This window comes from Biomphalaria glabrata, chromosome 13 (genome assembly GCF_947242115.1).
Source record: "Biomphalaria glabrata chromosome 13, xgBioGlab47.1, whole genome shotgun sequence".
Lineage (NCBI taxonomy): Eukaryota > Metazoa > Mollusca > Gastropoda > Planorbidae > Biomphalaria > Biomphalaria glabrata.
Window position 1 is genome coordinate 1016565 of NC_074723.1, and position 63436 is coordinate 1080000.

The window sequence follows — 63436 nt, forward strand, 5'->3', positions numbered from 1 at the left end:
AATAATTATTTCCAGACGTAGAATGCCAGAGATCCTTGAATGATGTAAATAGAATATATACCACACCAGAGCTCCTCATTGTCACGGGTGCCGGAGTATAATTTTAGCTTCTTAAACCTTTCATTGTATGGTATGTTTAAGTGTGTGTTTTTCTGTCTTCTTTGTATAAGTGTACTTGAATGTTACTCTGCATGAAGTGTTCTTGTATAGAGTGTTCTTGTATGTTCTTAGTAAGGAGTGTTCTTGTATGTTCTTAGTAAGGAGTGTTCTTGTATGTTCCTTGTATAGAGTGTTCTTGTATGTTCTTAGTAAGGAGTGTTCTTGTATGTTCTTTGTAAGGAGTGTTCTTGTATGTTATTAGTAAGGAGTGTTCGTGTATGTTCTTTGTAAGGAATGTTTTTGTATGTTCTTTGTAAGGAGTGTTCTTGTATGTTATTTGTAAGGAGTGTTCTTGTATGCTATTTGTAAGGAGTGTTGTTGTATGTTATTTGTAAGCAGTGTTCTTGTATGTTCTTGTATGTTATTTGTAAGGAGTGTTGTTGTATGTTATTTGTAAGAAGTGTTGTTGTATGTTATTTGTAAGGAGTGTTGTTGTATGTTATTTGTAAGGAGTGTTCTTGTATGTTATTTGTAAGGAGTGTTCTTGTGCGTTCTTTGCATGAAATATTGTTGTTTGTTCTTTGTATGTAATATTCTTGTATGTTTTTTGTATAGAGTGCACTTGTATTTTCTTTGCATGGAATGTTCTTGTATGTTCTTTGTATAGAGTGCACTTGTATTTTCTTTGCATGGAATGTCCTTGTATGGTCTTGTTCTTGTATATTATTTGTATAGATTGTTCTTGTATATTCTTTGTATGGAGTGTTCTAGTATGCTCTTTGTATGCAGTGTTCTTGTATGAAATTTAAAAAAAAATGTTTATCATATCATTACACATTACAAAACAGAATCAATCCTAGTTTCCACCTTTTTCTTAGACTTCATTTAAAAATTAATAATCTTAGATTAAATCTTAGACTTAATCATAGTTTTAAAGAGTTCGAACACGGGACTATCGAGGTGACAGTCTGGAGCGCATCACAAGGCAGCGATACTTGTAACACTGGACGTAGTCTTAGTCTTAATCGTATACATATCAAAGTTTTAATCATAAGATTTAATCTTAATATTAGCCTTAATCACAGCCTTATTCTTTATTTGCTGCTAAGAACTATAATGATTGAGCTCTGTTATGATGGGTAGATTAAATTTTCAATAATCTGAGGTATTAGTTGGATACCAAACCTCTACACGTATTTGATAGTAGAAATGGTCAATGTATAAAAACTTTGTTGTTTAGTCGATTATCTCTATAAAAACTTTTAAACAAACATTGTCCATAGCGAAATATTACTTGTATTCATCATCATCAGGTTGGCGTTTGCTGATGAGATTGACGGAAGTATTGCTTGCTTTTGGCAGACTTCAAGAACAAGTGTGGCAACGGAGAGGACTCAGCATATCCACAAAACTGACAGTCTACAGTGCTGTAGTTCTCCCCTCACTCCTATATGCATCATAGACCTGGACCCTATACTCCCGCCACACCAAAAAGCTAAACTGGCTGCCTGGTCGAGGATGGCTGCCTGGTCGTGCGGTTTGTGCGCTGGACTGTCGTTCAGATTTATCGACGGTCGAGGGTTCAAACCCTGCCCGCTCCCATCCCCCGTCGTCCTGCGGGAGGTTTGGACTAGGAAGTATACTATCTTCAACTCTGAAGGAACATCCGAAACATGTAAAACATTTTACAAACAAACAAACTCCTTCCACCTACGCTGTCTAAGGAGTACCCATAAGGTGCGTTTACTATAACAGGAAGCACTGCTTTTAAATTGAATTCCTAACTCGGAGTTGGCAAATATACAAAAAAAAAAAGAGACATAAACCTCATGAAATGTTCGTTTCACTTTTCGAGCCAGGTTGGCTTTGTTGTATCTCTGGGCCCCTGGCTCCACGATGGGTATGATGGAGACGATTAGGGCCATGACTCCACAGAAGATGAATGAATAGTTTCAGGACTGCATCTCTGATGGCTCCTGTGTGGGATAATAAAAGAGAACGTTATTAGGGGAGGAATAAAGGAGACATAAAATAATCAATTTATCATATTAATCATCATCATCTAACTCCATCTGAGTCAGGGCTTGAGAGGCTCAAATCCTCTCTTGCAAAAGCCCTGGACAGAAACCCTGCTGCTTTGCGTAGTGCATACATGTCACCGTAGGGGTCAAGAATTTTTGGTTTCCCAGACCTGTCGAGACGGAGATTATAACTTTGCATCTGTGCATACTAATCTACAAGTGAGGATGTTATGCGTTGGGTCATTTTCTCATGTTAGTTAGTGATTTATTTGTTAGTAAACGTAACTTTAAAAATTTCAACTTAATCATTACAAATTTGAGTGTTTATTAAATTATAATGTATTCCATATAAAACAATTCATTAACGACAGTGGCGTAGCTAGCAATGTGCGGGTGGTGCTGGCCGCATGGGGCATCAAGTTATGAGGGGCATCAAGCTGAGCACAAACTTTGTCAGTAAAAACTACACATTTGTATAACACATTAAGAAACACAAACAAATGTTTTTATGTCTATGCTTTGTTTTTCTCCTCTTTTCTTTCTTCCATTACATGTAAGGTTTAGAACATGTTGAATCAAATTGATTATATTTGTTTAAAGCCCTGAAGGCAACGCACTTGTACACTTTCTTCTGTGGTACATGGTAAAAGGATACTACATTGTTCAATGCTCTGTATTTATATGAAGGACAAAGCTATGTTGGTACATTTTATACTAAATTGTTCAGTACACTAGTTTTATCTAAATCTAGATTGCATAAAATGTCTGTTGACTAAAGTTGACTGTTGTAGCTTACTTTCATTTCACTGTGATTCCGTTTAGTTTCAGTCATTTTGGAAAGAATTCACAGCTTTTTTTTCATTGGACCATATTGTTAAAATCAACATATTGTTAAAATCAACATATTGTTAAAGAAATTATCATCAAATTTAAGCAATATCATGATGTGATATGAGTTTTTGTCGCTTTCCCAATCCTAGAATGAAAAAAAAAATTGATAGTACTGTGGACAAAAACAATTTCATGTGGATAGAAAGAGACTTCAACGGTTGTCGCAGTTTCTTCAGAAGCCTTCAACTCAAGAAACAAGGTTCCATTCAGCTCTAGAGTTAAAAAGAAAAGCATTCACTAGATGAACCTGTCTCGAATATCGCAATCTTGATTCGCATATTTCTGACAATTGTGGTACATGCTACATGCAAGAGAAATAGTTCTAAACTTTAGTTATGCAAGAATTACTTTCAATCGACTGATGACACATTTGGCAATTTTGTCAATTGAACAAAGTTGGTAAGAAAAAAGTATTTTGATAATTTTCTCGATAAATTGCTAGTTAGTAAGCACTAAGATGTATCTTTTTGTAAAATTGATTTTATTTCGAATCAGCATAACTTGAACATTGACTACATATATATTTCTATTGGAGAAAAAAGGACGTTTTACTGTTTCGTTCCCTTTTTTTTTTTTTTTTTTGGAGGACACTATGAAGACCTGCCGCACCGGGCATCAAGTACCCTAGCTACGCCAGTGATTAACGATTACTAATTGATGAACTCGTATGTCGTTTTGTTTTGATTGCTTCATGTATTGTTATCTACTATCAATAACTGTGCAAAAGTTAAATTTAATCCGAGAATGGGAAGTTGGAGAAATTTGTACCAGTCAGACGGACGGAGTTAATATAAGCTTTGTAAAGAAAAAAAACAGTACTAACTATTACACTACACTGGAAATCTGTCATGGAGTTACGACAGCGTATTGTATAATAAGGCAGTGCCGCCTCCACGTTTCATAGATGTACATTTTTACAACGAACTGAGATTATATTTACAAGTACTCAATCTCTTTATTTACAAACATAGCATACTTTTAGAGATGTCTGTGACGATCACACTTGCCGGGGATTATATTATCAAACTTGACAATTCAATGAAATGAAGAAAGAAACATCTCTCTGTATTTTCTTAAAACTTCTTTAATAATACTTCTTCAACTTTCACATAAAATGACTTCTCAATTCAATAACAACTTAACTTGATACTTCAAAATAAAATGTAAAGATACATGAAACTTCACTTAGTATAACATTCAACTTCAACTAATGGACCCGCTAATATCACAAAACTTATAACCATTACTAATCGAGGACTAAGCGAGGACCCCGTCTAACTGACTTTCCCTTAATTTATACCTTTCTTAATCGTACATTCCAGAATCATGGAAACTTCTCCCCCTAATTATTTTAGTAACTTTGACCTTCTAGAAGCTGACGTGTGCTATTTTTTTCCCTTAACCTCTTTCTTTGATTGGATACCTAAAATTAACTTGTTTACGCTGGACACTTGCACTGGTTTGATCTCGAGCTTCTAGAAACTGGTCGAAATAGGTCACAGACTCGACTTGTGACAATGTCAATACTACTAAGTTTATTTATATTGGAGCTTCAAGAGGGCAGGGACATCCATAATAAAGGCATATTCCATTTTCCATATGCCAGGACTAATCTGTAATAACGCTCCTTCTTCCCTAGTGCTACTAGAGCATGCCAGCCAGGAAAAACTAATGACGACAAAATTTAAGTCATCTGTTAAGAGGCATGACTAGATGCATGACGCGTAGGACGTAATCATCTTCTTATTTGAAGTAACGTCTGTATTATATAAGATAAGATTTGAAATTAATTAATTAATTCATTACAAGAGAGAGAGAGAGAGAGAGAGAGCTTTAATCACAGCGTAGAACGGAAAGAAATTGAAGGTGTACAATCATTGTACTAGACTAAAACAACACGAGCTTCAATAAACACAATGATTTTATTCGTCCTTATTTATGCTCTTTACTCCAGCCACTTGTTCTCTATACTCTGACTTCCTTTTACACACAGTCCCTGACACACTGCTGTTCACTCAAGCATGTACACTCAAGGTCCACTGGTCATTTCATACACAGGCACACACACTGCACTACCAGCCACGCAAAACACATACACTTACTATCACAATCATTACCAGATCCATATTTACGTAAAGGAAAGCTATAGCTAAGTTAGGGCCCTGAAGTAATAGTTTTCACTGGCATATACGATCTGTACTTATAAAAGGCAAAAAAAAAAGGGGGGGGGCTCTTAATTAAGTAAAAAAAAAATTAGGGCCTGTTCAAGAGTAGGCCTAAATACGGGACTAAGACTAAGACAGCTATTGAACCTTATGGAAATTTGTTGTGCTTACAAGGACACAGTTCTCATATAAAAACAACACAACAGAAACATACACATAAATACAACAGACAACATAAAGAGTTCATTCGGAGATAACACAACTTTTATGCAGGTCACAGCACGTGACCACACACACACACACAAACACTGGGCCGATCCTAACTATTGCAGAGCCCTATGCGAAACGGAGTATGCGGGTCCCAGTCTGTGTAGGGATACGGATAATAAGGGACAATTAAGAGTTTGTATTAGAAAATAAATGTGTCGTCGCATTTTATTCTTTCTTTACTACGTACAAAATCACGATCAGAGTTTTTAAAAAAGATCACTTTTATTCTTTTTTTTTAAGAGATCGAGATATTTTACATCTATATCTGTATATGCCAGTGACTCTTATAGTAAAAAAAAAAAAGTAAAGGAACTACCGCTTTAGGTTAAAATTAGTAGCATTTTTATTAATCGAAAGCTTACAATGCCTTTTTATATCGCGCGTAGAATTGGCGTTTTCCACAATAATGACACACCAAAACGACAATTTTGTCTATTCCTGAAGATTTTCATGAGTTTTCAGGAGATTTAGAGTTAGCGCGGGCTTATGAAAGTGTGGGGCCCACTGCGACCGCATAGGTGTCAGTGGCCTGAGGCCGGCCCTGTATACACACACAGGAAACAATCCCAATGTGATTGTAACTAAGGGTTACGGCATTGGCGTAGCTAGGGTCGTGGGAGGAGGTGAGAGGATTTGAATATTCCTAGCGGGCCCCCACTAGAGGAGTGCCTCCAAATGAGTGTTTTTTTTTACATTAAAAAATTAAATATTACGCAAAATGCAGGGGCCCCAAAAGAAGTCAAGCCTACCCTGCCCCCAAGCAATGGAAAATTCCTACGCCCCTGGGTTATTGTGACGCAATGTAAGACCACAACGGAGACAAAAACTTGTTTTTCTTTTCTGCCGGAGAGGGGAGCAGGCAGAGGAGGTAATCCACAAACTAAAGGACGTTAATTACCAAATGCTCTATACCAGGGATGCCCAAAGTACGGCCCGAATTCTTAATAATTTTTTAAAATTTAAATTGGCGAACATTTTGTAATATACTCGACACATTTCATCAACACATTGTAAATACATGATTAAATCGAGAGAGCAGAGTGACTTTTTATCTTCAAGAGATGTATGTTTAACTCGGAAACTAATATAGATCTAGTTGTTTCTCATTAAAAAAACTTAACCAAATCCAATAAAACCTTGCCTATTAATAAAAAAAAACCTAGCCATATCTCGTATTGAACACAGACTTGATATGTCATTAAAGGCTTCTTTGGATGGGTTGTATCTGTGAACAATATGGGCGCGGCGGCTGAATGGTTAAGCGGCTTGGCTTCCAAACCTGGGGTCCTGGGTTCGAATCCCGGTAATGACTGTGATTTGAGTTCGGGACTATCAGGGCGCCCCTGAGTACACCCTCTAATGAATACCTGACTTCAGTTGGGGACAGTAAAGGAGCTTGGTCTTTGTGCTGGCCACATGACACCCTGCTCGTTAACCGTTGGCCAAAGAAACTGATGACATAACATCATCTTCCCTATAGACCGTATGATCTAAAAGGGGAACTGTACTTTATCTCTGAACAATATTCATAGAAAAATATCCTCTGAGTCAGAGATAAGACTAGAAGAATGTTGACGTCCTCCAACTCTTTGCTGTTAGTACTTGAAATGAAATGGGCTTCAAATACTAAAACATTTCGACCATTTTTGTATGCCAATGAAATTCGTCATTTTACTGAGAAACAATGACATCAATAGTGCCGTAAAATGCGTTGAATTTGAAAGTCTTCTTTTGAGTATTCTCTTCTTGGTCATTAGTAGTAGGCTCATCTAATAGCTTCTTAACTTTCCGCAATCGTGTAGAGCAGCGGTTCTCAACCTTTTAAGCTCGGCGACCCCTTTTTACAATCCCACTCTGCCGCGACCCCCCCCCGACACACACATACAGCAATAGAAGAGTAGGCAATAACAATCCATAGTTTCGATGGTGTTAAGCGACCCCTTGCAAATGGTCAATCGACCCCCAAGGGGGTCGAGACCCACAGGTTGAGAACCCCTGATGTAGAGGGAAAAAAAACTGCATCAACAATTAAAAGTTCTGCTACTTTAGCAGCCTCTTTCATCTTACACTCAAAAAGTCATTCTCTAATTATTTATTTCATTATAGATCTTCTGCAGTTGTTTATCTGCTTTATGTAGATCTTGCTGCTAACTTTCCAACATTTTTAACTCATCGTTGATTGCGCTTACAATTGTGCACTGGACAATAAGCAGAACATTATATACAAATGTCTCTTATGGCCCTCAAAGTGCAAAAGTTTGTTTTTTAATAAACACAGCAGAAAGAAGTCTGTTTAGATCTCTGACTTAAGTCCCAGAATTTAGTTCATATTGTTAATACAAAATACTTATAATTAACTATGTTATAGTTATAGAAAAAAAGAAACAAATTGAGCTTTCAGAAAATTGAATAATTAGCAAGTATGTCACAATTTTGATTCCTGACCATCAGGACTATCCCTATAGACTAAAATGTTATTGTCAACCCTCTTCCCATTTCCATTTTCTCTTTCTCTACAACACATAAATATTTTCTTAACCAAACTCTTCCCCCCCCCCCCACACCCAGGGCCGGTGTGAGGCCATTGCAACCTATGCCTCAGCGGTGGGCCCTGCACTTTCTTAGGCCCCGCGCTAATTCTAGATCATAATCTTATATCTTATATATTACAGACGTTACTTTAAAAAGAAGATGATTACGTCCAACGCGTCATGCATTTACTCATGCATAATTAACCAATAATCATAATTTTCCCTTATTATTCTTATCCCTACACAGACTGGGCCCCGCTCAATCCGTTTCGCATAGGGCCCTGCCCCCCCCCCCCATTCCTTGAATACTATTCATGGTTTTATAAAATATACAGAAGAAGAAACAGAGTGGAATGATCAAGCAACTATTGTTATCTCAAATGCACGATCAGGGCTAGCCACCGCTACAATTAACCTGGTTGAGAGTAAATTCTTACAATGAAGTAATCTCAAATGCACGGTCAGAGCTAGCCACCACTACAATTAACCTGGTTGAGAGCAGTTTCTTACAATGAAGTAATTTAAGTCGCTAGTACGCTGACTTTAGCTTAAAAACACTGATTAATGTTTTAAAACGAATATAACGTTTTGGGTAGAAAGTTAAGAACATTTTGAGGAAGCTTTGTAGATTCTACTTTTTAATCGGTTCTTACAAAAGAGGTTTTTTTTTTCACTTTGATATCATCTCCTAAATCTCATGTGGCCCCTTTTTGTCATCCGTCATGGGCTCAAGTGAAATAAACCCCGTTGAGCTAGTGTTGCTACGTCACAGGCTGTGTCCCCTGATTATCGTGGTCCCGGGTTCATTGAACCCCTTTGTGCCACTGATACCATGCTCAAATAGCACTAGGAAAGATGGAGCATTTGTATATATATATCTCAGCAAATGGAATAAGAAATGTACCTTCATCTCTGTGTCTTTCTGAGTATTTATACAGTTTTTGTTTTCTATTTGTAGATTTATAGCTCGTATTTGGCAAATACAGACAAGGAAAACCTCCCCTAATTAACGTTATCTAATTAACATCACTGTCAGGGAGAGGTATGGCGAGAATGAATGTTAGTTTGATATTTTGGTATGATTGTTATATCCCCTTGTTAGGAATGCGAAGTGTTGCACGTGTTGTGAACTGAGTGATAAGTCTTCGTTGAATGTGCGAGAGAATGTGTTAGTCAGTAAGGTCTTGCTCCCGGTCCAGGAAGGTTGGACGTTTACTTCCTGGACTGGTATTTATGTATTTATAAGTTGATGGACTGGTGTTTTGTGTATTACTATTTCATAAGAGTGATATAATTGTGCGCGTTATCAAGTATTAAAGTATTGTTGATATTCATGAATATAAGGAGTTGAGTTGATGTATATTAAGCGTATTTGAGTTAAGCAAGTATTGATGAATTCTGAGTAACCAAGAAAGTACCAAGCAAGTATTATTTAATATTCAAGAAACCCCTAGTGAGCCACAGGAGCCAAGTTAAGAAACACAACAAGACAAGAGAGACAAGCAGAGCAGCAGCAGCAGCGTATACATATATATAAAGTCGAACCCTGACAATCACCTAATTAACATTACTTAATTAACATTACCTTATAAACATCACCTAAATTAACGTCACCTGATTTGCATCAACTAAATAGGCGCTGTCGTTATTACATTTTAGTTAGGGGAGACGCCTCCAGAACGTGAGACTGAAAGGTTGTGTTATTGTAGTGAGTTAAATCATGTTAAGAAATAGTCTTACTAAAGTCTACTCCATGTATTTGGTTTCATATTAACTTGATTTTGTCTATATTAAAATTAAAGTTCTATCTAGTTTTGTTCACAAAATGAAGTTATTCAAGTTATTTGAAGTTTTATTTGTTTAGATACATTACGCCTATAGCGGTTTAGTTGTTTGCCAGCTGATTGGTGCTATAAGTCAACGACAGGCAACAACACACACTATCATCAAATCATGTATAATTTGTACAGTACACACACGCAGAACAATGATTGTTTTTTTTTAATCATACATGTCCATCTCAGATCTGTGGATGACGTCAAAGGCAACCTAAAAGCAGTGGACATTGATACTGACCACTAGGAAGACTTAGTCCTAGACAGCACTTCTTGAAGAGAGATGGTGACCAAGAAAGCGATGTACAGGGAACATAGAACATGGGCCTCAGCTCTGAAAGAAAAGCGTGCCAAACGAGAAATGGCTGGCTCCTCTACCACCAGAACGAATGTCACCTTAACCTGCGATATATGTGGACTGGAGACGAAAATATTAACACTATGTTACTATCCTGTGAACCACTAGTTGTGAACCACTAGTCGTGAACCAATAGTCTGTGAACCACTAGTCTGTGAACCACTTGTCGTGAACCACTAGTCGTGAACCACTAGTATGTAACCACTAGTCTGTAACCACTAGTCTGTGAACCACTAGTCTGTGAACCACTAGTCTGTGAACCACTAGTCGTGAACCACTAGCCGTGAACCACTAGTCTGTGAACCACTAAGTCGTGAACCACTAGTCGTGAAGCATTTGTCTGTGAACCACTAGTCTGTGAACCACTAGTCGTGAACCACTAGTCTGTGAACCACTAGTCTGTGAACCACTAGTCTGTGAACCACTAGTCTGTGAACCACTAGTCTGTGAACCACTAGTCTGTGAACCACATGTCTGTGAACCACTAGTTGTGAACCACTAGTCTGTGAACCACTAGTCTGTGAACCACTAGTTGTGAACCACTAGTCTGTGAACCACTAGTCTGTGAACCACTAGTCTGTGAACCACTAGTCTGTGAACCACTTGTCGTGAACCACTAGTCGTGAACCACTAGTATGTAACCACTAGTCTGTAACCACTAGTCTGTAACCACTAGTCTGTGAACCACTAGTCTGTGAACCACTAGTCTGTGAACCACTTGTCGTGAACCACTAGTCGTGAACCACTAGTCTGTGAACCACTAGTCGTGAAGCACTTGTCTGTGAACCACTAGTCTGTGAACCACTAGTCGTGAACCACTAGTCTGTGAACTACTAGTCTGTGAACCACTAGTCTGTGAACCACTAGTCTGTGAACCACTAGTCGTGAACCACTAGTCTGTGAACCACATGTCTGTGAACCACTAGTTGTGAACCACTAGTCTGTGAACCACTAGTCTGTGAACCACTAGTCTGTGAACCACTAGTCTGTGAACCACTAGTTGTGAACCACTAGTCTGTGAACCACTAGTCTGTGAACCACTAGCCGTGAACCACTAGTCTGTGAACCACTAAGTCGTGAACTACTAGTCGTGAACCACTTGTCATGAACCACTAGTCTGTGAACCACTAGTCGTGAACCACTAGTCTGTGAACCACTAGTCTGTGAACCACTAGTCTGTGAACCACTAGTCTGTGAACCACTAGTCTGTGAACCAATTTAAAAAATAAAGAATGAATTGTTTAAGGCTGAGAATGGGTGTGTGAGAAAAAAAGTGTACAATTATCTAAGAGGACAAAACCCTACATATTGATCCATATCTATGAATACTGAAGGCTCAGCTTTCCTTGTTGGTATCAAGCAAAATAATTAATTAGCATTAATTAATTTATTAATTGTTTTTTATTATTGATTCATACTTTGTCTATGCCAATGAATAATTGTGCAAAAGTTTTAACTCACACTTTTGCGTGCACGGAGTGGTAAAGAAATATAGATAAAAGCAAAACAGACTTCCGAAAATCCAACTCATTTTGTCCTCTATTGTTAAGCTTTGTCCTCCTTTTGTCCTCTATTGTCAAGCTCAGTCCTCATTTAGTCACCTATTGCCAAGCTTTGTCCTCGTTTTGTCCTCTATTATCAAGCTATGTTCTCATTTTGTCACCTTTTTTCAAACTGTCCTCCATTGTCAAGCTTTGTCCTCTTTTCAATCATACTTTGTCAAGCGTTGTCTTCTATTGTTCTTTTTTTTTCTTTTTCATCAAGCTTCGTCCTCTTTTTGTCCTCTTTTGTAAAACTTCGTCCTCCTATTCGTCCTCTCCTGGGTGTGCAGGTATCTGGAAATCTGTTTGTTACCGTAGTTGATTATGTTAAGAGGATAGTTCAACTCTACCAGGCCAGATGAAAGAGAACAAAGAGATCTTCCGAGTTTGCTGTCAAAAACTCTAGTAAAATCCCGACTTCCGCCTCACTTTATTCATCTCTTTCAAAAGTCAGACCAAAAAGCATGAAATAGAGCTGACTCTTGAAAATCTCAGGGATTTTGATGGCAATCGAAACAAATAATAACCAGCAGGGCTAGATGTTGTTAGCGCCTATTCAAAAATGTTTGCATGAAAACCATGGAGCTATACTAATGGAACACCAGCTTCGAGATTTTATGATCGGAGTGCCGCACATGGCTAGCTACATGGCTAGCTACGCTTCTGGCTAAATACAATAGACCTAATATTTTAAATATGTACAAAACATGAGATAGTAAATGAATGAACAAATCAAAACATGCCCAATACAAACCACTTCCTATACCTAAAAACATAACGTTTAAACAAGAAAACTTCACACGCACACTACACCAATTAAAGCTGGGTGGACTCAGAAGCGCCGGATTCTGAAATTAAAATCCCAGTCTTCCCCAGGATTTGAATCCGGGACCTGGTTTGAAAGCCAAGTGCTTTTTCTGCTCAACCAAATATCCTCAAAATAAAAAAAATCTCAGTCTTAACCAGGGTTTGAACTCGTGACCCTTGTTTGGAAGCCAAGTTGTGCTTTTTTTACTCAGCCACCCCACCTCCATCAGAACTATTAACTCAAGTTAAACAAAGACTTGCAAATCATGGAACATTAATTCTGATTTCAGAACTTGTCTAATAAGCTTCCCAGGATCACCTGCAATACAGCAGCTTTTTATTTTCAGAAATCTTCTTGGTGAATTATTTACTCTAGCTTATAAGCAACATCTATCCAGTTCACTTTCAATGTCTATACTTATTTTTTTCTGCAGTTATCCTCCAAAATTTATTAAAGTGAAAGTCCGATGGTTTTGACAATTGTTGATATAATATGATTATGATTTACAGAAAATGAATATATTATTCTTTTTTTTTATTTGAAAGAATAACTTAGTAATTTAAAGTCCACAACTCGCAAGCATATAAAAATGCAGAGCTACAGAGGAGGATCCTAGCAAATGGAATTGAGATGCTACAGAAGGATCCTAGGCATCACATTTAAAGACCGCGTTACAAACCAAGAGATCAGAGACAAGTTTACTGCAGCGATCGGAGCCCATGATGACCTGCTAACTATTGTAAAAAGACGAAAGCTTAAATATGGCCATATTACAAGATCTACGGGGCTCGCAAAGATCTTTCTTCGGGGAAACAGTACCAGAAAAAGAAGAAGAGGCAGACAGAGAAAGCGATGGGAGGACAACATAAAAGAATGGACGCGCCTGCCATTGAGCGAGAGGTTCTAAACAAGGCAAAAGAAAGGGAGGAATGGAGAAAGACGGTCGACAAGTCTTGTCTGGTGCACCAACGGTCCAACAGACCAAGAGATAGGTAAAGGTAAGGTAAACTTAGTAATTGATGTTTTTCTGACATAATTTTTCTGCGCATGCAAAACGGTCAGATTTTCACGGAATTTCTGTGTGACGTCACGAGTGGGCACTCAAATCCTATAGATCTACTAATCCGAGCACCGGTACTTGTCTTCCGCGAATTTAATGTGAGCATATGCCTTTGTAAACTATTTGCTCTTCAGCCGAATAAATATTTCCCATTTTCCCTTTAAAACTTCATCTCTTGGAAACAAATGAAAAGGGACACTAATTTCTGTGTCAGCATACTTGTGTGCCACTCATTGCTGTGCTGGTCACTAATAGTGTTGGTCAATTCTAGAGTGCAGTCATCACCAGTGTGAACACTAGTTTTTCTGTTTGAGAAAATTTGTATTTAGGCCAGTGATGTCATAAACTAAACCTTGTTGCCGTAATAAAAGCAATAGTTAGTTATTGTACCAAGGTGTTTGGCTGTTTGGTTTAGTCAAAGTTCCATATGTATGAGACCTTATCTTTATTGTCATAATTTTGTCATAATTATGATACTAATTAAAATTGAATGTTAAGCCCCGACTGACTTGTAAAAATGAACAACTTTTAATTAATTAATTTTTAAGTAATAATGTATGGTTGGGGGGGGGGGGGGGGGGTTGGGGAATCAGTTTAACCAATGCACAATAATTTGTTGATAACAGCTCTGGAACATTGGCTAAGGAATTAATGAATAGTTGATCATTTCTCTCATAATTAAAAAAAAATAGTAATTTTAACTTGTTTTTTCAAAGTGAAAGCTTTATGTTTGAGTAAATGAATAGTTAATATTTGAGTGAATGAAGGCTTTATGATGTTTGAGTGAATGGATGCTTTATGTCTGAGGGAATCAAAGCCTATTAAACATTCAGAGATTGTGATGTTAATATTAAGTCTGTGTGTATAGTTGTGACCAATTGTATGGTATTGAAAAAACATGTAAAATGTTTGAAAAGTTAGTTTAGGTATTTGTTTATAGATTTCATTTCACTTTTTATTTTCAACCTTTTTCTATGGTCAGTATCTTCATATCTGCCTGGTCGTGCGGTTTGCACGCTGGACTGTCGTTCGGATTTATCGATGGTCCCTGGTTCAAACCGTGCCCGCTCCCATCCCCCGTCGTCCTGCGGGAGGTTTGGACTAGGAAGTAATTATCTTCAACTCTGAAGGAACATCCGAAACATGTAAAACATTTTACAAACATATCTGTATTGTTATGACATGTATACATCTAACTAGCTTCTGTATGAGTTACATTTATATATATGATGCTTGTCATAGAATTGGTCATTCTTTTATTGTTCATCTTGATTTGTTTCCATTATGCTGACAGTAAAAGTTTTGTTGGTCAAAATATTTACAAGGAACTTCATTCTGTCTATTGGTTATGTTGTTACTAAAAAAAACACACATAGTATTCAAATACCTCCTGACCCCTATTTTGATTAGGATATGTGTTTCCTGTGAGTTACTATTAGTTTTATATTAATCTACATTGATATATTTTTGACCTAGTTGACTGCAGTATATATCAACCTAGATTTAAGTTGACTGCGGTATATATCAACCTAGATTTAAGTTGACTGCGGTATATATCAATCTAGATTCAAGTTGACTGCATCAGACCGTTTTTTTTTGTATATTGGTGGAGTGGTTGTGTCTCTTGCCTATCTGTTGAAGTTCTAAACATCCAACCAAACGTAATGTGTCTTGTTTGTGTGTGTCTCTAGCTAGCCAACACTACGTAATGTGTCTTGTCTGTGTGTCTCTAGCTAGCCAACACTACGTAATGTGTCTTGTCTGTGTATCTCTAGCTAGCCAACATAATGCAATGTGTCTTGTCTGTGTGTCTCTAGCTAGCCAACATAATGTAATGTGTCTTGTCTGTGTGTCTCTAGCTATGCAACCTAATGTAATGTGTCTTGTCTGTGTCTCTAGCTAGCCAACACAATGCAATGTGTCTTGTCTGTGTGTCTCTAGCTAGCAAGCACAATGCAATGTGTCTTGTCTGTGTGTCTCTAGCTAGCCAACAAAATGTAATGTGTCTTGTCTGTGTGTCTCTAGCTAGCCAACACTATGTAATGTGTCTTGTCTGTGTGTCTCTAGCTAGCCAACACTATGTAATGTGTCTTGTCTGTGTGTCTCTAGCTAGCCAACACTATGTAATGTGTCTTGTCTGTGTGTCTCTAGCTAGCCAACACTATGTAATGTGTCTTGTCTGTGTCTCTAGCTAGCTAGCACAACGTATTGTGTCTTGTCTGTGTCTCTAGCTAGATAGCACAACATATTGTGTCTTGTCTGTGTCTCTAGCTAGCTAGCACAACGTATTGTGTCTTGTTTGTGTCTCTAGCTAGCAAGCACAATGTAATGTGTCTTGTCTGTGTGTCTCTAGCTAGCCAAAACTATGTAATGTGTCTTGTCTGTGTCTCTAGCTAGATAGCACAACATATTGTGTCTTGTCTGTGTCTCTAGCTAGCTAGCACAACGTATTATGTCTTGTCTGTGTCTCTAGCTAGCAAGCACAATGTAATGTGTCTTGTCTGTGTGTCTCTAGCTAGCAAGCACAATGCAATGTGTCTTGTCTGTGTGTGTCTATAGCTAGCCAACACAATGTAATGTGTCTTTGTGTGTGTCTCTAGCTAGCCAACACAATGCAATGTGTTGTCTGTGTGTGTCTCTAGCTAGCCAACACAAAGCAATGTGTCTTGTCTGTGTGTGTCTCTAGCTAGCCAACACAATACAATGTGTCTTGTCTGTGTGTGTCTCTAGCTAGCCAACACAATGCAATGTGTCTTGTCTGTGTGTGTCTCTAGCTAGCAAGCACAATGCAATGTGTCTTGTCTGTGTGTGTCTCTAGCTAGCCAACACAATGTAATGTGTCTTGTCTGTGTGTGTCTCTAGCTAGCCAACACAATGCAATGTGTTGTCTGTGTGTGTCTCTAGCTAGCCAACACAAAGCAATGTGTCTTGTCTGTGTGTGTCTCTAGCTAGCCAACACAATACAATGTGTCTTGTCTGTGTGTGTCTCTAGCTAGCCAACACAATGCAATGTGTCTTGTCTGTGTGTGTCTCTAGCTAGCCAACACAATGTAATGTGTCTTGTCTGTGTGTGTCTCTAGCTAGCCAACACAATGCAATGTGTCTTGTCTGTGTGTCTCTAGCTAACCAACACATCTATGATTATTCTTAATACTCAGTCAAAAACACTAGACACATGTTTTAGTATAAATAATGTATTCATATTATTGTTCGAAAATGACATTCTTCTATCTGTCATTTAGAAGTTGACATTATTGCATCGGTCATATTTATTTGTTATTGTGTAGCCTGCATGTACTCATAATCCCATTTTTAGAAACATATGTTGTACTCCCCCCCCCCTTTTTTTTTCCAAACGTTGTGTAGAAATGATTGCTAGGCTGTGCCCAGTAGTTCCTCTAGAATACACTGCTGTCTAGCACTGTTACACTCATGTCTAGATAATAGCTACATGGGATGGGTTTCACTATAAGTTGGTTTGTTATTGCTAGGCTGTGCCCAGTAGTTCCTCTAGAATACACTGCTGTCTAGCACTGTTACACTCATGTCTAGATAATAGCTACATGGGAGGGGTTTCACTATAAGTTGGTTTGTTATTGCTAGGCTGTGCCCAGTAGTTCCTCTAGAATACACTGCTGTCTAGCACTGTTACACTCATGTCTAGATAATAGCTACATGGGATGGGTTTCACTATAAGTTGGTTTGTTATTGCTAGGCTGTGCCCAGTAGTTCCTCTAGAATACACTGCTGTCTAGCACTGTTACACTCATGTCTAGATAATAGCTACATGGGATGGGTTTCACTAAAAGTTGGTTTGTTACAATTTATATTTATAATATATATATATATATGTACAGAACTATTTATGCAACTAACTGCTGTTAAAAGTTAGGATAGTGATGTGATCAAATAGTGTTGAGTGACCTTTTGGTTTTTCATGGGACAAGAAAACAGAAGACACTGCATGCACAGAATAGCTCAAGTTTTGAAATACATAGTTCAGTGCCTTCACATCAAACTAGTGATTGTGTTTAGAATGTATTGTTTTAACATCTTAATTATATTTGTTGAACTTTGGTCTCCCACACAGTAAATTGATAGGATCCACTGAAGTCAGTTGTATATTGATCAAGGCAAGTATCCATTAGAGTATGTACTAAGTTGAGTGACAATAGCCACTAGAGTATGTTGTTTCTGATGTTACTATCTTTCTATCCCATAATTCTCTTGGTGAGCACATAATGTAGTGATGCTATATTTTGTACAAACTATTAAACTATCTCCATACAATCCTCAGGTTTTTGTTCTCTGTGTTTATATAATACAGACTGGATTCAATTACAAATGGCATTTGTCATTAAGGCTTTTATTAAAAGGCATGACAAAAACAAAGTCTGTTACATTTTAATCAATGTGCTGTCAAAGTTTTAGTTCAATTTAGTTTAAGAAAATGAATTTTGATTAAGTCTGAAAGTATTCTAATAAACAATGCTTGCTAAAAGTTAAAAAAAAAAAATAGACATTTTCAAATAGTGTTTTTTTTTGCAAAGTTTGGATTAATGAATATATTTCTCTTTAAGGCTTTGGCAGTAAGTTAATACATGAAAATATCAAATATAACATGACAATCCAGGGTAAATGTTTGGCATAGACTATGCAAAGATCATACATGTAATACAGAAATTTTGTTTGATAATTAGCACTAAAAAAAGTAAATGAAAGGTTTCAAATGATGGATAAATAGAATCATCAATAAATTGTAATGTATATTTATATATATATAGACCAATATAATTCAAAAACATGTGATCTAGATAGAATAGGAAGCACTTGGAATCAACAACTCAAGAACAATAAGTCTGTTTAGAATAACATCATATGTTTACACAGCATTCTGTACATTCTGGACATAAACAATAAATTGATGCCTAGAGGCTGATAAATAACATAACTTATAATTATTCGTTCTTTTAAATTGTTATTTTATATGACGATGTCATTCAATAGTATAGGTAAGTGCAAAAGTTCAGACTGTTATGGGTCATGTGACAGTATCAAAAAGAAAGTAGCCAACAACAAAAACATTACTAAAACATAAAAAAACAACTCAACCCAACATATAACAATCAACAACACAATGTAACAGTCACTCATCACATTTATGCTTTCTACGCAATGTATATTCATTTCTGGATCCTTTTGACCTATCCACCACAATTCTTTTTTTATCCATTAAGTCAAAAAATTGTTGCAATTTAGTTGCAAACTTAAGGTCATCAGTCTGAACTGAACTATTGCCAGCAGGTATAGCTGATCTGTTTTCTGTGAGTTGTGAAGAGTCATGGAAAGTTTCAGTGTTAGGAAGACAGTTGTTAGCTCTCCAACTCAACACTATATCCTCTTCTTCTAAGCACTTCTTTAATCTGACAACTGGATTCAAAAGGAGGCTATTTTTTTTAGACTTTTTCTGAAACAAGAAACACAACTCCATTTTAAAAACATGAAAGCATTGATTAATAAAAATATGAAAGACACTTCAACAGAATTAGAAACAATCAAAATCGATAAATTCAAATTATTTTTACATTATTAAGTTTTTATTTATTACAATATTTATTGACCTTTTCAAGCATCAGTGCTTTCTCTTCTATTTCCACATTTTCTGACAAAAATTCTTCCTGTTGCAGAGCTTCAAAATTTACTTTACTGGCCTCCTCCTCTTTCTTTGCCTGTTCGTCCTTTTTTTGCTGAATCTATTGAATAATAAACATTTTCATATAAAAGAGATTCAATTCCAGTGAAGTTCTACCTACGTCCATAAAGGAACAAGAATTTTTTTTTTGAGTTTATTGATATGAGAAAACACTCAACAAAGCCTTGGCACAACTGATGCTATAAAGACAGAGTGCTATAGCAGTAATGTATAGCCACAGAGAAGTAGATCGGGCTCAATGCAAATAATATATTTTTTTAACCATTTAACACAACATGTTGTTTTATGGAGGAATTGGCAGAGAAATGGTATAATTAATAGTTACTTTTGCACCAGCCAGCATTGGAAGTGTCTTTTTGTGTAGGACAGTTGTTAGGGTAAAATTTTTGTTTTGGTCATTGAATTTCATTGATTTTGGTATCTGTTGTGGTTATTTTGCAGATGGAACAGAGCTACAGTTCAGTTAAAAAATAAATCTAGATCTACATATATTTAGTTATTTAAAGAGAGAAAGGGGCTGTAAAGAAAGATCTGGTCTGCTTGACAGTAACAGTTGATGCTTGATCAACATTATTAAAGTATTATAATCAATATCCAGATGTTCTTGTTAATCAAGTTTTGAAACAACTAAGTCTAAATAGGGGCAAAGGGGGTACTGGAAAGGGGTAGTACCTATGATGGTCCGGTATGCTGCACTATTAGGTGGATGGCCTCATTGGTCCCCTTCCGACCCCTAAATCTCACACATGTGGCTCCAAGCGCCATGCCCTGGAAAACCGCTTCAGCTGGCGGACTAAACCATGTGAGGGGGTGGTGATAACATGGCACCACTGGGCGAAAGGCCTTCTAGACTAAGGTCACCAGCCAGGGAGGAAGAGTCCCAGGATGGACTACAACGGCCACATGTTCAGGACCAAGGCGAACCACCAAATTAGAGGTACTCAGTTGTGGTCAAGCATAGAGAGGGATGGGCGCCGCCATGCAAGTATTTAGCCCTCGTTACACCAAATGAGATAATGACAGTAAATAAATCCATACCGGCTCGGCCATAGCCCGGGTTACCAAGGGTCGCGTCTACAGTCACAGACCAGGACGGAGGTGAGAAGTGTATTACTGGTCCATGCAAAAATAAAATAAATATCAGGAATAAAATCACCATAGGAACATGGAATGTGAGATCACTAATAGAGGAAGGAAAAGTTGAAGAGCCCACACATGAAGTTAACCTAATTCATTTCAACATCATAGGACTCTCTGAAATGCGCTGGAAAAACATAGGGGAAACAACCACAGAAGAAGGCCAAAAACTGGACTACAGTGGACTACAAGATGTCCACGAACAAGGAGTAGGATTTCTAGTACACAGTAACTACTGCAATTGCGTTGAGAACTGGTACCCTATATCTAGTCGACTCATTTCCATAAGTTTAAAGGCACCACCCTTCAATATCACCATCATTCAAGCATACACTCCTACATCAACATATGAGGATGAGGCAGTAGAAGAGTTTTATGAGCTATTATAGGAAGTGGTCAATAAAGTCCTGAAAAAGGACATCCTTGTTGTACAAGGAGACTGGAATGCCAAAGTAGGAAGTGACTCCTACCAAACCTGGAAAGGCACTTGTGGAAGATACAGTAACCTCTCAACCAATGAACGAGGTCAACGACTTTTAGAATTGGCGAAATACAACAATCTCTTACAGGCTAACAAACTAGGATGCCACAAAAAATTGTCTATAACCACATGGCACAGTCCGAACGGAGAATACCACAACCAAGATCACTATATCAGCGGTTCTCAACCTTTTATGCTCGGCGACCCCTTTTTACAATCCCCCATTCTTCTGCGACCCCCGCGCACACACACACACATACAGCAATAGAAGAATGGACAATAACAACCCTTATTTTCGATGGTCTTAGGCGACCCCTGGCAAATCGTCAATCGACCCCCAAGGGGGTCGCGACCCACAGGTTGAGAACCCCTGGACTATATCATGGTGCAATTGCTATAAAATGATTTTGATCTTGATTTTCTTTCTTTTTGTTTTTAAGTTATAATTAGCCACAACTGAATTAATTGAGACCACTTAATTATGCCAGTCACTCCCCCATTACTACTATCAACTAATAGAAATTAAGCAAGGAAGGTGATTCAAGTATTTGCCAAGTCACCCTGTCAGATGAAACAAGAGAATCACCTAACAACACCAGTATGGGAATTTTGTGGGACGCAGCTGAGAAGCACCAAAACCTCCCAGATACCCTCTCTCCCCACTGGTCCACAAAAGAGATTGGACCATAGCACATTGAGAATGCTATATATATATAAAACCTATGAACTAGAGAGAAACACTTATACAACATGATGAAAGAATAATATGAATGAAAGATGCACTATAAAAAAAAAATGTCAACGTAACTACCATGTTTACTCTAAAAGAATGACAATTAAAACTTAAAATTTGTTTCCATTTCTAGGAATTATAAAGTTTATTCATATTTCACCTGCTGAATAGCAGCTTCATATTCTTGTCTGATTTCTCCAGGACAGGAAATTTGTCTTCTTTCCTCTGAAACAAAATGGGAGCTTTTCAATAATTTTGTTCAGCTCTGAAACAAATGGGAGCTTTTCAATATTTTTTTTATCATTACTCCATTGTCTTTGCATGAATCTACCTTTAGTCTGGTCTGTTTCATTCTAAAGGTGGTTAGAATCACAGTAATGATATTTTTCTGACCATTGTCGAAAAAAAAAAACGCTGGCTAAGACTGTACATCTATTTAAAGGGCTTGCAAAACTTTTCTGCAGGGAACAGTTCCAGGAAAAAGAAGGAGAGGCAGATAAAAGATGCAATGGGGGACAACATTATGAACTGTACAGCCCTGTCTATGGAAAAGCTGCTTATTCTGGCAAAAGAAAGTAATGGAGAGAATTTACCAACAGTTCATGGAGACTGAAGGATTATTGAAGGTGATTTTATCTTTATGTTCTATATTTCTCAAACATCCTTGATGGGATTTTATTACTATTTTTGATACCTAGAAAAATAACAATCCAAAAAACATTAATTTCATCTATTTCAACTAACAGGCTTCAAAATCATCTTCTTCATCTTCACTGTTGCTTTCTTCACTGGCTTCCATCCTGCGCCTCACTTTTTCAGGGAAGGCCTCTTGGATGTCTTTCCACTTTTCCATGTTTATCAATTTATTTTCCTTGGCAGCTTTCCTGGCCCAGACTGAAATGCGCTTCCTGCAGACTGGGCATGAGAGGTTGGCTTTTTCCACTGTTTCCTTGTAACATTTTAAACACAGTGAGTGATTGCAGGGGAACGTTACGGGTTGGATGAGTAAGCTAATGCATACTGGGCACATGCACTCAGATTCAGACAGCATTTTTTTCCTGTAATTATAGATAGCAAAACAAATTAGAATTTGATCTGAAAAAAAAACTTTTTTTTATTTGATTGCACAGACATGCCAACCCCCAAGACCCAGAATGTGGAACACTCAGGTTGAAAATGTGGAATTTTGGGCCCCAATGTGGAACATACACGCGGTTATGTTTGTCAGCCATACTGTACGCAATAAAGAAAAGTCTTGATTTTTGTGATCCATGTCATTGCCTTATTATTTCTCAGGATCCTATGCTTGAATTAGATTTAAAAAAACACTAAATGTAGTTTTTGTATCTATTATGCAAAAAGCTTGCTTTGTTTACCTTTAAAAGGAATTCTTGGCTCACCAGGTGTCTGTGTCATTTTTGAAGAGTCACATTGTGCAGTAGCAATCACCGGAGCAATCTAAAGCATATTTAATTATAAATAGAACACAGCATTGCAAAAGAAAATTTGACAAAATTTGTAATAGATCAAAAACATGTTGAGAGACTATTATGGCAGTTGTGAAATGGGGGAGGGAAGAAGAGTGAATGATGAATGTTTACATAACCGCTATTTTACAAAGTGAAAATGAACCTCCTGCAAAGCTAAATTTACCTTTTTCAAAGTCTCCACATATTTGACTTTCTGGCGATGGTTTTGATGACCCATGTTTTTAATGGCTTCTTTGGTCAATCTTTCCATTTGCTCACTTTTATATTTGTCTCTTTCTGATGATTAAAAAAATAAATAAATATCACTTTTCAGTTGTTTTTCTAGTAGATATCTAAATGTATTTTTTAAAGACTAATCTTAATGACACGAGTAAGTATTGTTACATGTTGCACTGAAATATGCCTCATCTATTAGATTTGTATGAGATTCTTTGTTGTAAAACATATTATTAACAAACAAAAAAAGCTCAATTCTAATTAATAACTAAGAAATTTGCTAATCGCTGAGTAATTATTAAAAAGAATATATACAAACATAAATGCTACAAACCCAATAAGAATTTTTTTTCCATTTGAAAATTATCCAAGACATCTCTGAAAGGCTCTATTTTTTTAATCAGTTTCCAGCTGGTGATATAATGTAAAACAATTTTTGTAAACATTTTTTTTTCAAGTGCAAGTCATTCATTCCATTTAGTAGACAAACTGTTATAGGTTTAGGACATGATTAATCAGGAATTTTCTTTTAACAATGCAACTTTTAATTTACAACATCTAATATCACCAACACAACAAAACAGAGCCCTAAGAGAAACAGGTAATTAAAAACAATACAAAATTGTCACTTTGTTGGGACGTGGATGAATGGCACTTTAGCTACCTATCATGTGGGTACAGAAATATACCAGATACCTCTCTTACAATAAGGCAAAATCTTCTCCCAGATACCCCCCCCCCCAACATACACATACCACACACTAAGTCTACAAGTGTTTGAACCAGAGAGCACTGAGCCTGCTATAGCATTAAAAATGCGCCATACAAAAGTAAATTTTAAATACAAAATTTCTTTTTAAACATAAAATGTTAACATCTTTTAACTGAAGCGCTGTAGCTGAGCAGTACAGTGCTTGGCTTCTGAACTAGGGGTCCTGGGTTCGAATCCTGTGAAGACTTGGATTTTTAATTTTGGGATCTTTGGACACTTTGAGTTCACCCAGTGCTAATGGGTGACATTAGTTAGGGAAAAGTAAGGCGGTAGGTCGTCATGCTGACCAGTTGAAACCCTTGTGAACCGTAAGCCACAGAAACAGGTAACCTTTACTTTAATCTTTTAACTGAGAATAATTTTTAAACATTTTTAAACATAGTGTACCAGGAGAGAAATATACATCAAACAAGAATTATGGACTTACTTTTCTTCCAGCAGTGATGACAAAGCCTCCTTGTCTTTTTCCAAATGGACAATCATAGTCTTGAGCTCCTGTATTGTTTGATTCAAGTTACTTCTCTCATTCTCACAGTGCTCAAGCTTCTGTGTCAGTTCTGCTACTGATGAGTTCAAAACGGAGCATTTTTTCTTGAATTGTTCCCTTTCATCAGCTAAGCAAGAAGAGTGGACATTTTTGCCTTTCTCAAGGTCGTTTCTAATGTATTCTGATTCCACTAAAGTAATAGCTAGATTTCTAATTTCAGCTTTCAAATCTGCTATTTCTTTCTCTTTATTCAAAATAGTTGATTTCATCTGTGAGTTTTCTAATTTGTATGAGTTTAGAGACTCCCTTTCTTTATGCAGTTGAGACCAAACAGTTTGACACTCTTGCTTAGTGTAATCTAATTTCTCTTTTAATTCTATGGTGTCGTTCTGTAATTCTGATATGGTAGCTTTCAAATGGTCTTTCTCTACCTGAAATTCTTCTTGAAATGCAGATATGGTCATTTTCAATTGGTCTTTTTCTGCCTGAGATTCTTCTTGCAATGCAGATATGGTCATTTTCAATTGGTCTTTTTCTGCCTGAGATTCTTCTTGCAATGCAGATATGGTCGACTTAAGCTCAAAATTCTTTTTTGCTGACTTGACTCTCTCAGCATCTAGCTGGGAAGAAATGATATTCATATCATTTTCTAAATGAGCATATTTTTAGATTGCAGTTCTAGTACAGTTTTATTCAAGACATTGTTCTTGCCTTCAGAGTTTGTTACTGTGGTCTGTAATTCTAAGATTGAAGATGTCAGTACTGAACATTCGTTATGAAACTTTTCTCGCTCCTCCATCATACTGGAAGAGATGCTATCCCTCTCCATTTCCAGGCTAGCTTTTGTATTTTCTAAATATGTAACTTCTTCATCCAATCTTGAGATAGTTGACTTCATTTCTAAATATTTCACATTTTTTTTCATTCAGTTGTGTTGAAAGAACATGACATTCTTGAACAGAATTAGTTCATTGATTTTTCCATGCTAAAGACTCTGTCTGCAAAACAGCAATAATATCATTTAGTCTGACTTTTTCTTCCAATAATTCTGCTACATGTCTCTCTGCCTTTTCTTTTTCATCTTCCAGCTGGCAAGACAAGGCTTTTCTATCTTCTTCTAACCCAGTGTTTTTCATCTTCCAGCTGGCAAGACAAGATTTTTCTATCTTCTTCTAACCCAGTGTTTTTCATCTTCCAGCTGGCAAGACAAGACTTTTCTATCTTCTTCTAACCCAGTGTTTTTCATCTTTAACTCATTGATGGTTTCATTTAAATGATTTTTTTCCACTTGAAAATATTCAATATCATTTTTTAGCTCTACAACTGATGACATTAAAATCGATAAGTCTTTCTTTGACATGCCTCTCTCCTCATCAAGGCGAGAAGAAAGTCAGATTCTAGCATTTTCTAATTCTGACATAGTCTGAACTAAAGTTGTTCTTTCAGCTTTTAGATCTGCTAATTCAGTTTCCATTGATGAAACAGCTAACTTCATCAATGAGTACTCCTCTTTGAAAGTGCTGACTGAGATCTTTTCTTCCTTCAGTTCAGAAGAAATCGCTTGACACTTTTGTACTGAATCTTCTAATTTCTTTTCCAACTCCAATGACACTTTCTGTACTTCTGATATCATAGCATTCAATTTCTCTTTCTCTGCCTCTGATTCTTCAAGTGCAATCTGTGATTTGTCTCTTTCGAATTCCCATTGGGAAGAAATAGCTTTCTTATCATTCTCTAAGCTAGCATTTTTTTTCTCTAGCTCATCAATTGTTATTTTTAATTGAACCACTTCCGGGTGAAACTGTTCACGTTCCTGTTTTAGTTCTGTTATTAATGACATAAAAACTGAACATTCTTTTTTGGACTTTTCTCTTTCCTCCTCTATGCATGAAGAGAGGCCATTTTTGTCTTTCTCAAGACTAGCTCTTACGTTTTCTAACTCTGATAAACCTTGGACTAAATTAATTTTTTCAGTTTTCAAATCTGCTATTTCATTCTCCATTTTTAAAATGGTAAAATTCATTGCTGAGCATTCTTCTTTGATAGTGCTGACTGAACTCTTTTCTTCCAAAAGTTGGGATGAAACAGATTGAAACTCTTGCTCAGTATTTTCTAATTTCTTTCCCAATTCTAAAGTCTCTTTCTGTAACTCCGTTATTCTACTGCTTAACTTGACTTTCTCTGCCTCTGATTCCTCTAGTAATACTGATATGGATGATTTTAACTCTTTCTGTGGCTTGTCTCTCTCGGCTTCAAGCTGAGTAGCAATGATATCTTTAGTTTTCTCTAGACTGGCATTCATTCTCACTAGCTCTTGGATTGTTCTGTCCATTTTATTATTTTCCTCATCATAGATTTTCCCCTGCCTTTGCAAATGTGTTATTGTTGACATTAAAGTGGCACATTCTTTCTTATACCTTTCTTTTTCCTCATTCAAACAAGAAGAGATGGCATCCCTATCTTTCTCCAAATTAGCTTTAGTATTTTCCAACTTTGAAATGATTTTTGCTAATTTGATTTTCTTGGATTCTAGTTCTTTCACCTCATTCTGAAGTTTACAGACATAAGACTGAAGTGACGAGCATTCTTTCTGTAGATTCTTTACAATGTTCTTTTCCTTTTCCAGCTGAGCAGAAATAGCATGGCTCTCATGTTCAGCGCTGGCTCTTTTGCTTTCCAAATCTGTATTTTCCTTCTGCAATTCTTAAATGGCTTTGTTTAATTTGTTCTTTTCACTTTCTAGCTCTTTCAGATTTTTGTTCACCTGAAGACAACTTCTGTTCCAAGACTTTATAATTTTTTTCAAACATATCCTTTTGTTTGTTGGCCCAGTGAGGAGAATGTCCAAGCTTTTGATTTGGTCCTGAGCTTCTTTTATAATCATACAGGCATTCTGATTTTGTTAACCAATTGTAAATCAATAACCAAAATGTTTTTGCTAATATTTTCACTTGATTTAGTTCTCTTTTCAGACCTTGCATTCTATAAAACAGGTGATGTAAAGGTCTTCTGTTTCTTTGGCTAACAATTGTGTCATATGTCAGCACAACGAACAACTAATTTTGTTTCCCAAATAATGTCAAGTACCCAATAGAGTTGGGTGGAATAAGAGGATCCTAAAATTCAAATTCCCAGTCTTCAATGAAATTCCAACCAGAGGCCCATCGGTTTTGAAGCCAAGCATTTCACCCATCAGCCACCATGGAAATGACTCCCAACTAATTCAGAAAAGTTTGGAATCCAACTATTTGACTTTGCACACTAAAACTTATTTACCAATTTAAAAGTCAATAATCCTTGTAACATTTAAGAATTATATTTTTCCTTGCCTAAGTCCATAGATTATTGAAGTCTTTATTTTACCTACGTCTTTATATGTCCTTCCACTTTGATCTAATCTGTTAAGGGATCTTGTTCTGTTCAGTTCCAAGTCTGCAAAAAAAATGTAACACATTTATTCATTTATATAAAAACTATAATTGAGACTTTTCTTTTGTTATGTATTGTAAGCGCATTCTTAAAAAAAAAGTATGTTTAATAAGCTAGCATAGATTTAAGATTTATAAATATTATTCAATGGATACAATGCAATATAACATATATATATATATATATATATATATATATATATATATATATATATATATATATATATATATATATATACACACAATTATAGTATTTAAAAAAAATATATATATAAAAGGCAGACCTTTAATAGGACCATGATGATCACCTAACAGATTGTAACTGCCGACTCCAGGAATATTATCTAATGACAAAATAAAAACAAAGTCATACTCCTTTTTGGCATTATATTCTTTAGACAATTTATAAAATTACAATTTAAATTATATCTAGTACAGTGTAAAGTTTTTCCATCTTACTATGTAACTCAAGTAAGTGCCTAATCTAGTCTCGATCTATAGAAGAGATCTAGATCTAGTTAGAAAAAATAATTAATTAAGACCATTTTATAGATCTATAGCGATATAACAACAAGATATAGTTTTAGTCAATTCTAGTCTGGATAAAATGATGAGCTAAGTAGTTATGAACTATTTCAGCAACAAATGTAAATTATATTACATTTCAATACTGGGACAATTGACTCTTGATAGTTCAATGGTTCTGGGACTGGAAAATGGGGGAGGGGTGGATTGCCCATAACAGCTGATTACCAAAGGTTAGCTGAACTTAAAGGAATTTAGAAGTACATGTCAAGTATCAGTAGTTTCAAATATTTCAGTACTATTGTCTCTAATGATGGAACCAAACATGGCCAGAATTGCACCAGCCACAGCAGCACTTGTTAAGTCAAAACAATATGGAAAGACAAAGGCAAAAGCTAGCCCTCAACATTTAAATCAGACTGATGCAATTCATGGTCATGGAGTCACATTCTTGTATGCTTGCAAACCTTGGATACTGACTGCAGAACTAGAGGATGCTAGCAATGAAATAGGGATACTAAAGAAAGACCCTAGGTATCACTATCACATACTAAGATTAAGAGATCAGAGACATGATTGGTTCAGCTATTAGAACTCCACAATGATCTGCAAACGACTGTCACTGTCAAATAAACCAGTAAAGCAATTTAAACTAAAACTCTATGACTATGGCCATATCACAAGGCCTGACAAGGTCCAGGGCTCACAAAAACTAGAAAAACTAATCAGGGCCGAACATGTACACTTTACTTTATTATACTCATTTAGTAATTATAGTTATAGGCTTGCAATTTTTTTGTACTATAACTTTATTTTAGAACTTGATTCAAGTTAAGTCACTTAAGACGGTAATTTTACTTAAGACTAGCTTTTATTTAATTAAATAATTAAATTTATTATGCATAATAATCATACTAAAAAAAAAAATAGACCAACTTAACTAGACTACTGCATTTGTTTCATTGAATCTATTATAAAACTAATCGCATCACAGTGGCATGATTTACACGAGCCCAGTCAGACATTGTGTTTGAAATATTTTGGATAATTGTATCCCAGCACTTGTGTAAATCTGCCTTGAGAAAATTAGAGTACACTTCTGTCAAGTTTTGAATTGATTGAAAGATGTGATCCCCGTAGTCCTCAACCGTTCCACCACTCAGGTCATCTAAAGCAATTACTTAAGTATTCATCATCATCATCAAACTCCATTAGAGTGAGGGCTTGAGAGGCTCAAATCCTCTCTTGCAAAAGCCCTGGAGAGAAACCCTGCTGTCTTGCGTAGTGCATAAATGTCGCCATACAGGTCGAGAATTTTGGGTTTCCCAGACCTGTCGAGATGGAGATCAGCAAGTCTGGGGCAGTCAAACAGAATATGAGGCACGGTTTCCTCTTCTTCCACGCAGCGGGGGCACCGTGAATCAAAATTGGCCATAGCTGCGAGAAATATGAGCCAACAGGACAGTGGCCTGTCCTGCACTGTGCTATAATAGCTTGCTCAGGCCTGGACAGCCTCCACCACAGGGAAGTGCGGTCAGGGCACCTCATGTGCTCCCAGACTCCACTGGCTTTTTGGGACTTGTCCCAGCACTCAAACCACTTTTCCATTTCTGTTTTTCGTATTATAGCCAGGGCTTGATGCAAGCTTACAGCCTGTTCAGTGGGTGGAATTTGCCCTCCCTGGTTGGCCAAAGAGTCTGCAATTGTGTTGCCAGTCACACCTATGTGACTCAGTACCCACTGCATTATTACAGGGGTGCCATAGCGTTGTTTGATGTTATGTGAAGGCATGATGACAGTGCTGATATTGGGGGGCCATGGTCCAGGGCTTTGCAAAGCCTGTAGTACAGATTTTGAGTCAGTGACCACAACAATCTGTGTTGCCCTCAAATGTCCCTCGCCGAGTTGAGAGTCAATGACCTTTAAGGCTTCACAGACTACCATGGTCTCCGCATCAAAACTGCAAACACTACCACATGGTCAAAAGATTTTAATTGTGTAAGAGCCAAGAAAGTTGATGTAGGCTCCATAGCCTGCTCTTCCAGAATCTATTGATGCCGACCCATCAGTGTATGCAAAAATAGCACTGGGCATGAAGGTATTAATTGTCTCCAGAGCTAGGATTTAAAGGTCGTTAGATGAACGACTTAGCTTAGTGGCTTAGTGAAAAAAAACTGTTTGAGATGAGATGATGTCACTGGCTAAGCAAGGGATGTAACTGGATAAGCAGGGGGAAGGCTAGTTAAGACTGCCTCCCCAGGTCAAAAGTTTTAAGGTCAGATTGAGTTTAGTAGATGATAGATTTACTTATTAATTAAGAAATTAATAGTAGAAGTAGATCTAGTATTAGTAGATCTAGTAAATTTCTAGCTCACAAATCAAAGCTGATTTCATTATTAGTATTTATGATTCTTACTAGTTTAGAGTGTAAATATTAAAGTAAATTAAGGGGTCTTGAGCAACAAGAAATGCCAGATGATTGTTTTGTTTTAGTTAGCAACATTGGTGTCAGAGTAATCTCCCTTTACCAACTGTTGACCAATTATTAAAAAATTGTAATCAAGAGTTATGAAAGAATTTAAAAAAAAATAAAAAAAACTATTAGAATATATGCAGAATATTAGGCTTTACAAAGCCTAATATGTTTTTATTTTTGTTCACAAAATTTTTCTAGACATAGACTATCACCAAAACTGTCCATGGCCATTATTTTCTTTGTTAAATGGCATTTTCCACTTTGTAAGCGCCACTAAAGACTTTATGGCCAGGCATGATATCTAATATGAAACAAAATTAACCTTTGTTCTCTATCCTAACGTCTGTATTGGAGTATTGGTGAAAACAAAAAAGTGATATTTTCATTATAACTAAAAAAAGATATCTTATCAATACTTCCTTTATTTTATACACCGGATCCACCAAGTAATCTATTTTTAATTTTCGTCATGTACGAAAATATCCAATAAATCCTCTTTCTCCTTCACAATTTCTATATCTGAATAGAGTCTAGATTGGAATACACATGCATGAATTGTGGCAAGTATACCGCTCTAGAATTGGCTTGATTAGCCACACCAAGTTCTGCCTCGTCTCAAGACTAAACCAAAACCAGTGACTCACCTGGGCGCATCCATTGCATTTCGAGACAAAAGGAGCCATATATATATATATATTATATATATATATATATATATATATATATATATATATATATATATATATATATATATATATATATATATATATATATATATATATATATATATATACACACACACACATTTGAGACCAAAAGAAAATCTGCTGCCGAGGACAAACGCAGACGACGAAAAGAAAATCTAAATCGACCACCTGCGGACAATGGTTATGCTTGCCCTGGATGTGGCAAAATATGCAGGTCACAGCTGGGGCTGCGCAGCCACGGGAAATACTGTATTCTTCATTAATCTTTGGACTCGAAGACAAGCCTTATTATATATAATAATAAATTAAATAAATTCTGCCCTCTTACGTAATCTTTCGTTTCGAGGATAGTGTAAATCTTTTCTGCCTTGTATAGAGACCCACGGAAATAATTTAATCATTATTAGGAAACGGCGAAGTACAAGGTTCTATAATGTTATATAAATACGCATGTCATGTCTATTATTATATTAGCTACGTCATCGTGCATGTTTGTGTGTGTGTGTGTCAATGTCGGATCCGGCTCAGACCGTACTCTTCAAAGCAGATTCAATATATGTTAAAAAAAAAGTAAAGCTCCCCTTTCAGACCTTACAATCAATAGGGCAAATGATGTAAAGGTTTTCTGGCCCCACAGTTAGCGAGGGTGTCGTGTGGCCAGCACAACGACTAACCGTCTTTACTATGGAAAGTGTTAAACCAATGACTTGGCAGATTATAAATCATTAATTAACATACATGACTAGATTGTCACTAGGAAGTAACGTTTGTATTTTATAAGATAATAATAATTATGCTCGTCTTCAAGACCGAATAATAATAACAATGATGATAATTTTATTTATAAAGCGCTGTTAACAAACTAAATGTAGGCTAAATGCGCTGTAATAACATTACAGACATAAACACGAGAGTTACAATGACAAACTAATCTAAAAAAAGTTTTAAACAGATAGATCTCAATGTTCTTCTTAAAAGTGGTGTAGCATGTTGTCTGTCTGAGATCATCGGGGGAGTGAGTTCCAAACCTTTGGTCCGTGCACTGAAAAAGCCCGCAGGCCGTAGCTTTTGAGTATTGAGTCCATTGGGCGCAGGCATAACAAGGAATGCTTAAAGAGCCCAAAATTAAAATTACCAGTTTTCACCAGGATTCAAACTTGGGACCACTCAGTTTGAAACCCAAGCGCTATAGCACTCAACCACCGCGCCTCTATTAAATAACTTCATATTTACTAATTACAATTTTTCTTTTACGCTTGAATAACAACAAGTAAAAAAAGACATTATTTCCCCTACCTATATAAGAACGGAAAAGTAATCCATGTATGAATTATGTCAGGATTCAATGACTGGATATTCCCTTTCATAACAACAAAAACACACTTTGATATGGGTCAGTGATGTGTTCTCACTGTCCAGAGAGCCTTCCAAATAAGTTGTTTTACTGGATGACTGAGGCCTTAAATCCACCCCCACTTTCCCCTTCCAAGTTTTAGCTCACCCTCTCCTCCTTTCATTTCTTCCCTCTTTTCCTTTCTATATTTTTAATTCACTCCGTCACTCTCAGCATTCAGGCCATCTTCCTTCATTTTCAACTTAAGTCTGTTGAACCTTTGGGGCACCACACAAGATCTGTTGACCGTAGGCCTACTTCTCCATTCCTCTCAGTCTCTTGCCTTGAATATAATTTTTCCCAATGACAGGCCTGCCCATTCTTTTATGTTGTCTTACCATCGCTTTCTCTCTCTGTATATCTATAATAAAGCCCGTCTCTTGCCTTCTTAATTTACCCCCCTCCCCCTCTTTATAGTTAAGAGCTCCCAATCCTCTCTGCATGTAATGCCCTCCTCTTTCCCATGTTATTAAATTCATCAAATTCTACTCATCACCTCTTTCTCTCCTTCTTTAGTCGTCCCCTTCTTTCTCTCTATTTTATTTCTTTCTGCCATATATTAACACTTCTCTTTTCTTTCTATTCTTTCAAAAGAAGAAGAAGGAACAAAACTGGGATATTCGTTCTTAAATGAGTGTCGTCACTGTTTATGTCTGATGCAATACTCGACAAGGTAAATACCCTCATTCTGATACATCGATACAGAAACATCTTCGTTCTGTTCTCAAGACATCAACTTTTGATGCTGTCAAGTTGTGGTGAAAAGCTCTTTGAATATTAAAAAGACACGACAACTACTCCATTAGATTGATAGCTCAAAGCACTTTATCATAGAAGGAGATCTAGATCTATGGCTTTTTGTTTTTTCTCAACAGAGGCGGATATCCCATCGTTTCAAGAAAACAATCTTACATCTATGGCTTTCTGTTTTATCTTAACAGAGGCGGATATCCATAATTCCAAGAAAAACATCTTTGATTTGTTACATGAGTGGCAGATAAAACCGAGAAGCTACCCTGGGGGATTTAAGTTCAAATCATGACATGAGAGGCGCTGTCTTTGGCGAGAGTCTAATGGTACCACGGAAACCTTCTCACAGATACCCCCCGCGAAACACACACAGAGGCACACACACAAAAAGAGACAGAGAGATGGAGAGACAGAGAGTTAGAGAGAGAGAGAGGCCCATTATAGAGATTGTATCGCAATTCACTGAGCTGGCTACAGTATGGAAGTTGCTAATTAAAAACAAAACAAAATAGAAAATATTTGTGAATTTATTTTCAGTTTACAAGAAAATTAAAAGTAGTCTGAATATGACTTATATAACTTTAACTTATTTACCATCTTACCGAGGCACTGTGGCTGAGTGGTAAAGCGCTTGGCTTCACAACCGGAGTTCCCGGGTTTGAATCCTCGTGAAGACCGGAATTCTTAATTTCGGGACTATTGAGCGCCTCTGAGTCCCCTCCCCCCACAGCTCTAATGGGTACATGACATTTGTTGAGGAAAAATCAAAGCCCTTGGTCGTTGTGCTGGCCACAAGACACCCTCGTTAACCATAGTCAGAAACAGATGACTTTTACATCCCCTGCCCTATGAAATGCAAGGTCTGAAAGGGGAACTTCACTAAACTTTACAACGTATTTTATATCTTATCAGTCATCATCATTTATCATCATATGTTTCAACGTATTCATTCAAGATTTCATCTTATAATTTATCTCATTTATTGTAACTAATCTTTCATTATAGCTTACCTTTTATCCTGTCTTTTCATGTATCTTATCTTATATTCATCTTATTTTTATCCCTAACCTTATCTTATCTGTATCGTTATATTATCTTATTAGTTGCAGACTTCAACTCTACTAAGTCGTATGTTTTCCTGATTCTGGCAACTCGCACCAAGCTCTAACGTTAGGAGTAAGAAAGAACACTTACATAAATCTGTTTTAGTTTATGCATTAGTGCCTTTACCACTAAAACCAACGACACATAAATTATAAAAATAAATAATTGAAGTGCTAAGTACAGGGGATACATCGGTATGATTCTTCTATTTTTTTATGCTGCTTATGTATATAACAATTAATATTACAAAAAGATACTTTGGACATTAAATATTTTTAAAAATTAGTTGCAAATACATAGGACAGTGTCACTATTTGTTCAACCATCACAATATATGTCTACCATTTCAAGTTATATGATAGCTACACACATTGTTATATCAAAATATAACAAACGCTATATTAATGTTAGAGATGTGTATACCACTCTCTAAACACCAATCACTAGTTAATAGCAAACGCATTTTCCACGCTGGGCGTGGTGGTCAAGAGTTAAGGCGCTTGGCTACTGAACAGATTTGTCTTGGAGTTCGAATCTCAGAGAAGACTGTGCTTATTAAGGCCGCCCCTGAGACCACCAAACTCTTAATGGTAAAGTGGCTTGTCGTTGTGTTGACCACATGACACCATCGTCAACCGTCGGCCAGAGTTCCGATACTTTTAAATAAAACAATATAATAGTTAGTTTCCCTGGGTCTAATTATTTACATTAATGATGGGTATCTTTTTCATTCAATTAAAAACATTAAAATGTGTCAAGTGTTGAGATTATCTCATAGGAAAAACAGGTGTTGTGGCTTAGTGGTAAAGCACTTAGCCTCCATACTAAGGGGTCCAGGATTCCAATCTTGATGAAGACTGGCAATTCGAATATCGGTATTTCTATGATGCCCTTGAGTCTTATGCGTAACTTATGATAGATGGGGAAATTTATGGTGTGTGTTTGTTGTGCTGGCCACATGACATCCTTGGTAACCATCGGCCATAGAAACAGATAACCTTAACATCTTAACATATCGCAGTGGTAATTTGTTTTTTTCTCACATCAAAAAGTTGTCTGTTGTACATTATTTAGTTATGGCAAAGTTTGTAGGTCACAGCTGGGGCTGCGTAAACACAGGAAATACTTCATTCCTCATTAATCTTCAGACTCGTAGACAAGCCTTATCATTAGTTTGCTTATGTTTCAAAGGAAAATTTTCTGTATAGGTTTTTGTTCAGTGAGCTATTTAATTACATGATATACAGGTTATCCAGAAATAATTATTTTCCGCGTTCAGATTTAATTATTCATTTAAGCCATTTATATTTCTCTGCCCTGTTACGATTAAACTTCAATTATGTTTTTGTTTTAATTAGAAAATATTATAAATGGTATAGAATTTTTTATATAACACCAAATAAAGTAAAAAAAAAATTAACAAAAATTAAGTTAATTTTTGGGGGTCAAATCAACGGTGGTATCATCAATCAGGACAGAAAGAGTTAAGCAATAAATAAAATGATTCTCTGTAAAGGCTGCTATTTATTTTTATTAACAACAATTAGCATTTTAATTTTCATTAAATATACAAGCAAATATAAATATGCAAGTTTACAATTTTGAATGAGAAAACAGATTTAGAAGAAGAATATAACCAGATATAATATGAACATTTAGAAAATATTACCAACATTATGTCAAACATTTAAATATATTTAACTAACCAAAAAAAAAACAAAAACCAACAAGCTAACATAAGTGTTCAATGGTGCGATGCATTTCTATAATTAAATTTACAAAATGACATGTGTCTTCTTCCTCCTTAGAAACAATTTCCAAGGCCTTGCATTAGTCTTAAACAAAATTACAGGCTTGTTTTGTTTGACATGTTTCGGATGTTCCTTCAGAGTTGAAGATAGTTTACTTCCTAGTCCAAACCTCCCGCAGGACAACGGGGGATGGGAGCGGGCAGGGTTTGAACACTAGACCGTCGATAAATCCGAACGACACTCCAGCGCGCAAACCGCACGACCAGGCAGCCATCCAAGTGAGTGCCTCAGGTAATCAAAAGGGAAGAATGAGGAACTTTTGGCTGATTTATTTCAGTTGTTTGTTGCTTCTCTTAAAAAAAAAAAAGGAAAGAAAGACAATATTTAAGTAGGACAACATTCAAGGGGGAACAATTAAAGTGTTGCAACATTCAAGTAGGACATTTAAGCAGGACAACATTCAGGAAGGACAACATTCAAGCAGGACAACAATTAAGTAGGATAAGTGAGACCAGGAAAAAAATTATCGAAATAGAAATAGAATGATTTAAAAAAAAAACATTAAAGAAGGACAACGTTCAAGGAGGACAACATTCAAGGAGGACAACATTCAAGTAGGACAACATTCAAGTAGGACAACATTCAAGCAGGACAACAATTAAGTAGGATAATCGAGACCAGGAAAAAAATTATCGAAATAGAAATAGAATGATTTAAAAAAAACACATTAAAGAAGGACAACGTTCAAGGAGGACAACATTCAAGGAGGACAACATTCAAGGAGGACAAAATTAAATAAAGACAACATTCAAGTAGGATAATAGAATGATTTAAAACAAACATTAAAGGAGGACAACATTCATGTAAGATAACATTCAAGTTAAACAACATTCAAGTAGGACAGCATTCAAGGAGGACAACATTTAGGTAGGACAACATTCAAGGAGGACAACATTCAAGTTAGACAATATTCAAGGAGGACAACATTCAAGTAGGACAATATTAAAGTAGGACAACATTCAAGGAGGACAACATTAAAGTAGAACAACATTCAAGTAGGACAACATTCAAGGAGGACAACATTTAAGTAAGACAACATTAAATTAGGACAACATTCAAGAAGGATAATAGAATGATTAAAAAAAACATTAAAGGAGGACAACATTCAAGTAAAACAACATTCAAGGAGGACAACATTCAAGTAGGATAATATTCAAGGAGGACACCATTCAAGGAGGACTACATTCAAGAAGGACAACATTCATGTAGGATAACATTCAAGGAGGACAACATTCAAGTTAGACAACATTCAAGGAGGACTACATTCAAGTAGGACAACATTCATGGAGGACAACATTCAAGGAGGACAACATTCAGGTAGGACAACATTCAAGTTAGACAACATTCAAGGAGAACAACATTCAGGTAGGACAACATTCAAGTTAGATAACATTCAAGTAGGACAATATTCAAGTAGGACAACATTAAAGTAGGACAACATTCAAGTAAGACAACATTAAAGTAGGACAACATTAAAGTAGGACAACATTCAAGTAGGACAACATTCAAGTAAGACAACATTCAAGTAGGACAATATTCAAGGAGACAACATTAAAGTAGGACAACATTAAAGTAGGACAACATTCAAGTAAGACAACATTAAAGTAGGACAACATTAAAGTAGGACAACATTCAAGTAGGACAACATTCAAGTAAGACAACATTCAAGTAGGACAATATTCAAGGAGACAACATTCAAGGAGAACAACATTCAAGTTAGACAATATTCAAGGAGGACAACATTCAAGTAGGACAATATTAAAGTAGGACAACATTCAAGGAGGACAACATTAAAGTAGAACAACATTCAAGTAGGACAACATTCAAGGAGGACAACATTTAAGTAAGACAACATTAAATTAGGACAACATTTAAGTAGGATAATAGAATGATTAAAAAAACATTAAAGGAGGACAACATTCAAGTACGACAACATTCAAGGAGGACAACATTCAATTAGGATAATATTCAAGGAGGACACCATTCAAGGAGGACTACATTCAAGTAGGACAACATTCATGTAGGATAACATTCAAGGAGGACAACATTCAAGTTAGACAACATTCAAGTAGGATAATATTCAAGGAGGACACCATTCAAGGAGGACTACATTCAAGTAGGACAACATTCATGGAGGACAACATTCAAGGAGGACAACATTCAGGTAGGACAACATTCAAGTTAGACAACATTCAAGGAGGACAATATTCAGGTAGGACAACATTCAAGTTAGACAACATTCAAGGAGGACTACATTCAAGTAGGACAACATTCATGGAGGACAACATTCAAGGAGGACAACATTCAGGTAGGACAACATTCAAGTTAGACAACATTCAAGGAGAACAACATTCAGGTAGGACAACATTCAAGTTAGATAACATTTAAGTAGGACAATATTCAAGTAGGACAACATTAAAGTAGGACAACATTCAAGTAAGACAACATTCAAGTAAGACAACATTCAAGTAGGACAATATTCAAGGAGACAACATTCAAGTAGGACAACATTAAAGTAGGACAACATTCAAGTTAGACAACATTCATGGAGGACAACATTCAAGGAGGACAACATTAAAGTAGGACAACATTCAAGTAGGACAACATTCAAGTGGGACAATATTCAAGGAGACAACATTCAAGTAGGACAACATTCAAGGAGGACAACATTCAGGTAGGACAACATTCAAGTTAGATAACATTCAAGTAGGACAATATTCAAGTAGGACAACATTAAAGTAGGACAACATTAAAGTAGGACAACATTCAAGTAGGACAACATTCAAGTAAGACAACATTCAAGTAGGACAATATTCAAGGAGACAACATTCAAGTAGGACAACATTCAAGGAGGACAACATTCAAGGAGGACAAGTGAGATTAGAAAAAAAAATTCATTAAAGTAAATATAAAACATTATTATTATTTTTTTTTTTTCAGATTTTACTTGGGCTAATTTATAGAACAAAATAAGTGCTAATGAGAGACTAATTGTGAAGCTATATACTTACCTTAATTCTTGAAGCTCCCGTTTTAGAAGCTAGAGGAAAAAAAATGTGTTTTATAAACAAAGTCTTAAGTTTTTTTTTTTTTTTACAATTTCAATCAATGTTTTGTTAAGAAGAGAATTTTGCACTTTCTTGATATTTCTAAAACTCTTTTGACCTCGATTATTTAGTCCTTCTTGTTCAGAGCCATTTTTCGATTCTGAAGAGAAAACATATTTGTTAAAACTATTATGTTAAATTATGTTAAAACATATTCGTTTCAAATTTTAATTCTTATCTTATAGATTACAAAAAAAAAAATATAATTACGCTTTGATAGTAAAAGATATAACTTACGTCCTTCGCTTGTTTAAGCTGCTTATTCTTTATCTCTTGAGAATGTTCCAGCTCCTGAAAAAAGGACAATTTAAAATATATAAACCTTCTTGGAAGATATTAGCTACACCTAAATATCATTGGCAAGACAAAGTTCTAAACAAATTTCTCAAAGACGTTTAGAGTTTTAAAGAGCTTAAACAAAATATTTCTCCGGTTACCAGAAACATCTTTACAACCCTCAACAATAGGAAGTATTTATTTATGTCTATGGAAGTAACTCAAAAATTTTAAAGCTTTTTTCTTCTATTCAAACATATTTTTAAAAATAAAAACTACAGCTAGAAAAAATAAGAGCAAAGAATCTTGCAGATTGAAAATGGTTTATATGAAAGAGTAGAATTACCTTAAAATTAAAATTTGTAGCAGCGAGACTTGTAGATATCTGTAATTTAAAAAGTATAAAGCAAGCATATTGAAAGGGGACTTTCGAAGAGTTCTAAAACGGTTTAGGACTAGAACCATAAGTTCCCGACCGCAGAACGAAGGAGCTAATGGGTTCAAATGTGAACCTTTCAGATCTACGGGGCAAACACCTTTACTTATCCACAACAAATGCTAGGTATCCATTAAACATTTAAAGTCCGTCTTCACCGGGTCTTGAACTCAAGACCCCTTGTTTCAGAAGTCAAGCCCTTTACCATTCAGCCATCACGCCCATTTTTTTAATCAAAGATAAGATAAGATAAGTAGATAGACTAATAATCTTTCCATGAAATTAGTCAAATAACTTACAGCATACTTTATCTTTAACTTTGCAAGCTCTGCTTCAACTAACTTTAGTATTTTAGTCACGCCTTCTTCACCCTGGGCTGTAACAGAGATATCATTTTAGTAGTCTTATAAAAAGTTTATCACCTTTACTTAAAAATGTTGGCATTACTGCTTCGTGGGACCAAGGATTTACCCAGGTAAAGAGCACATCGTTATTGACAGAGGCGTAGTGAGCAAAGCGTGCACCCGGCTAAAGGTACACTATTGGCGCCCCCCCCCCCCGCCCCATTAACATCACATAGAAATATAGACTTGTTGATGAAATTTATTTAATAATAATAGGCCTAGTGTTGTAATCCTATTGGCGATAGAGTTAACTGTGTACAATCAGCTGACACATGTGACACAGGCCAGTAATACAGTTTAGCCTACTATGTCGACGGACAAAGGACAATACTGGTCTGACGTTTGCAAGTAAATATGGCCCGTGTTGCGGTCATGTGATCAGAAGCCTTGGTGGACCAGAGACAGTGTGTAGTGTAGTGTAATTTCAGTATAGGACAGCGAGGAGGCCGGGACTGTTGACCATGCAATCGGTCCTAGTGGAGTCCTCGAGTAAAACGTACCAATCCAGGAAGAGATATAGAGACAGTGGTTTAGTTTAGCTCGGCAGTACGGTGATGTACAGTGTAACATTTGTAGTCAGTTTATTGTGCTGCCAATTGTGTTGTGCTACTATATTTTGGAACTCTAGTTGTCAAGTTCTTGAGTTTGATGTGTGTATTGAGCAGTGTTTGGAAAAGGCCTGATTAAAAGAGAGAGAGAGAATCGTACTAATACAATACAAATAACCTTATAATGTATTACCTAACAAAAATATCTACAATAATTGTATTTTTTGAAGCCTTTCTGTGTGTGGCGCCCAGTGCATCGTGCCCCCTTGCCCCCTCCCCCCCCCATCACTACGGTTCTGGCTCTCAATAAGCTCCAGTAACAGGATACACAGGTGTGCCTCAAGGAAGTCTTAGGTCCACTGATGTTTCTAATATACACATAGGACCTACCAAATGGCATTAATTCAAGTACAAAAAGTCAGGTTATTTGCAGATGATTGCGTAATATATAGAACAATAAAAAAAAAACTACACAAAATACTTGTCACACAATTGTAGATAGGTCAAGGTTATTCACAAAATGTAGAGAACTTTGCACTCAAATTACATCCCCCTTGATGACGCATAAAAAAGTTCCCCTCTCAGACCTTGCGATCTATAGGGCAGATGATGTGAAGGTCATCTGTTTCTGTGGCATATGGCAACAGGGGTAACAGGGGTGTCATTTGGCCAGCACAACGACCAACAGCCTTTACTTTTCCCCAACTAGTGTGAGGTACTCATTAGAGCTGGGTGGACTCAAAGGCGCCCATAGATACCGAGAATAAAAGGGCTAGTCTTCAAGAGAAAGTTGGAACCTCTGGTTTGGAAGCCAACCGCTTTACCGCTCAGCCATCGCGCTTCTGTTATGACACATTGAATGGACAAAAGTACCACACATACCTTAATAGCAGCTGCTTATCTGAAAAAAGGGGATGGACTTGGTAACATGAACTCTCACAGCGCCAGACAGAAGCCAAGGGATAGATGATAAACATATCATGGAATCCCAATAGGGTCTTTTAACAGAAATTTTTATACATCGAACAATCCCTAAACTAAAACTAAACTAAAACTCTATTTAACTTTTGTTAGCCCAACATTAAATTTAATTTGGGACAATCCCCTACCCCCACCACAAGTCGCTAATAAGAAAGATAATAAGATACAAAATAAAGCTACGAAACTAATAAAAATGAATAATCACTTTTGATTAGAGTGCAGGAGCGGGTAAATTACGTCACCCGGGCCACGTGCGGTCCGCCGGAGTGTTTTATGCGCCGCGGAAGCCAACAGAAATCAGATGTGCCCACAGTTTATACATATAAAAAAATGCAAATATATAAAAGTAATAATTATAAATATCTATAGAAATCATTTAAATTTCTGATTCTTATATGTTATGAAAAGAAGGTAAACAAACATTGTCTCTACATGTCATTCTTAAAAGTTTAAAGTAAACGAAGATTATTCTAATTGGCAATATTTCGAAGTATTCAATCAATTACAAACTCAGACCAATACTTATTTCATACTATGAAGAACTGTGTAGAAAGTGTTGGGTTAGCTTGAGACAAGATTGCGAGTGTAACAACAGATGAAGCCCGTGCTTTGACTGAGAAAAACACGTTTTTTTAAAAATTAATTAAAGAACAATTTCCCAACCATTAACTTCATTAAAGCTCCAGAGTACACACCTTAAGGCGAGGTGGCTGAGCGGTAAAGCGATTGGCTTCTGAACCTGGGGTCCCGGGTTCAATTCCCGGTGAAGACTGGGATTTTTATTTTGGGATTCTTGGGTGCCTCTGATGGGTACCTGACATTAGTTGGGGAAGACACCCTATGACACATAGATATAAAAGCTTATATTCAGCAGAGTTATATCAATTAGCAGTTTGGGTCAGTCTTATTAAATGTGTAATAGATCTAGACTAAAAATAGAATGCATTTATAACAATCTATTAATGTGAGGAGGCACGACTACGTTATTTCAAATTCATGGCTCAAGCCTTCTCAACACTGTAACCACTCTGCTAGAGGAGAGCTTATGATCATGGACGCTTGTAATGCCTATTGTTTCTAAAGTCTCGACCTACTTTTAAGGTTTATGTTCACTAATACTTAGACTATGACCTAAAAAGTGGACTGATTTAGCTTTTTAAAAAATTAATTCTCTTGTTGTCGGGTAAAAGGAAATAATTGTGCACAATTTCAGTTTGATCCGAGTGTGGTAGATATAACGTGTACAAACTTTTACCAGACGGACAGACAAACAGACAGCGTGAGTTGATGTAAACGATCTAATAAAATCATGTAAAGGCAAAATTTTGTTGTAACCCTGCCTTGCACCAGTGCTTGGGGTGCGCACTAGTGAACGTAAACAGGAAGACACTAGAATGGAGAGAAGAACAGTGCATCAGGGATTGTGAAGAGTCTTAATGTGTGGGAAACTAAGAGGCCAACTTTTGTAAAGCCTGAAGGTTGTAGTAATGGCCTGGAGCGAAGCGGGGAAGGCTGTCGTTGGTCTACATTCGGGTTAAGTAACAAAGGACTGGTATAATTAGTAGTAAGACTCTGAGGAAGCCTAAGGGTGTTATGTGTTTGCCCTAGTGAATAAACACACGTATTTATTGCCTGTTAAACTGTGTTGAGTTGCTTGCCTATTCGTTGAGTGTCTAGCCGAGAGTTGCAACAATATTTTACCCCATGCTGGGACTGAAAATTCTGCACTGTGTAGCTACTTGCTGGTCCACGGCTACTTCCTCTGCCTCCTCCTATGCTAAAAAAAAAATTAAGTTAAAATTATTGCTAACAGAAAATTCAGCTGCGGTTTCAAAGAACGAAATTGATTAATTAGTACACTAATTTGTTAATTTCTCGATTTATTCGTCTATTGTCATCGACTATGAATAATTATGCTAAAAATACAACTTGACCCGAGAATGGGAATAGGGAGAAAAAACGTGCCAAATGACAATGAAGGGATGAAATCCATAAATACAGCATTAAGTTGCATTTATTTCCCTTATTTCGATATAAAACAAAATAATAAATCACCAAAAATTAAGTACCTAATTTGATAATTTTTTAAATTGATTCATGTCTTGTCAGGTTCAATAAATAATTGTGCAAAGTTCTAACTTGATCCGAGAATGAGAAATGGGAGATAAACGTTCAAACATTTTACCAGAGAGACAGACTGGGTTGATATAAGCTTCGGGCTCAATACCCAGTTGGGAATATTCATCTCAAGAATGTCTTCAAACCTATGGTTGGGATGTCAAACTAAATACTTCAAAACAGTACTGAGAAAAGAGTTGATTAATAAACAAAGGTTTCCGTGCTGCAGTAAACACAACTCTGCCCGAGTCGGGTTTCGAACCTCGAGCCCCATTTATAGGTAGCCAAGCCAAGCACAATTCAGGCGCACTTAGCCTCTCGACCACGCTTCCCATCATTGGATAAGCATGCTTTTAGATTAAAAAAAAATGTTCATTATTTTCATCTTACTGCGTAACACCTAAGGAGGTACGATGACTACAGTTTGTGAACTGTTGGTTTACATAACTTACCAAACAGCTAAACTTGTGCCAAGTGTTGCACCTGTATTCAATTTAAAAACAAGAAAATAAAAGATAAAATTGAAAAGAATAATTGGGTTTCCATATATTCGTAGTGGGAGGCTCGGTGGTTGAGTGATAAAGGGCTTGACTTCCGAACCGGGGGTCCCGGGTGTCTCAAATGATGTTCCACCTTAAATGGTTTCATAGCGACTTAAATTAAAACTTTGTTACATAAAAAGCTCAAATAAAACAGCTTATTTGACAGGGAAGGAAGGATGACATATAACTAATAACCAATACTGTACCTTCTATAGATCTTGCTAGACTCGGTCATATATATATTACTTTCATATATACAATTAAGCTAATTAAAATAAGTAAATAAGATGTTACAATTTTTAAATAAACAAAATTCTTTCAACTAACAGGTTTACAATTCAAAGATTTAGCTAAAGTACAGATCACTGATGAGAAAATAAATTTAAAGTCTTGACATGCTTAAATGAGATCCACTATCGTAGACCCCCATTTTAAAGTTATAGTTCCCTAATTTATTTTTTCACTTCCGTAGACCCCTTGGAAGTCCTCGTAGACCCCTGGGGGTCTATATAGACCACTTTGGGAATCACTGACTTAATGCAAAGGCTGAGTACACACCTCCAAGTAAATTATGACCTGAAAGAGAGGTTCAAGTCAAAGCCAAAAGTTACAATTTCACACTTTAAAAATTTGTACATTATTTTGGTCCACATACAATGCTATGGATTGTTTACAATTTTTAAATAAGTATGTGTAAGATCAGGTCGATGGTGATTGAATGTGACAGCAGTCACAAGGATAACAACTCCGTTGAGTACAAATACTGTATATGCGGCCCCCGTCCCCTATTTTTTTAAATGCGGCCCTCGATAGAAAAAAAAATCATCTTAAGAAGAAAAAAAGAGATGCATAGGCTCTATGAATGTTGAAAAGAGATGACCTACCTCCAATTACTGATCTTTTCTGTATATCTCTCTCCTGTTTTTGACCTACCAAAGGTCCTGAAAACAGTGAAGGTTTGTTCCTGAACTTATGCAATTTGATAATTCGTTTATGTTAATTAGAAGTAGTAGTGGACCTAAGACTGTTTATTGAGTTACACCTGAGTTTACTGTTATTGGTGTTGGCTTAGAGCTATTTATTATTACAGATTACAGTTTGTTCTCTCCGTATCAGAAAATGGACCACCAATGCCAAAATATTTTAATTTTTTAAGCAAACTATGCTCGTGAACTTTGTCAAAAGCTTTGGAAATATCTAGGAAGATATCATCTATTGGGTCACAGTTATCTAAACTGTTATTAATTCAACATTTAACCAAATGGAAAAACAGTAGTCTTTTAACATATGTAAGCAAACAAGTGGATCCAAAGATTCGTGAATGAGCCTTGACGTTTAGACTATAGTGGAGACTATGAGCTAGGGTTTTAAGTATGGGGCTATAGAGTTCTGACATGTTTCATCCATGTTTGGTAATTATGACACAGAGCCCCAAATTATCGGAAGCTCAATTTTTCACTAAAAAAAAAATTAAATTCATTTATAATAAATAACAAGTATATGTAACAATTTAATGGTCAATATTTCTTTGCATTTTTTTGATGAGCTATACTTCAAACATCAGCAACACGCTGGTTGGTCTTTACTACTCCAAGTACTCCGGGAACGGAGCTGATGTGTAAGTAACGTCATAGGCGGAAACAGGGGATGGGGAACACATAGGCGTAATGGCATCTCAAACATCTCGCAGTGGCATCTCAAACATCTCGTAGTGGCATCTCAAACATCTCGCAGTGGCATCTCAAACATCTCGCAGTGGCATCTCAAAAAACATCTCGTAGTTGCATCACAAACATCTCGTAGTGGCATCACTAACATCTCGCAGTGGCATCACTAACATCTCGCAGTGGCATCTCAAACATCTCGCAGTGGCATCACTAACATCTCGAAGTGGCATCTCAAACATCTCGCAGTGGCATCTCAAACATCTCGTAGTGGCATCTAAAACATCTCGTAGTGGCATCTCAAACATCTCGTAGTGGCATCTAAAACATCTCGTAGTGGCATCTCAAACATCTCGCAGTGGCAACTCAAACATCTCGCAGTGGCAACTCAAACATCTCGTAGTGGCATCTCAAACTGGCATCTCAAACATCTCGCAGTGGCAACTCAAACATCTCGCAGTGGCATCTTAAACATCTCGCAGTGGCATCTCAAACATCTCGTAGTGGCATCTCAAACTGGCATCTCAAACATCTCGTAGTGGCATCTCAAACATCTCGCAGTGGCATCTCAAACATCTCGCAGTGGCATCTCAAAAAACATCTCGTAGTTGCATCACAAACATCTCGTAGTGGCATCTCAAACATCTCGCAGTGGCATCTCAAACATCTCGCAGTGGCATCTCAAAAAACATCTCGTAGTTGCATCACAAACATCTCGTAGTGGCATCTCAAACATCTCGCAGTGGCATCTCAAACATCTCGCAGTGGCATCTCAAAAAACATCTCGCAGTGGCATCTCAAACATCTCGCAGTGGCATCTCAAAAAACATCTCGCAGTGGCATCTCAAACATCTCGCAGTGGCATCTCAAACATTTCGCAGTGGCATCTCAAACATTTCGCAGTGGCATCTCAAACATCTCGTAGTGGCATCTCAAACATCTCGCAGTGGCATCTCAAACATCTCGTAGTGGCATCTCAAACATCTCGCAGTGGCATCTCAAACATCTCGTAGTGGCATCTCAAACATCTCGTAGTGGCATCTCAAACATCTCGCAGTGGCATCTCAAACATCTCGCAGTGGCATCTCAAAAAACATCTCGTAGTTGCATCACAAACATCTCGTAGTGGCATCACTAACATCTCGCAGTGGCATCACTAACATCTCGCAGTGGCATCTCAAACATCTCGCAGTGGCATCACTAACATCTCGAAGTGGCATCTCAAACATCTCGCAGTGGCATCTCAAACATCTCGTAGTGGCATCTAAAACATCTCGTAGTGGCATCTCAAACATCTCGTAGTGGCATCTAAAACATCTCGTAGTGGCATCTCAAACATCTCGCAGTGGCAACTCAAACATCTCGCAGTGGCAACTCAAACATCTCGTAGTGGCATCTCAAACTGGCATCTCAAACATCTCGCAGTGGCAACTCAAACATCTCGCAGTGGCATCTTAAACATCTCGCAGTGGCATCTCAAACATCTCGTAGTGGCATCTCAAACTGGCATCTCAAACATCTCGTAGTGGCATCTCAAACATCTCGCAGTGGCAACTCAAACATCTTGTAGTGGCATCTCAAACATCTCACAGTGGCAACTCAAACATCTCGTAGTGGCAACTCAAACATCTCGCAGTGGCAACTCAAACATCTCGCAGTGGCATCTCAAACATCTCGCAGTGGCATCTCAAACATTTCGCAGTGGCATCTCAAACATTTCGCAGTGGCATCTCAAACATCTCGTAGTGGCATCTCAAACATCTCGCAGTGGCATCTCAAACATCTCGTAGTGGCATCTCAAACATCTCGCAGTGGCATCTCAAACATCTCGTAGTGGCATCTCAAACATCTCGCAGTGGCATCTCAAACATCTCGCAGTGGCATCTCAAAAAAAATCTCGTAGTTGCATCACAAACATCTCGTAGTGGCATCTCAAACATCTCGCAGTGGCATCTCAAACATCTCGCAGTGGCATCTCAAAAAACATCTCGTAGTTGCATCACAAACATCTCGTAGTGGCATCTCAAACATCTCGCAGTGGCATCTCAAACATCTCGCAGTGGCATCTCAAAAAACATCTCGCAGTGGCATCTCAAACATCTCGCAGTGGCATCTCAAAAAACATCTCGCAGTGGCATCTCAAACATCTCGCAGTGGCATCTCAAACATTTCGCAGTGGCATCTCAAACATTTCGCAGTGGCATCTCAAACATCTCGTAGTGGCATCTCAAACATCTCGCAGTGGCATCTCAAACATCTCGTAGTGGCATCTCAAACATCTCGCAGTGGCATCTCAAACATCTCGTAGTGGCATCTCAAACATCTCGCAGTGGCATCTCAAACATCTCGCAGTGGCATCTCAAAAAACATCTCGTAGTTGCATCACAAACATCTCGTAGTGGCATCTCAAACATCTCGCAGTGGCATCTCAAACATCTCGCAGTGGCATCTCAAACATCTCGCAGTGGCATCTCAAACATCTCGCATTGGCATCTCAAACATCTCGTAGTGGCATCTCAAACATCTCGCAGTGGCATCTCAAACATCTCGTAGTGGCATCTCAAACATCTCGCAGTGGCATCTCAAACATCTCGTAGTGGCATCTAAAACATTTCGCAGTGGCATCTCAAACATCTCGTAGTGGCATCTCAAACATCTCGCAGTGGCATCTCAAACATCTCGTAGTGGCATCTCAAACATCTCGTAGTGGCATCTCAAACATCTCGCAATGGCATCTCAAACATCTCGTAGTGGCATCTCAAACATCTCGCAGTGGCATCTCAAACATCTCGCAGTGGCATCTCAAACATCTCGTAGTGGCATCTCAAACATCTCGCAGTGGCATCTCAAACATCTTTTATGCGATGCTCAACCTTCATTTTTATATTATTTAATATCAACTCATTCTGTCTGTCTGTCTGTCTGTCTGTAAAAAAGTTTGTACAAGTTATCTCTCCCACACCCTTTCTCAGATTTAGTTAAAATTTTGCTTTTTTTACTCATTGACATAAGACACGAATCAATAAAAAAAAATAACCAATTAGTTAATTAAGTACTTATAATTGAATTAGTCATCAGTTCTGAAGGAACATTCGAAACAATGTAAAAATAAGCAACAATGATCTTTTTAAATAGTTATTCCCCTCCCCTCGCAGCAGTAATCATTGTTCAGTCTTTTAATTGATTAATTGATACTATCTGATTGACAGGTATCTATTTACCACATCCTTCCAGCCCACTGACGGTTATGAAGGCAAGTTTTAATGTCACACTTGTCAGACCCATGGACATAATTTTTTTTGTCCAACAATGGAGCTTTTGGAAAGCAGGGAAGCTTTGTAAGAACCTTGATCTTTCACATTGCATTTAAAGGTTGTCAGATTAAGGGAGGCGACTCAAACGCAGGGCCGGGCTTGCCTAATTAGATGTCCTAGAAGAAGTGAATAGGATCATTAGGATGGCCCCAAATGAAAAAGAAAAACACAAAAATAAAACTGAAAAATATGCACGAAATTAAAAACTATCTTAGTATCTATATATAAATTTTATTAAATTCATTATAAAACCGCTAATGTGCACGATACACATGTACTTCCATAATAACCATAGTATAAATATCATTTCGACATTTCACCAAATGAATATATATGTAGTCAAACTAGTGGATTCATAGATTCGTGAATACACTATAGTAGAGACTACCAGCTAGGATGTCAGGCATGGGGGCTTTAGATTTCTGACATATTTGTACCATGTTTGGTAATTGTGTTAGATTGCCCTCACAATTACTGAGAATCTTTTTTTTTATTCACCTTCCAAAAGATACATTGCATTTATAAAAAAAACAACAACTAATTTTATGGTATCACAACAACAAATGTAAGAACTTTGTTCAGAATTGTTCATAGTTCTCGTTTTCCTTTGCTCGTCCCTTTACAAGCCTAGACATACAACCCACATGGGCTTACATCAGTTACTAGATGCCGTAACAATTGAACTAGAAATGTTCTAAGGTCATTTATAATAACTAACAAGAATATGTAATAATTTAATTGTCAATATTTCTTTGCATTTTTAGAAACTACTACTGGTGAATAAAAGTCCAAAATATATTGGAGATAGTTGTGTTCATGAAAAAATAACAGAGACACTTTTTACGAAATAAAACACTTTTGTATTCCCAGTAGAGGTCACAACTAGAAAATATATTTGTTTTTTTAAATCTTATATTAAGCATAGGATCAGGCATGTCATTAAATTTGTCGTAGATACTCAATTTAAAAAAAGCATTTATAAAATTTAAAAAAAAGGGAAAATGACCTAAATTTGAACTCAAACATCTCGCAGTGGCATCTCAAACATCTCGCAGTGGCATCTCAAACACCTAACAAAGTAAGTTGTATAACGAATGTATGTATGTAAGTTGTACTTAAAGTATTTCTAAAGTACCTTGATAATTGTAGATCGTGTATTACAGGTGCGAGTCCGAAAATATCGATCTACATGACGTCACAAAGAGCGAAAAGTAACGAACAGGCTCAATGGACAGTCACTTGAGATGAAAACATCATAACAATCTTTAATTCAGAATGGGCCACAGCTGAGTCAGTCACTACGACAATGTTATCCCCCCTGAGAGCCTAGCAATAACTGGATCTAAAAATCTACAATCCTAATCTTGAATCCCAATGCCTATGTCGTCACAATGTCGGGTTCAAAGTCAAGTCGATTATACTTCGTTCCAAAACTAATAATAATAAGGTTTGTCTTTGAGTCCGAGTCACGTGGTAGCGCAGCCCCAGGTGTGACCTACATATTTTGCCACATTCAGGGCAAGCATAACAATTGTCCGCAGGTGGTAGATTTAGATTTTCTTTTCGCCGTCTCTGTTTGTTCTCGGCAGCGGATTTTCTTTCTAAAATAACTAATGTTTTCTGGGCTCCTAAATGCAACACGGAAGCTTTATACCAGACTCCCCCCCTACCCCCAGTGATTGACAAAAGAGATTGGACCGTAACGCACTGAGCAAGCTGAAAGATATGTGCAAGCAAAGTAATTAGAAAGAATTACAATAAAAAAATATTTGTTTTTATTTTTCACTTTATTCAGTCGAAGTCTTAGTTAATTAAAAAAATAACACACAAGGCAAACATGTCAACGGTTCCGCGTCTACATTGTACAAGCGTCACCAAATGTCTTAGAAGGCATCAACACTGACCAGCAACGTCAATTCTCTAAGCAATAAAAGATTACATTCAGTGGTAGAGATTGAATTTTTTTTTTGGGGGGGAAGTGACCATTATAGGGAAGTGACCATTATAGGGACCTCTGAATTCAGCTGACTGTCCATTTGGTCAATCCTCTTGAATTCATATCCTGTTTGGGTTGTCTTGAAAATGTATTTTATTTTGGTCAAAGGGAAGTAGACAAATAAATTCCACCTTTCATCTTCCAGTCCTAATTGTCTCTCTTGATGAAAAATTTAAATAGTTTTTTTTTAGTGTTATAATTTAAAGAAAAAAGCAAGATGTGCTAAATACATATACATGCAAAATAGTTATCACATATATAAACACACACACATATGCAATCAACTTATTTTCTTCATTGTTTAAACCAGTGATGCCCAACCTAATTCGACCCGCGGGGCATTTTAATATCTAGCACTCGTCTTGCGGGCCACATGACCGAAACGTTTTTAAAAAAAATGAAATGATATTGTTCTGCAACTATTTTGGTAGAAACCTATAGATGTAATACTTAACCAATACGTTGTTGGACAATTATATTTTTACGCGTCAGAAAACAGCTTCATTTCTCTTCTTAAAATGTAGGCAACAGTATGGGTAGCTTTACCAACGACTCATTTTGTGGTTGTGATTATGATACCAATCCATCAGAGAAAACGAGAGGGCTCATACGTAGGTAAAGATACATTTTTAATACTTTTTTTTCGTTTGGAGGGGGGGGATTTCTACACTTTGTTCCGACGTTTCGTAGGGTGGATGGAACCACGTCGAGGGCCGGATATAGCGCGCGGGCCATATTCTGGGCATCACTGTTGTAATGTTATTTGAACTTTGCCCTTCCACTCAATGGCTAAGATTTACAATTGGAACTCTGGGCAAGCACTTTGGTAGGCTTGCTAACTTACTGCATAAGATTTATTTGCCTGGAATTATACAATTAATATTTGTAACGCATATATGTAAATATTTTAAAGATTTTTATAGGTAAATTCTTGTATGTATAAATATTGTACAGAGCAATCCTATTTCTGCATTGTAATTTCTCTTTGCCCTTATATTTCGTATCTTCAGGTGGGTCTGTGTTGTTGGTTGGAGATTTTAGTCTGAAGGGAAACTGGGAAAGAAGCCATATAACCATTGGCTATGACTTCTGGTTCCAGCCCAGACATAACGTTATGGTCAGAACAGAGTGAGCAGTGACTAACGCCTGAAGGAAAGGCTTCAAGCCAGAAGAATACGCATATGGTACGTAACTCATGTTTGGTTTAAAAAAAAACTGCAGTGTGATTTTATTTGAAAAAAAACAAAACGTTTGATATCATTTATGTCAACTGTTACAAACAATCCAATAGTATTAATACGAAGACGATTTTGATCCTGAATGCAGTATGGATACTAAAGATTCTAGATTTACAAAGTTCCCCTTTTGAACCTTTCGATCTCTAGTGCAGAGATGTAAAGCTCATCTGTTTCTCAGGGTTTCGGTATACAAGGATGTCCTGTGGCCGGCACAACGACCAACAATCTCTACTTTTCTCCTACTGATCTCAGGTACCCATTAGAGTTGGTTGGACTATTGGGGGCGTCTCTAATCTCAATTTTTTAAAAAATTTTAAAGACTTTTTTTTTTAGAAGATTCAACCTGTAAGTTATACTCTGCCTTCATATGATAGTGATTACATTGATGTATACAAACTTAACATTTTAGAAAGCTAACTTTTTAAAAATCTGAGCTAAATCTTAGGAAACCCAAAGTCTGTGATATGACTTTAAAAAGTAAATTCTTGAAAAATGTCTGTAAAATGTGATATGCATTGACTGAAGAAAGTTTAAGTTTTCAAAATATGAGTTAACTTTAGAAAGCCATTCTCTGTGTGCTGTGTCTCTGTAATTGATATTTCCCCCCCCCCCCCGTTTTTCTATAATGAAAAAAAACAAAACAATGAGTACGTGTAATAACAACAAATGTCCAATTAGGATAAACAAACACAGTGATATTCTTAGTATTAGTCTCATGGAGTTAACTTAAAGGAGCTTACTACAAGAGAGCTAACTTAAAGGGAATTAACATAAAGGAGGTTAACTTAAGAGAGCTAACTTAAAGAGAATTAACATAAAGGAGGTTAACTTAAGAGAGCTAACTTAAAGAGAATTAACATAAAAGAGGTTAACTTAAGAGAGCTAACTTAAAGAGAATTAACATAAAAGAGGTTAACTTAAGAGAGCTAACTTAAAGAGAATTAACATAAAGGAGGTTAACTTAAGAGAGCTAACTTAAAGAAAATTAACATAAGGAGGTTAAATTAAGAGAGCTAACTTAAAGAAAATTAACATAAAGGAGGTTAACTTAAGAGAGCTAACTTTACGAGAATTAACATATAAGAGGTTAACTTAAGAGAGCTAACTTAAAGAAAATTAACATAAGGAGGTTAACTTAAGAGAGCTAACTTAAAGAAAATTAACATAAAGGAGGTTAACTTAAGAGAGCTAACTTTAAGAGAATTAACATAAAAGAGGTTAACTTAAGAGAGCTAACTTAAAGAGCATTACCTAAAGGAGGTTAACTTAAGAGAGCTAACTTAAAGAGAATTAACATAAAAAAGGTTAACTTAAGAGAGCTAACTTAAAGAAAATTAACATAAAGGAGGTTAACTTAAGAGAGCTAACTTAAAGAAAATTAACATAACGAGGTTAACTTAAGAGAGCTAACTTGAAGAAAATTAACATAAAGGAGGTTAACTTAAGAAAGCTAACTTAAAGAAAATTAACATAAAAGAGGTTAACTTAAGAAAGCTAACTGTAAGAGAATTAACATAAAAGAGGTTAACTTAAGAGAGCTAACTTTAAGAGAATTAACATAAAAGAGGTTAACTTAAGAGAGCTAACTTAAAGAAAATTAACATAAAGGAGGTTAACTTAAGAGAGCTAACTTTATGAGAATTAACATAAAGAGGTTAACTTAAGAGAGCTAACTTAAAGAGAATTAACATAAAGGAGGTTAACTTAAGAGAGCTAACTTAAAGAAAATTAACATAAGGAGGTTAAATTAAGAGAGCTAACTTAAAGAAAATTAACATAAAGGAGGTTAACTTAAGAAAGCTAACTGTAAGAGAATTAACATAAAAGAGGTTAACTTAAGAGAGCTAACTTTAAGAGAATTAACATAAAAGAGGTTAACTTAAGAGAGCTAACTTAAAGAGCATTACCTAAAGGAGGTTAACTTAAGAGAGCTAACTTAAAGAGAATTAACATAAAAAAGGTTAACTTAAGAGAGCTAACTTAAAGAAAATTAACATAAAGGAGGTTAACTTAAGAGAGCTAACTTAAAGAAAATTAACATAACGAGGTTAACTTAAGAGAGCTAACTTGAAGAAAATTAACATAAAGGAGGTTAACTTAAGAGAGCTAACTTAAAGAAAATTAACATAAAAGAGGTTAACTTAAGAAAGCTAACTGTAAGAGAATTAACATAAAAGAGGTTAACTTAAGAGAGCTAACTTAAAGAGAATTACCTAAAGGAGGTTAACTTAAGAGAGCTAACTTAAAGAAAATTAACATAAAAGAGGTTAACTTAAGAGAGTTAACTTTAAGAGAATTAACATAAAAGAGGTTAACTTAAGAGAGCTAACTTAAAGAGAATTAACATAAAGGAGGTTAACTTAAAGGGAGTTAACTTAGAGGGGGTTAACTTATTGGGATTTGACAAAGAACTGAGTTTAAAAAAAACAAACAAATGTACGTACTGTACACCATATATAGACTATACACCTATATGTCATAGCTTTGTTGAGTATTTAGTTATCACCATATCTAGACTATACACCTATATGTCATAGCTTTGTTGAGTATTTAGTTATCACCATATCTAGACTATACACCTATATGTCATAGCTTTGTTGAGTATTTAGTTATCACCATATAACGACTATACACCTCTATGTCATAGCTTTGTTGAGTATTTAGTTATCACCATATATAGACTATACACCTATATGTCATAGCTTTGTTTAGTATTTAGTTATCACCATATATAGACTATACACCTATATGTCATAGCTTTGTTGAGTATTTAGTTATCACCATATCTCGACTATACACCTATATGTCATAGCTTTGTTGAGTATTTAGTTATCACCATATATAGACTATACACCTATATGTCATAGCTTTGTTTAGTATTTAGTTATCACCATATATAGACTATACACCTATATGTCATAGCTTTGTTGAGTATTTAGTTATCACCATATATAGACTATACACCTATATGTCCTAGCTTTGTTGAGTATTTAGTTATCACCATATATAGACTATACACCTATATGTCCTAGCTTTGTTTAGTATTTAGTTATCACCATATATAGACTATACACCTATATGTCATAGCTTTGTTGAGTATTTAGTTATCACCATATATAGACTATACACCTATATGTCATAGCTTTGTTGAGTATTTAGTTATCACCATATATAGACTATACACCTATATGTCATAGCTTTGTTCAGTATTTAGTTATCACCATATATAGACTATACACCTATATGTCCTAGCTTTGTTGAGTATTTAGTTATCACCATATATAGACTATACACCTATATGTCCTAGCTTTGTTCAGTATTTAGTTATCACCATATATAGACTATACACCTATATGTCATAGCTTTGTTGAGTATTTAGTTATCACCATATATAGACTATACACCTATATGTCCTAGCTTTGTTGAGTATTTAGTTATCACCATATATAGACTATACACCTATATGTCATAGCTTTGTTGAGTATTTAGTTATCACCATATATAGACTATACACCTATATGTCATAGCTTTGTTGAGTATTTAGTTATCACCATATATAGACTATACACCTATATGTCATAGCTTTGTTCAGTATTTAGTTATCACCATATATAGACTATACACCTATATGTCATAGCTTTGTTTAGTATTTAGTTATCACCATATATAGACTGTTAATTATGATCTAGGTTCACAGTCAGCAATAAACAAACAACAACCATTAGTGTCATGGCGGAGAATGATACTTTATTATATTGAACGCGTGCACCTTTGCGCACCATATCAACATCCCCTTTTCTTTAAAAAAAAATAAAACATTTCGGGGAGTATCATAGAAAAAAAATAAAACAAAACCACAACATAAACAACTAAACATAACATACATGTATACGCTTCAATCAATATGAAACATATCACATTTAAAAATCAACATTCAATAGTTCATTAAGACACGTAGTCATTGAATCTTGTCGGTTTCTTCAACTGATCCCTTGGTCGCAGGGAATGATGAGTTGATGAGTGGTGAACGTGTTGATCCTGAGTTCTATTGTCCTGTATGTTGTTATTAGTATCGGGAAATATATCTTCTTCTGTTTCTCTGTTCGGGTTAATATGCACTCTGTTTCTTTGGTACAATGCACCATTGTCACCTCGAATAATGTAAGCTCTCTGATTGACTTGAGACTGGACTCTTCCACGTCTCCATGTAGGGTCATTAGGAGATTGGAAATAGACCATCTGTCCAGTTTTCAGCTGACTTAAATTTCTTGACCTCTTATCATAAGATGTTTTTACACTCATCTGACGTTTTTCTTTCCTTCTCATAATGTTCTCTTGACATGTAGAAATCTTAATGTTACTCCTTTTGTTTGGTATCAGTGTTCGAGTCATCCGACCAAAAAACATCTGAACTGGGCTTAGATTTGTGTCTTGCCTTGGAGTATTTCTAAATTCCAGAAGAGCTTCATAAGCATCTGACTTTGATTCTCTAGATTTCTTCATTATGTTCTTCAAAATTTTAACTGCTGACTCAGCCTTTCCATTGGATTGATGGTGTCCTGGAGAAGATTTCAAATGAGTCACCCCCCATTCCATCATAAATTTGGAAAAATATTCCGATGTGAACTGAGGTCCGCTATCAGATATACAAACTTTGGGCACCCCATATCTTGCAAATAAAACTTTCAGTTTCTTTATAATTGCGTGTGTTGTTGTCAACTGCATGTTTTCTACCTCTATGAAATTTGAATAATAGTCCACTATGGCTAGATATTGTTGGTCACACATTTGAAATAAATCAATTCCAATCTTGTCCCACGGATTAGAACCTATTTCGTGATGTATTAATTCTTCTCTCTGATTTGCTGGTTTATTTTTCTGACAAATGTAGCATGAGTTGGCTATTTCCTGTATTCGAGCTGATAATCCAGGCCAGAAAACTGTTTCTTTTGCTCTTCTTTTCATTGAGTCTACTCCCAGATGTGCTGCATGGAGTTTTTCTTCTATTTCCTTGCGAAGTGATATCGGTATGATTATTTGTTCTCCTTTCAACAAGAGTCCGTCTTCGTATGTTAACATATCTCTTAGTGAAAAATATTGTTTGAGTTCAGGTAAACTATTATGTTTGTCTGGCCATCCATTTAGGATATACTGAATCAGTGTTTGCATTGTTCTATCTTTCTCTGTCTCGATTCTGACTTTCTCCAGCACTGCATCTGGTATTGCCAGTCCGACTGTATTGACACAAACATCAGGGATATCACTCTTTTCCTCTGATGGGTCTCTACTCAAAGTATCAGCTATGAACAAATTTTTGCCTTTGACATATTGAAACTGGATATCGTAACGATAAAGACGCATCATTAGACTTTGTAGCCTTCTCGGAGCAGAACTGAGTGGTTTTTGAAGGATGTTTTCCAGTGGTTTATGGTCATTCTGAACTATAACTGTCCTGCCATACGTATACTGGTCAAAACGTTCCAAACCAACAACCACTGCTAACAATTCTTTTTCAATCTGTGCCCATCTTTTCTGAGTATCAGTTAATGATCTAGAAGCATATGCTATTGGACTGCCATCTTGTAATAACGCTGCTCCTAACCCATTTTGGCTACTATCTGTTTGTAATGTAAGCTCTTTGTTAGGGTCAAAATATATCAATGTGCCATGAGTCGATATTTTCTGTTTTATCTTGTTGAAAGCTCGTGTGCATTGATCAGACCAAACAAATGGTGTGTTCTTTCTGATCAACTCTGTTATGGGCTGTAAATCTGTCGACAAGTCTGGAACAAATCTTGCAAGATATTGAACCATGCCACAGAATCTTCGAACTGATGAAATATCTTTTGGAGCATTCAAACTCAAAATCGCAGATACTTTGTTCGGGTCTGGTTTTATTCCTGCTTCTGTAATAATATGACCCAAAAAATTAATCTCAGCTGTTCTAAAAACAGACTTTTCGTGGTTCAGTTTAATCTTCTTTTCTTGACATCTCTTCATCAGCTCTCTTAGGTTAATATCATGATTTCTGAGTGCTTCTTCTTTCGTTCTTCCTCTTCCTACCACTATAATATCATCAACGTAATTGAAACAGCCTTTCAGTCCTTCTAGTGCTATATTTAATCGTCTCTGAAAAATTTCTGAACTCACTTTCAGTCCAAATGGTAATCGTTTCCATTTGTATCTACCAAAAGGGGTTATCATTGCTGTCAAATTAGATGACGCTGTGTCTAGTCTGACATGCCAGAAAGCTTCTTGCACATCCAATTTGCTGAATATTTTGGCATCGTTCAAATCTGCCAATATGTCATCTAAAGTAGCAAGATTATAGAATTCCCTTAGTAAAACTTTATTCAGGGCTTGTGGATCTATGCAGATCCTAATTTTTCCATTAGCTTTTTCCACAATTGCCATCTGACTCACCCACTCTGTAGGCTCTATCACTGGTTCTATGATTCCTCTCTGCACTAGGGTCTTTAACTCCTCCTTAACTCTTTCTTGTAAAGCAATAGGGATCTTTCTACACGGCAGAACCTTGGGCTTAATGCTGCTATCAATCTTTAAAGACACTTCTCCTAAGTCACCCAAATCACCAGTAAACTTTGGACTATAGTCTTCTTCTTGGTTATTCACTACTGATGCTATGAACCTATCTTTATTGACTTTGATTAACTTCATTCTTGTTAAAGTTTCATGACCTAGAAGGCATGCTAGATTATTTGGTACAACTATATATTCCACCTCAAATGTTTCGTTAGTTTTCTCATTTCTCGTCGTTAGAGTGGCTTTCCCTATGGGTCTCATTTCAGTCTTATTCCACATTAGTAATCTTTGCGTTGCCTTTTCTATCTGATTCTTATTTACGTATTTTTCCTGGATGGTATTTACATCAGCTCCACTATCCATTTGAAACCTTACACGGTGACCATTTACTGTCATAACTGCTGTCATCCTTTTCGTTTTGTGGTTCTCCAAAGACATCACCCATTCATTTTTTACCATCATGACATCATCTCTTGTGTCCGACTGTAGCTGTCTTTCATCGTTAGACATATCATCTGACACCTGCTGAATTTTCTTTTTGCACATCACAGCAAAATGATGTCTCCCCTTGCATGCTAGGCACATTTTACCCCATGCAGGGCACTTTTCTTTAATGTATTCGTGAATCCTTCCACAATACCTGCATTTACCTTTCTGAATGTTTGTTCTTGAAGGTGTTGATACTCTCTCAATGATTGGAGGGTCGGCTTGTATTTGTCTCAACTGTTTGTTGGCGGTCTCGTATGCTCTGCAAATTTCTCTGCACCTTTCCAATGTGAGACTACTATCTTGTAGCAATTTCATTTTGAGGCATTCATGTCTAATACCAAGAACTACTCTGTCTCTAATCAAGCTATCTTCCAGGCGTTCAAAACTACACGTTTTTGCTAGTCTTCTCAGATTTGTTATGTACTTTTCAATGTCCTCGCCTTCTTGCTGTTCACGCGTATTGAACACATAGCGCTCATAAGTTTCATTCGTTTTTCCAATGCAAAAACTTTCAAATTTGTTCACTATTTCTTCCATCTTTCTTTCTTTTCCCTTCTCAATTTCAAGACCTTCATATATGTCCATCGCTTTTGTTCCTATAATTGTTAGAAAGGTGGCCACTCTGACCTCCTCTGATTCTTCCGACAATTTAGTGGCTAACTCATAGTTTCGCCAGCTCCGGTGAAACTTTTGCCAATTAGCGGCCATGTTTCCTTCTACCTCGAGGAAATTTCTAGCTGCCATTGCACGGCGTAGCTTTGAATTGTTGCCTATTTATTATTGCAAACAATAAACCTTTATATACTGATTAATGATTACCTCTGATCATTAATATACCGCTGCCACCATGTTAATTATGATCTAGGTTCACAGTCAGCAATAAACAAACAACAACCATTAGTGTCATGGCGGAGAATGATACTTTATTATATTGAACGCGTGCACCTTTGCGCACCATATCAACATAGACTATACACCTATATGTCATAGCTTTGTTTAGTATTTAGTTATCACCATATATAGACTATACACCTATATGTCATAGCTTTGTTTAGTATTTAGTTATCACCATATATAGACTATACACCTATATGTCATAGCTTTGTTTAGTATTTAGTTAGTATCAAATGTAAACTCTTTCCAGCTTCAACTCTTCACTGCTAACTCTTAGATCTGTCTTGTGTAAACTCATGCCTTGTGTTAACTTTCATCTCTGACTTCTGTTCATTCTTAGCCATGTCTTGTATTAACTCTTATTAGTTTTCCCTTAACTCTTTGCTCTGCCACCTGTCAACTCTTGTTTGTCCTGAGTTAACTCTAAGCTCTGCCTCGAGTCAACTCTTCTTTGTCTTGTGTTAATTCTTAGGTTTGTACGGACATTGTATCCACATCTGGAACTGGACTAGGACCCTCAACTCAAGAAAACATTAAGAAACTGGAACAGACACAAAATAGAGCAGTGAGATTCATAACAAACGAATATTCACATTTGACTAGAGTAACACCTTTAGTAAAATCACTAAATTTAGAAAGCCTTCAGGACAGAAGGCTCAAAAGTAAAGTAGCAATCACACATAAAACACTGAACCATAATCTTCAAATACAAAAACAAAATTTAATAAAATACTCTGAAAGACACAAAGATAAAGGCACATTCCTCGTCCCATATGCTAGGACAAATTTGTACAAATACTCCTTCTTCCCTAGTGCTATTAGAGCATGGAATGGGTTGCCTGAGCTAGCCAGGAAAACCAGTGACTTGGCAGAATTTAAGTCATTGGTTAATATGCATGACTAAATGCATGACGCGTAGGCCGTAATCATCTTCTTTTTTGAAGTAACGTCTGTATTCTATAAGATAAGATAAGACTACACACGAAAAGCTTCAGAATTTAGACTAGAGATGATGGTGCCATTCCTCTGGAAGTCAGGTTCCTGCACGACCTGACGCCACCATGGGTTATGTCTGCTGCGCCGGCGGCTCCACAGTCTATTTTTTTTAAGGCACCGGTGCGCTCAACATATTGCATTTGAGCTGCTTCCAAATGTTGGTAAAATTATCTAATTCCTAGTTGTCAGGGGGTCAACCTTGAGGAAAAACCAGGAGCTGGCGAAGCTAAGGCAGTTTGCAGCAATTTAAACTTAATGGAATAATGGATTTTCTACACTTTGTGCCGACGTTTCGGCTGGGCGGATGTAACCACATGGCAGGCCAGATGTAGCACGCGAGCCGTATTTTGGGCATCACTGGTTTAAACAGTTTTCTGTAAATTAATATTCAAGATTTTTTTTTCATTTGTTGCTCTGCTCATTGCGACTATATATAGTGTTCGAAAATTGAAAACAATAAATTAACTAAAAAAAAACTGAAATTTAATGAGTGTTTAATGTAATACATACAATTTTTTTTTTTTTCTGCTCTCTGATAGACAGTTGTGCGGATTATCGGTCGAATGGACGTCAAGGAAGTCTTACAGATCTTACAGATGAATTATCCAGTGGTGACTGTCAAACGAGTGGATAACTCCAACACACACCTTCTTGTCAACCAGGCCCGGTATCTCGCAGACCGCAATGTCACTGAACTAGGAAAATACGAGTCACCTTTCAAGTACGTCATATAACAAGACATTTTAAACTTTAATATGTTTATTCAGTACCGAAAAGATTACCTTGCCAACAACACATATGACACTAACATAAGTTTATGGTTTACACAACAGTTCACGTTAAAATTGTTCATAAATTGTCCAAACTTGACGATCACTGGGTTGTCCATTGTCCCAGTTTACACCCGTTGTGGTGGAATATGTCCGCCGATCGGTCAGTTTGCACTTTCCGACGGGGATGAATGGCCTGTGACTCCTAGGGGTAAAGTCTTATGGCCACAACGCGGTAAATATTATCCTTAATAGGAGCGCTCCCTCAGACTAAGATACATGCTAGCGTCATTCTACTAAATCTAATAATAGACCCAC

At 36.6% G+C, this 63436-nt stretch overlaps 1 protein-coding gene and 1 long non-coding RNA gene across 2 annotated transcripts; both read right to left on the reverse strand.

Annotated features, from left to right (window-relative positions):
- Positions 1–19200: 19200 nt before the first annotated feature.
- Positions 19201–27965, reverse strand: LOC106076355 (hyaluronan-mediated motility receptor-like). Its single transcript, XM_056008258.1, has 8 exons — positions 26005–27965; positions 24549–25270; positions 23684–23760; positions 23297–23409; positions 23020–23101; positions 22388–22701; positions 21804–21868; positions 19201–19332 (listed from the first exon to the last, which is right to left on the reverse strand). Exons 1-6 carry the CDS (start codon positions 26998–27000, stop codon positions 22634–22636), a joined length of 2058 nt encoding a protein of 685 aa, XP_055864233.1. The 5' UTR covers positions 27001–27965; the 3' UTR covers positions 19201–19332; positions 21804–21868; positions 22388–22633.
- Positions 27966–36775: 8810 nt separating this feature from the next.
- Positions 36776–51498, reverse strand: LOC129922332 (uncharacterized). The gene is made up of 7 exons (XR_008774331.1): positions 51328–51498; positions 46099–46155; positions 45125–45155; positions 40921–40997; positions 40147–40200; positions 39814–40009; positions 36776–37094 (listed from the first exon to the last, which is right to left on the reverse strand). It is a non-coding gene; the product is annotated as an uncharacterized LOC129922332 (long non-coding RNA).
- Between the last annotated feature and the right edge of the window lie 11938 nt (positions 51499–63436).

Excerpts from the sequence above, each read along its gene's own strand:
- LOC106076355 (XM_056008258.1), bottom strand. The coding sequence starts at position 27,000 with ATGTCAACAATAACACATTTGCAAAGGCAGGGGAAAATCTATGATGAG. Across the intron at positions 25,271-26,004 it reads CAGAATTAGAAAATGCTAGA|TATGCTCATTTAGAAAATGA; the intron begins ATCTGACTTTCT and ends GCAATCTAAAAA. Across the intron at positions 23,410-23,683 it reads GGAAAAAAAATTCTTATTGG|AAAGAGACAAATATAAAAGT; the intron begins GTTTGTAGCATT and ends TTTAATCATCAG.